We start from the raw sequence: 72,089 nt of genomic DNA, 5'->3' as shown, positions 1-72,089 counted from the left end.
TTAATCTGGCCCTGAGGAGGAGGACGAGGTAGCCAACACTGCTTCTTTTCACAAATTTTAAATGAGGGTACACCCCAAAAGAGTGAGAAAGAGCAAAAATGGAACAATGGGTGGGTAAGGTCGGTATCCATTGCTATTCTGCATAAGGTACGGAAAAGTCCCGTGGGATCCATGCCTGGTTCATTTTAATGAACGTGAGCTTGTCCACATTGTCTCTGGACAGGCGGCTGCACTTGTCTGTTATAACGCCCCCAGCCGTGCTAAATACCCGTTCAGATAATACACTGGCTGCAGGGCACGCCAGCACCTCCAAGGCGTAAAGGGCAAGCTCAGGCCATGTGCCCAATTTGGAGACCCAGAAGTTGAAGGGGGCAGACCCGTCATTCACTACATGTAGGCGTGTGCACACATACTGCTCCACCATGTTGGTAAAATGCTGCCTCCTGCTAAGACGTTCCATCTGAGCTGCTGGTGCTGCTGTTTGTTGTGGCGTGCTGACAAAGCTTTTCCACATTTCGGCCATGCTAACCCTGCCTTCTGAGGTGCTGGCGGTGCCCTGGTTGCGTTGGCGACCTCCTCCTCCTCCTCCTCTGCCTTGTGCTTCCACTGTGGCCCCGCTGTCAGATGGGAATGCCAGCAGCATGGCGTCTACCAGCGTGCGCTTGTACTCGCGCATCTTGCGATCGCGCTCCAGTGAGTGAATTAAGGACGGTACGTTGTCCTTGTAACGGGGATCCAGCAGCGTGGCCACCCAGTAATCAGCACAAGTTAGAATGTGGGCAACTCGGCGGTCGTTGTGGAGACACTGCAGCATGTAATCGCTCATGTGTGCCAGGCTGCCCAGAGGCAACGAAAGGCTGTCCTCTGTGGGAGGTGTATGGTCCGTGTCCTCTGTATCCCCCCAGCCACGCACCAGTGATGGCCATGAGCTGGCCTGGGTGCCACCCTGCTGTGAACATGGTTCCATCTCCTCCTCCAGCTCCTCCTCCTCCTCATCCTCCTCATCCTCCAGAACTGTGCCCCTGCTGGACAATTGCGTCCCTGGCGTTTGCGTGTGCAGGAACCCACCCTCGGAGCCCCTTGCGAATGACTGCCCTGAAAGCCTTGGAAATGTTACCTCTTCATCCTCCTCCTCCTCCTCATCCTGTGCCACATCCTCTTCCATCATCGCCCGAATTGTTTTTTCAAGGAGGCATAGAAGTGGGATAGTTAAGCTGAGAACGGCGTCATTGCCACTGGCCATGTTGGTGGAGTACTCAAAACAGCGCAACAAGGCACACAGGTCTCGCATGGAGGCCCAGTTATTGGTGGTGAAGTGGTGCTGTTCCGCAGAGCGACTCACGCGTGCGTGCTGCAGCTGAAACTCCACTATGGCCTGCTGCTGCTCGCACAGTCTTTCCAGCATGTGCAAGGTGGAGTTCCACCTTGTGGGCACGTCACATATGAGGCGGTGAGCGGGAAGGCCGAAGTTACGCTGCAGCGCTGCCAGGCGAGCAGCAGCAGGGTGAGAACGCCGAAAGTGCGCACAAACGGCCCGCACTTTCTGCAGCAGCTCTGACATATCGGGGTAGTTTTTAAGGAACCTCTGCACCACCAAATTCAGCACATGCGCCAGGCAAGGGATGTGCGTCAAACCGGCTAGGCCCAGAGCTGCTATGAGATTTCGCCCGTTATCGCACACCACCAGGCCGGGCTTGAGGCTCGCTGGCAGCAACCACTCATTTGTCTGCTGTTCCATGCTCCTCCACAACTCCTGCGCGGTGTGTGGTTTGTCCCCCAAACAGGCAAGTTGTAAAACTGCCTGCTGTCGTTTACCCCTGGCCGTGCTGAAGTTGGTGGTGAAGGTGTTACGCTGTCCGGATGAGGAGGCGGTAGAGGATGAGGAAGCGGAGTAGGAGGAGTTAGGAACAGGAGGCAAACTGAAGCGCCCTGCAATCCTCGGTGGTGGAAGGACATGCGCCAAATTGCTATCCGCCTCAGGCCCATCCGCCACTGCATTTACCCAGTGTGCCGTTAGGGAGATATAACGCCCCTGACCGTGCTTACTGGTCCACGTATCCGTAGTTAGGTGGACCTTGGCACAGATGGCGTTGCGCAGTGCACACCTGATTTTTTCCCCCACTTGGTTGTGCAGGGAAGGGATGGCTTGCCTGGAAAAGTAGTGGCGGCTGGGCACGACGTACTGTGGGACAGCCACCGACATAAGGTTTTTAAAACTGTGCGTCTCCACCAGACGGAATGACAGCATTTCAAAGGCCAATAATTTTGAAATGCTGGCATTCAGGGCCAGGGATCGCGGGTGGGTAGGGGGGTACTTCCTCTTCCTCTCAAGTGTTTGGGAGATGGAAAGCTGAACGCTTCCACGGGACATTGTGGAGATGGTTGTTGGTGACCCAGGTGGTGGTGTTGCTGACAGATCGTCTGTTTGCGGGGTGGCAGGTGCCGGTATCACTACAGATGTGGCTGGAGCGGCCGAGACTGCAGCAGAAGAGGAAGCAGGATGAGCCAGAGACGTTTCTTGGTTTTGAAGGTGTGTACTCCACTGCAGCTCGTGCTTTGCACTTAGATGCCTGATCATGCAGGTTGTGCTCAGGTTGAGAAGGTTCATGCCTCGCTTCAAGCTCTGATTGCACAGGGTGCAAACCACTCGTGTCCTGTCATCAGCACATTTTCTAAAGAACTTCCACGCTAGAGAACTCCTTTGAGCTGACTTTGGTGCGCTCGTTCCCTTGCTGCGTTGGGCAGTAGCGGGCGTAGTGTCTAGGGCACGGCCGCTCCGCTTCTGCACCCTGCTCCCTCTTCTGCTGTGCTGGTGGCTCTGTGCGACCACCGCCTCTTCCTCCAAACTACTCAGTTCACCTGCATGACGTTCATTCCATGTGGGGTCGAGGACCTCATCGTCCTCCACATCATCTTCCACCCAGTCTTCACCCCTGCCCTCCTTGTCGGTCTCCACAATGCTGAACGCCGCAGCAGTTGGCACCTGCGTTTCGTCATCATCGGAGACGTGCTGCGATGATCCTTGCATGTACTCATCTTGAGGAATAAGTGGTTGGGCATCGCTGCACTCAATCTCTTCCACTTCTGGGGCAGGGCTAGGTGGATGGCCCTGGGAAACCCTGCTGACAGAGTCCTCAAAAAGAATAAGAGACTGCTGTATGGCTTGGGGCTCAGACTGCTGGCCTGATTTGCAAGGGGGTGAGGTGAAAGACGGTTGGACATTGGCTGCAGGTGCCAACTCTGACCTTTCTGCAGTAGACTGGGTGGGAGACAATGTGAAGGAACTGGAGGCACTGTCAGCAGCAAACCAATCTACTATCGCCTCAACTTGTTCTGGCCTCATCACTTCTAGGGGCGTTTGATGCCCTACCAAATACTGATGCAGGTTCTGTCGCCTACTCACACTTGAGGAAGGTGTTTCACTTGTGCGTGTAGCTGGCACAGATCGACCATGTCCTCTCCTTGCAACAGGAGCTCTACCAGCAGCACCACGACCCAGGCCACGGCCCTTATTTGACGGTCTCCTCATATTTCTGTAATTTAAGATCTTGCCCTAGAAAGGTTTTTATTGAATAGCGGAATAGAAAATATGATCCAAAAAAAGTGTATGTATATCACACGTACACAACCACACTAGGCCCCAATTACTATTGTTTGTACCCCTAAAAGGCTAGATGAGGAGTAGGGGGAGTATGGAACAGGCAGCACCCTCAAACCTTCAGAAGTATGAGATGAACCCCAACAACTTGGAAAGGTGGATCTCTCTCACACGTACCGACACAGACTATCCCGCAATTCAATTGATCCTCAAAGGTTTTTATTGAATAGCGGAATAGGAAATATGATCAAAAAAAGTGTATGTATCTCGCACGTACACAACCACACTAGGCCCCAATTACTATTGTTTGTACCCCTAAAAGGCTAGATGAGGAGTAGGGGGGGTATGGAACAGGCAGCACCCTCAAACCTTCAGAAGTATGAGATGAACCCCAACAACTTGGAAAGGTGGATCTCTCTCACACGTACCGACACAGACTATCCCGCAATTCAATTGATCCCCAAAGGTTTTTATTGAATAGCGGAATAGGAAATATGATCAAAAAATGTGTATGTATCTCACACGTACAGAAGCACACTAGGCCCCAATTACTATTGTTTGTACACCTAAAAGGATGGATGAGGAGGAGGAGGAGTATGGAACAGGCAGCACCCTCAAAGCTTCAGAAGTATGAGATGAACCCCAAAAACTTGGAAAGGTGGATCTCACACGTACCGACACAGACTATCCCGCAATTTAATTGATCCCCAAAGGTTTTTATTGAATAGCGGAATAGGAAATATGATCAAAAAAAGTGTATGTATCTCGCACGTACACAACCACACTAGGCCCCAATTACTATTGTTTGTACCCCTAAAAGGCTAGATGAGGAGTAGGGGGGGTATGGAACAGGCAGCACCCTCAAACCTTCAGAAGTATGAGATGAACCCCAACAACTTGGAAAGGTGGATCTCTCTCACACGTACCGACACAGACTATCCCGCAATTCAATTGATCCTCAAAGGTTTTTATTGAATAGCGGAATAGGAAATATGATCAAAAAAAGTGTATGTATCTCGCACGTACACAACCACACTAGGCCCCAATTACTATTGTTTGTACCCCTAAAAGGCTAGATGAGGAGTAGGGGGGGTATGGAACAGGCAGCACCCTCAAACCTTCAGAAGTATGAGATGAACCCCAACAACTTGGAAAGGTGGATCTCTCTCACACGTACCGACACAGACTATCCCGCAATTCAATTGATCCCCAAAGGTTTTTATTGAATAGCGGAATAGGAAATATGATCAAAAAAAGTGTATGTATCTCACACGTACAGAAACACACTAGGCCCCAATTACTATTGTTTGTACACCTAAAAGGATGGATGAGGAGGAGGAGGAGTATGGAACAGGCAGCACCCTCAAAGCTTCAGAAGTATGAGATGAACCCCAAAAACTTGGAAAGGTGGATCTCACACGTACCGACACAGACTATTCCGCAATTTAATTGATCCCCAAAGGTTTTTATTGAATAGCGGAATAGGAAATATGATCAAAAAATGTGTATGTATCTCACACGTACAGAAGCACACTAGGCCCCAATTACTATTGTTTGTACACCTAAAAGGATGGATGAGGAGGAGGAGGAGTATGGAACAGGCAGCACCCTCAAAGCTTCAGAAGTATGAGATGAACCCCAAAAACTTGGAAAGGTGGATCTCACACGTACCGACACAGACTATCCCGCAATTTAATTGATCCCCAAAGGTTTTTATTGAATAGCGGAATAGGAAATATGATCAAAAAATGTGTATGTATCTCACACGTACAGAAGCACACTAGGCCCCAATTACTATTGTTTGTACACCTAAAAGGATGGATGAGGAGGAGGAGGAGTATGGAACAGGCAGCACCCTCAAAGCTTCAGAAGTATGAGATGAACCCCAAAAACTTGGAAAGGTGGATCTCACACGTACCGACACAGACTATCCCGCAATTTAATTGATCCCCAAAGGTTTTTATTGAATAGCGGAATAGGAAATATGATCAAAAAAAGTGTATGTATCTCGCACGTACAGAAACACACTAGGCCCCAATTACTATTGTTTGTACACCTAAAAGGATGGATGAGGAGGAGGAGGAGTATGGAACAGGCAGCACCCTCAAAGCTTCAGAAGTATGAGATGAACCCCAAAAACTTGGAAAGGTGGATCTCACACGTACCGACACAGACTATTCCGCAATTTAATTGATCCCCAAAGGTTTTTATTGAATAGCGGAATAGGAAATATGATCAAAAAATGTGTATGTATCTCACACGTACAGAAGCACACTAGGCCCCAATTACTATTGTTTGTACACCTAAAAGGATGGATGAGGAGGAGGAGGAGTATGGAACAGGCAGCACCCTCAAAGCTTCAGAAGTATGAGATGAACCCCAAAAACTTGGAAAGGTGGATCTCACACGTACCGACACAGACTATTCCGCAATTTAATTGATCCCCAAAGGTTTTTATTGAATAGCGGAATAGGAAATATGATCAAAAAATGTGTATGTATCTCACACGTACAGAAGCACACTAGGCCCCAATTACTATTGTTTGTACACCTAAAAGGATGGATGAGGAGGAGGAGGAGTATGGAACAGGCAGCACCCTCAAAGCTTCAGAAGTATGAGATGAACCCCAAAAACTTGGAAAGGTGGATCTCACACGTACCGACACAGACTATCCCGCAATTTAATTGATCCCCAAAGGTTTTTATTGAATAGAGGAATAGGAAATATGATCAAAAAAAGTGTATGTATCTCGCACGTACACAACCACACTAGGCCCCAATTACTATTGTTTGTACCCCTAAAAGGCTAGATGAGGAGTAGGGGGGGTATGGAACAGGAAGCACCCTCAAACCTTCAGAAGTATGAGATGAACCCCAACAACTTGGAAAGGTGGATCTCTCTCACACGTACCAACACAGACTATCCCCCAATTTAACTGATCCCCAAAGGTTTTTGATTAAATAGCGGAATAGAAAATATGATCCCAAAAAAGTGTATGTATATCACACGTACACAACCACACTAGGCCCCAATTACTATTGTTTGTACCCCTAAAAGGCTAGGAGTAGGGGGGAGTATGGAACAGGCAGCACCCTCAAACCTTCAGAAGTATGAGATGAACCCCAACAACTTGGAAAGGTGGATCTCTCTCACACGTACCAACACAGACTATCCCCCAATTTAACTGATCCCCAGAGGTTTTTGATTAAATAGCGGAATAGAAAATATGATCCCAAAAAAGTGTATGTATATCACACGTACACAACCACACTAGGCCCCAATTACTATTGTTTGTACCCCTAAAAGGCTAGGAGTAGGGGGAGTATGGAACAGGCAGCACCCTCAAACCTTCAGAAGTATGAGATGAACCCCAACAACTTGGAAAGGTGGATCTCTCTCACACGTACCAACACAGACTATCCCCCAATTTAACTGATCCCCAAAGGTTTTTGATTAAATAGCGGAATAGAAAATATGATCCCAAAAAAGTGTATGTATATCACACGTACACAACCACACTAGGCCCCAATTACTATTGTTTGTACCCCTAAAAGGCTAGGAGTAGGGGGAGTATGGAACAGGCAGCACCCTCAAACCTTCAGAAGTATGAGATGAACCCCAACAACTTGGAAAGGTGGATCTCTCTCACACGTACCAACACAGACTATCCCCCAATTTAACTGATCCCCAGAGGTTTTTGATTAAATAGCGGAATAGAAAATATGATCCCAAAAAAGTGTATGTATATCACACGTACACAACCACACTAGGCCCCAATTACTATTGTTTGTACCCCTAAAAGGCTAGGAGTAGGGGGGAGTATGGAACAGGCAGCACCCTCAAACCTTCAGAAGTATGAGATGAACCCCAACAACTTGGAAAGGTGGATCTCTCTCACACGTACCAACACAGACTATCCCCCAATTTAACTGATCCCCAGAGGTTTTTGATTAAATAGCGGAATAGAAAATATGATCCCAAAAAAGTGTATGTATATCACACGTACACAACCACACTAGGCCCCAATTACTATTGTTTGTACCCCTAAAAGGCTAGGAGTAGGGGGAGTATGGAACAGGCAGCACCCTCAAACCTTCAGAAGTATGAGATGAACCCCAACAACTTGGAAAGGTGGATCTCTCTCACACGTACCAACACAGACTATCCCCCAATTTAACTGATCCCCAGAGGTTTTTGATTAAATAGCGGAATAGAAAATATGATCCCAAAAAAGTGTATGTATATCACACGTACACAACCACACTAGGCCCCAATTACTATTGTTTGTACCCCTAAAAGGCTAGGAGTAGGGGGGAGTATGGAACAGGCAGCACCCTCAAACCTTCAGAAGTATGAGATGAACCCCAACAACTTGGAAAGGTGGATCTCTCTCACACGTACCAACACAGACTATCCCCCAATTTAACTGATCCCCAGAGGTTTTTGATTAAATAGCGGAATAGAAAATATGATCCCAAAAAAGTGTATGTATATCACACGTACACAACCACACTAGGCCCCAATTACTATTGTTTGTACCCCTAAAAGGCTAGGAGTAGGGGGAGTATGGAACAGGCAGCACCCTCAAACCTTCAGAAGTATGAGATGAACCCCAACAACTTGGAAAGGTGGATCTCTCTCACACGTACCAACACAGACTATCCCCCAATTTAACTGATCCCCAGAGGTTTTTGATTAAATAGCGGAATAGAAAATATGATCCCAAAAAAGTGTATGTATATCACACGTACACAACCACACTAGGCCCCAATTACTATTGTTTGTACCCCTAAAAGGCTAGGAGTAGGGGGAGTATGGAACAGGCAGCACCCTCAAACCTTCAGAAGTATGAGATGAACCCCAACAACTTGGAAAGGTGGATCTCTCTCACACGTACCAACACAGACTATCCCCCAATTTAACTGATCCCCAGAGGTTTTTGATTAAATAGCGGAATAGAAAATATGATCCCAAAAAAGTGTATGTATATCACACGTACACAACCACACTAGGCCCCAATTACTATTGTTTGTACCCCTAAAAGGCTAGGAGTAGGGGGAGTATGGAACAGGCAGCACCCTCAAACCTTCAGAAGTATGAGATGAACCCCAACAACTTGGAAAGGTGGATCTCTCTCACACGTACCAACACAGACTATCCCCCAATTTAACTGATCCCCAAAGGTTTTTGATTAAATAGCGGAATAGAAAATATGATCCCAAAAAAGTGTATGTATATCACACGTACACAACCACACTAGGCCCCAATTACTATTGTTTGTACCCCTAAAAGGCTAGGAGTAGGGGGAGTATGGAACAGGCAGCACCCTCAAACCTTCAGAAGTATGAGATGAACCCCAACAACTTGGAAAGGTGGATCTCTCTCACACGTACCAACACAGACTATCCCCCAATTTAACTGATCCCCAGAGGTTTTTGATTAAATAGCGGAATAGAAAATATGATCCCAAAAAAGTGTATGTATATCACACGTACACAACCACACTAGGCCCCAATTACTATTGTTTGTACCCCTAAAAGGCTAGGAGTAGGGGGAGTATGGAACAGGCAGCACCCTCAAACCTTCAGAAGTATGAGATGAACCCCAACAACTTGGAAAGGTGGATCTCTCTCACACGTACCAACACAGACTATCCCCCAATTTAACTGATCCCCAGAGGTTTTTGATTAAATAGCGGAATAGAAAATATGATCCCAAAAAAGTGTATGTATATCACACGTACACAACCACACTAGGCCCCAATTACTATTGTTTGTACCCCTAAAAGGCTAGGAGTAGGGGGAGTATGGAACAGGCAGCACCCTCAAACCTTCAGAAGTATGAGATGAACCCCAACAACTTGGAAAGGTGGATCTCTCTCACACGTACCAACACAGACTATCCCCCAATTTAACTGATCCCCAGAGGTTTTTGATTAAATAGCGGAATAGAAAATATGATCCCAAAAAAGTGTATGTATATCACACGTACACAACCACACTAGGCCCCAATTACTATTGTTTGTACCCCTAAAAGGCTAGGAGTAGGGGGAGTATGGAACAGGCAGCACCCTCAAACCTTCAGAAGTATGAGATGAACCCCAACAACTTGGAAAGGTGGATCTCTCTCACACGTACCAACACAGACTATCCCCCAATTTAACTGATCCCCAAAGGTTTTTGATTAAATAGCGGAATAGAAAATATGATCCCAAAAAAGTGTATGTATATCACACGTACACAACCACACTAGGCCCCAATTACTATTGTTTGTACCCCTAAAAGGCTAGGAGTAGGGGGAGTATGGAACAGGCAGCACCCTCAAACCTTCAGAAGTATGAGATGAACCCCAACAACTTGGAAAGGTGGATCTCTCTCACACGTACCAACACAGACTATCCCCCAATTTAACTGATCCCCAGAGGTTTTTGATTAAATAGCGGAATAGAAAATATGATCCCAAAAAAGTGTATGTATATCACACGTACACAACCACACTAGGCCCCAATTACTATTGTTTGTACCCCTAAAAGGCTAGGAGTAGGGGGAGTATGGAACAGGCAGCACCCTCAAACCTTCAGAAGTATGAGATGAACCCCAACAACTTGGAAAGGTGGATCTCTCTCACACGTACCAACACAGACTATCCCCCAATTTAACTGATCCCCAAAGGTTTTTGATTAAATAGCGGAATAGAAAATATGATCCCAAAAAAGTGTATGTATATCACACGTACACAACCACACTAGGCCCCAATTACTATTGTTTGTACCCCTAAAAGGCTAGGAGTAGGGGGAGTATGGAACAGGCAGCACCCTCAAACCTTCAGAAGTATGAGATGAACCCCAACAACTTGGAAAGGTGGATCTCTCTCACACGTACCAACACAGACTATCCCCCAATTTAACTGATCCCCAGAGGTTTTTGATTAAATAGCGGAATAGAAAATATGATCCCAAAAAAGTGTATGTATATCACACGTACACAACCACACTAGGCCCCAATTACTATTGTTTGTACCCCTAAAAGGCTAGGAGTAGGGGGGAGTATGGAACAGGCAGCACCCTCAAACCTTCAGAAGTATGAGATGAACCCCAACAACTTGGAAAGGTGGATCTCTCTCACACGTACCAACACAGACTATCCCCCAATTTAACTGATCCCCAGAGGTTTTTGATTAAATAGCGGAATAGAAAATATGATCCCAAAAAAGTGTATGTATATCACACGTACACAACCACACTAGGCCCCAATTACTATTGTTTGTACCCCTAAAAGGCTAGGAGTAGGGGGAGTATGGAACAGGCAGCACCCTCAAACCTTCAGAAGTATGAGATGAACCCCAACAACTTGGAAAGGTGGATCTCTCTCACACGTACCAACACAGACTATCCCCCAATTTAACTGATCCCCAAAGGTTTTTGATTAAATAGCGGAATAGAAAATATGATCCCAAAAAAGTGTATGTATATCACACGTACACAACCACACTAGGCCCCAATTACTATTGTTTGTACCCCTAAAAGGCTAGGAGTAGGGGGAGTATGGAACAGGCAGCACCCTCAAACCTTCAGAAGTATGAGATGAACCCCAACAACTTGGAAAGGTGGATCTCTCTCACACGTACCAACACAGACTATCCCCCAATTTAACTGATCCCCAGAGGTTTTTGATTAAATAGCGGAATAGAAAATATGATCCCAAAAAAGTGTATGTATATCACACGTACACAACCACACTAGGCCCCAATTACTATTGTTTGTACCCCTAAAAGGCTAGGAGTAGGGGGGAGTATGGAACAGGCAGCACCCTCAAACCTTCAGAAGTATGAGATGAACCCCAACAACTTGGAAAGGTGGATCTCTCTCACACGTACCAACACAGACTATCCCCCAATTTAACTGATCCCCAGAGGTTTTTGATTAAATAGCGGAATAGAAAATATGATCCCAAAAAAGTGTATGTATATCACACGTACACAACCACACTAGGCCCCAATTACTATTGTTTGTACCCCTAAAAGGCTAGGAGTAGGGGGAGTATGGAACAGGCAGCACCCTCAAACCTTCAGAAGTATGAGATGAACCCCAACAACTTGGAAAGGTGGATCTCTCTCACACGTACCAACACAGACTATCCCCCAATTTAACTGATCCCCAGAGGTTTTTGATTAAATAGCGGAATAGAAAATATGATCCCAAAAAAGTGTATGTATATCACACGTACACAACCACACTAGGCCCCAATTACTATTGTTTGTACCCCTAAAAGGCTAGGAGTAGGGGGAGTATGGAACAGGCAGCACCCTCAAACCTTCAGAAGTATGAGATGAACCCCAACAACTTGGAAAGGTGGATCTCTCTCACACGTACCAACACAGACTATCCCCCAATTTAACTGATCCCCAGAGGTTTTTGATTAAATAGCGGAATAGAAAATATGATCCCAAAAAAGTGTATGTATATCACACGTACACAACCACACTAGGCCCCAATTACTATTGTTTGTACCCCTAAAAGGCTAGGAGTAGGGGGGAGTATGGAACAGGCAGCACCCTCAAACCTTCAGAAGTATGAGATGAACCCCAACAACTTGGAAAGGTGGATCTCTCTCACACGTACCAACACAGACTATCCCCCAATTTAACTGATCCCCAAAGGTTTTTGATTAAATAGCGGAATAGAAAATATGATCCCAAAAAAGTGTATGTATATCACACGTACACAACCACACTAGGCCCCAATTACTATTGTTTGTACCCCTAAAAGGCTAGATGAGGAGTAGGGGGAGTATGGAACAGGCAGCACCCTCAAACCTTCAGTATGAGATTGTGTTCACTGTACCCCACAAAGATTGAGTTCACTGCACCCCACAATGATTGTGTTCACTGCACCCCACAAAGATTGTGTTCACTGCACCTCACAAAGATTGTGTTCACTGTACCCCCCAAAGATTGTGTTCACTGCACCCCACAAAGATTCTGTTCACTGTACCCCACAAAGATTGTGTTCACTGCACCCCAAAAAGATTGTGTTCACTGCACCCCAAAAAGGATGTTGTTCACTGCACCCCAAAAAGGATGTTGTTCACTCCACCCCAAAAAGATTGTGTTCACTGCACCCCACAAAGATTGTGTTCACTGCACCCCAAAAAGATTGTGTTCACTGCACCCCAAAAATGATTTTGTTCACTGCACCCCAAAAAGGATTTTGTTCACTGCACCCCAAAAAGGATGTTGTTCACTCCACCCCAAAAAGATTGTGTTCACTGCACCCCAAAAAGATTGTGTTCACTGCACCCCACAAAGGATTTTGTTCACTGCACCCCAAAAAGATTGTGTTCACTGCACCCCAAAAAGGATGTTGTTCACTGCACCCCAAAAAGGATTTTGTTCACTGCACCCCAAAAAGATTGTGTTCACTGCACCCCACAAAGGATTTTGTTCACTGCACCCCACAAAGATTGTGTTCACTGCACACCAAAAAGGATTGTGTTCACTGCACCCCAAAAAGATTTTGTTCACTGCACCCCAAAAAGATTGTGTTCACTGCAGCCCAAAAAGATTGTGTTCACTGCAGCCCAAAAAGATTGTGTTCACTGCAGCCCAAAAAGATTGTGTTCACTGCAGCCCAAAAAGATTGTGTTCACTGCAGCTCACACACAGAAAAATGGATGTGGATCACTGACACCTGCCTATCTCCAATCCCACACCACACAGCAATATCGATTGTAGTTTGTAGAACACAGTTTCCCTAAAATTCAGCAGACTCTGTCCCTAACAGGATTGAGAAGAGATCGTAGATCAGGATTGAGTGCAGATTCACCCCACCCCCCACACAGCAATATCGATTGTAGTTTGTAGAACACAGTTTCCCTAAAATTCAGCAGACTCTGTCCCTAACAGGATTGAGAAGAGATCGTAGATCAGGATTGAGTGCAGATTCACCCCACCCCCCACACAGCAATATCGATTGTAGTTTGTAGAACACAGTTTCCCTAAAATTCAGCAGACTCTGTCCCTAACAGGATTGAGAAGAGATCGTAGATCAGGATTGAGTGCAGATTCACCCCACCCCCCACACAGCAATATCGATTGTAGTTTGTAGAAGACACTGACCCTATATAATTCAGCAGACTCTATCCCTAAAATGCCTACAACTCGCCCTGCCTAAACACTCCGACCTGTCCCTCAATTCTATCCGGACACAAATGGTTTTTTCCTGCCTATCTTTCCCTAATCAGCAGCCAGCACGTTGATGTGTGCTCTCTGTCCCTGAATCTAAGCAGCATAATGACGCCGCTGCGGCTGCCTCGAACTTATAAAGACTTGGTCACATGCTTCAGACGGCCAATCACAGCTACTGAGACATTTGCAGGCATGGCTGGGATGGCTTAAGGCACACCAGTTAAACGATTGTTGATTGGCTGTTGAAAGCCCGCCATGAAAAGAGCGCCAAAGCATGCAAAACCCGGAAATAAAACGACCGAACACGGATTTTTACCCGAACATACAGTAAAGTGTCCGTGTCCGTGTTCGGGTACAAAAAATCCAATTATTCGGTACGAACACGAATAATACAGTCCGTGTTCGCTCAACACTAACCAAGAGCAGTTTTGATAAAAAGCATAAAACAAGACTTTACTGGACATCAAAATATATAAAGCTTCTTACACATAAAAGTTACCATGAACATCAACAAGACTCAAACATACACTCCTATTCCCAATATCCCAAAGAAATGTCAAATAATACTTAAACTCTGGACACAGCTTGCACTCAATATCTGGAACAGGACAGTGAGGAGGCTTTTTGCTGCATGCTGTCCTTCCACAGCTCCAAAAACGAACCTCTTTCCCCCATCCTAGTGACTCAATTTATAGTTCTGTATACCAGAGACCACCCACAGGATGTGGTCATTCCTTTTGTGAGTGATGTCAGCAAGACATGGTTGCACTTCCACCAAAACCACATGGTCAATTAGATATGCGGCAGCCAAATTTACACACAATGTCAACGTTTACCAAACTACCTGTGGGTGAGAGATAGTATTATACATGTATGGGAACATTTGTGTCACGGGACTTACCTTTGTTGGAGTCTGTAACGCAGAGATGTACGCTCACCCTTGCAGATATCCACAGTCCAAGGTGACCAGGTAAGAAAGCCACCTGGGCTGTGAATCTGTGCACGGGGGCTTGGCAGGGAAGGTGCTCCAATAAGCAGGACTGGCAGGAATACAATGGGAAGGGAAGTCCAGGAATAACAGTAGTCACTGGATGACACGAGTCCGGATAAGGATCAGGAGATGGGAGGAAGATAAGGTCGCAGGAACAACAAGGAGCGAAGGTAAGGATGGAATCCTGAGCAAGTTTGGAACACACGCTCAGGAAACAGGAACACAGGAACAAAGTCTGTCAAACAGGAACAATCTGGAACAAAGATCAGCAATGAACTGACACTGCTCTAAGCGAGAGGCAGTGTTTTATAGCTTGCTTAATTGAGCAATTAGCTTCAGGTGGACAATGAGAGACAGGAGTATACGCTGGTGAAGTCCAGCCCCCTAGTGCTGCAGGGGGGACCTAGCTTTTTAACACAGAATCTAACAAAAAAATTTGCTATAAAATCATCAAATATCTATAAAAACACATTCTACCTCTTGATTTGTATAGAATTCTCAATAGCTCTTAAATCCTTTTTCCAGGAAAGGGTGAAATAAACCCCCTGTTTTGTAAATGGGAGGAAGAATTCCCTTTCGACTCCCTTATGTTCTGGGCAACATTACTTTGAGCAGGGTTAGGAATGTCCTTGGCAGTCTGTGGAAAGAAAATCCCAAATGAAGAAAGTCCCTTGTCCTCCTTCTGGTCATAAGGAAATGCTCAGATGAAAGTCCACTCCAATTCAGCCACCATCAGAAAATCATCCGCATCTTCCTCAGGCTGTCATCTGATCTTCTGGTCTGCCTCATCCCATCTGGCTTGGTTATCTGCTCTGCCTGCTCCACCTCTCCATGCTCAGTACCTTAAAAGAGTATGAGACAATGCAGATGGATGTGTAGACAACAATATATAGTCAGAAGGGAAGATGGAAAGAGAGGGAAGTGAAGGATGGTTGGGATTAGAGGTAAGGTGATATCTCTGTTGGGTGCCTGATAAAGAAATAGACTGGTTTAGGAAGAGTTAGTGTGTTGTCATGGATTTAAACTAGAGAAATTAGTGGATAAAAAACATTTATGCCACTGTAAATTCAATAAGAATCAACCAAGTATACATTGAACCATAATGAACAAGTTACAAAACTGATGTATATCTCAGACAATAATATGTCTCTGCATATACGAGTAGGAAAACAACAAATTGTCTCCAGCTCTACAAGCAATGGGCCTTTTAGCTAGGGATAACCATAAGTTTAAAGTAGCAAGGTCATCATATTTGCTGAGCAAAGTGTAATAGGTCATATGGCCTGATAGGTCATATGGCCTGATTTTCATTTTTAAATTATAGCTAATAACCATTTTAGTCATAGGTTATATAGAGCTGGAATCAATAGGGTTGATAATAATATGCTAGTAGTCCAAAAATGTTTACCTAAACTGACATATCAAGAGAGTAAAGATTAGATCAATAAGCTTGGAAATCTCTGTTGGTTTCAAGAAAGGTCAGTTGACTGGAGGTCAGTTAACCTGTAACCACAGTGAAGGGAGATACAGAATCTATGAAAATCAATACAGTCTTTGGAATCATATGACTAGTATAATTTATACAGTTACAGTATATTAGACTGTTGGCATGATTTTCTATAAACTGCAGGAGATGGCTGATTCTAATGTTTCCCTTTTTGTTATGATTTTCTAGATCTTCTAGTTTAGACAGAGCATTTAAGGGATCCAAATGCTCTGCTTTATTCTAATAAACATGGGCCGAACACCCCCCGGTTTGGTTCACGACAGAACTTATGAACATCGCAAAAGTTTGGAACCGTATTGCGAACCCCATTGAAGTCTATGGGACCCAAACTGGAAAAATCAAAAGTGTCAATTTTTAAGGCTTATATGCAAGTAACTAGGCATACAATGGTTAGGGGGGTCCAGGTACTGCCCTGGAGGACATGTATAAATGAAAAAAAGTTTATAAAAAACATCATTTTTAAATGAGCAGTGATTTACTGATGCCTAAAGTTAAACAATAAAAAAGAAAAATTCCTTTCAATGTAGTGCCTGGGGGGTCCCCTTAGTCTGCCTATAAAGTGGCACATCTGCACCGTGTATAGAACCTGCTGCAGCAATAATGACATTTATAAAGCTAAAATAATGAAATTTTCCCTACCACCTTTCTTTATTTTGTAAACAACGGCTTAGGGAGCCATCCTGTATAATGAGGCCACAATTATATGCACTCAGAACAAGATGAGTGATTTTTTGGATAAATTCTGGTGTCTCTTTCGCAGACTTTGGATAGAAGTAACATGTCCGGGTAAAAATTGGGCTTTGGATATTGGTGGTGCCTTCACACCGTAAACCTAAGGGGGTACTCTTGACATAAGCAGAATTGACCTTGCTGTCAAAAATTGAAATTATATGCACCTGTCAAATGGGTGTGGAAAAATTGGTCCTTAGGTGTTAATCGTGCCCATGAAACCGATACCAAAACTTTTTTTTCAGATGAAATCAACATCCACAAAACTAGGCAGCCTAGACAATCTTTTAGAGGTTCCAGATCCTGAAAGCACCAAATCAGCGGCATCAACATCAGGGGCTTGATAGCTGCTGCTAATCCAGAACTGATTCATTTTAAAAAATGTCAGCCAGTCCACGGAGTCTGTGGATAGACGTGCTCTCTTATCTTTCACTTTCAAAAAGCAGGCTGGATGCAGGGCAGCCCAGCAGCTCAATTGCATACTGAGCAAGTTCTGGCCAGTGGTCTATTCTCATGACCTAGTACAGTAACCCAGTGGATCGTCAACTGGAAAGCTCTCTATGTCTGTTTTTGCCCCAAGATAATTTCCCACTATATGATGCAGATTCTGCCAATGGGATGTAGAAGCTGAAAGCTCTGGGCCTAGACTAAAATCATTTTGAAATGCATCACTGAGGCTGCCCCCTTCTCCACCACTCCTCTCTTGTCCAACAGAAGGATCAAAACTATGCTTTCCATGGGAATGTATTCTACCAGAGTCTGGAAAGATGTTACATAAACTCCTCTTTAAGGTATCCTCAAGATATTTATTTTTCTTTTCCCTCTGTGGGGACGGGATGAGTTCAGAGACCTTCCCCTTGTAACAGTGGTCAAGGGTTTTCAACCGATAGTGATCCTTCTCCTTGATGCTACCTAATATTGGGTCCTTTTGCAGACTTTGAAGAATAAGGGAGCCCTTGCACTGCAATTTTGTAGAGGCATGAGACCCAGACTCCTCGGGGTCACTGAGGATTACAGTATCTGGAATTGACTCTTCCCAGCCTCATACTACTCCTAAGGGTTCTGGGGATAGAAAACCATCTTTTAAGGGTTGACATTTGTCCTCCTCTGCTTCAATGCCTCCAAAACTGACAGAATCTTTCTCCTCCTCTTCCCTCTTCTCTTGTGTGTTGTGTGGCATTGCAAGAATGTTGTCTGCATAAAGCAGGCCTTTAGAGGACAGTAAGACCTCCTCTTCCTTCTGCTGCTCTGCCTCAAGTGATCTGTCCATAATGGAGACTCTGCTCCAGCAGGAACAAAACCTGGATTGCGTCACTTATGCATGCACTGTAATGGCTCGCCAACCTTGTCGTCTCCTCAATTGGTGACAGTACAGTGCATCCTTTATCAGCAGCTATTGACGTGGTGAAAAATAGCTAAGCCCGTCTGAGCCTGTCATTGTGCCATACTCACACAGGTACTCGTTGATGGCCCTCTGCTGCATGTGCAGCCACTGCAGTATTGCCAAAGTCAAGTTCTATCTGGTGGGCATGTCACAAATCAGGCGGGTGGCAGGTGGAATTACCACTGAGTTTCAGACAACATAGCACTGGCTGAGTATGACCACCTGAAATGGCTGCAGACTCTTCCAGCTTGCTTTAGCAGATCTTCCAACCCTGGGTACCTATTTAGGAAATACTGCACCACCAAATTAGGACATGTACCAGGCATGTCAACTTTCCCTGTCTAAGGGCGAACATGAGGTTTGTGCCATTATCGCACACCACCATTCCTTCCTCCAGCTGGCCTGGCATGAACCACCTCTGGGCCTGCCCCTGCAGAGCCTAAAGAATCTCTGCTCTGGTGTGGCTCCTGTCCCCTACACAGACCAGCTGAAGCACTGCATGGCACCTTTTAGCCTGACTCATTGTATAGCACCTTGAACGTTTAGGAGGTAATGGTGGTTCATAGGACAATTCAGCAAATGAGGGCATGGAGGAGGGGGAAGGGTTGGAGCAGACAGCAGCTTTGACAAGCTTGAATTTAGACGCTGGGCATGTAGGTGGCAGTGACTGTATTTTTTTTCTTCTGCAGCAAATAGGGCAGAGAAATTTGCCTGCTATAGTCTACAGCTGGTGGTGTGCTACTTACAGACATGCTGCAAGGACCCGTGGCACCCTTCGCTATACCATCATCCCTGTGAGTGGAGGCTGCTGAGAGGTCATGAGGTATAGCGTGGGTAGACCAGAAAGGTGAGGGATGAGGAGGAGCAGAATTGTGTCCCTTTTGTGTGGCTTTCAGGTGCTCTTGAGTGGTGGGAGGTTAAATGCCTTGTCAAGCATGTCTTACCCAAATGACTGGTGTTTTTGCCACACTTGATCTGCATGAGGCAAAGTTTGCAAATTACAACAGTGCGATCGGCTGCACATGTGCTAAAAAAAGGCCCAGACAGTTGCCTCAGTGACCTCATAATCATCATCTCCTCCATCCTCATCATCACTGGAGCTAACATGATAATACGCTGCAGCTCGGGGAACATAACTGCCAATTTGTTGTTTAACAGTTTTCACCCCTCTCTGTAAGTTCATGTTCCTACCTTCCTCAACCTCAGAACCAACATCTGAATCAAGTAATAGCTGTGCATTATCAAGGAGCAAGTAGCTGATGCTGTGTTTAAATAACTGAATCCCCCATGCCTGATGCCGGGGCTATGGCAGGAGTAGCTGTGGACAAGGAGGCAGAATAAACCACTCTGGCAGCTGCAAAGGATTGCGAACTAGTCTCTGCTTGGGTGATAGAGGATGAGGATGGTTTAGTAAGCCAGTCCATCACTTCCTCTGCATGTTGTGGCTAGATAACACGGGGAAAATCCCTAAACAGAGGAAATGATGCCCTGCTTGAGGACGCACCACGTCTACCTTTGCCTGTGGACACAGATGCTTATGACGCCCCCTACAGCGCCATGGGAATGTTTGCCTCTCCTTGTTGGCCTCCCAGACATGATGGGGCAGGGGGTCTATTAACCAAATGTGATAAAGATGGGGAAATGTATACGTGGATACATTTTAATCAATGGAAAGTGGTATTTGATGCACTTTAACTTGAGTACTTACTACACAGACACACTCCACTGACACGCTACAATATACTCCAGTAAAACTGCACTGATGCACTGCAATATATTGCGGTTAATGTGCACTAACACACTGAATTATACTGCACTGCAATATAATGTGTTAAACGTGCACTAACGGAGTGAAATATACTACACTGAAATATACTGCGTTAAACATGCACTAACGCACTAAAATATTCTGCGTTAAACATGCACTAACGCACTGCAATATACTGCGGTAAACGTGCACCAACACACTGAAATATACTGCATTAAATGTGCACTAATGCACTGAAATTTACTGCACTGAATTATACTGCATTACACATGCACTAACACACTTAAAATATACTGCAATAAAGGTGCACTAACGCACTGCCATATACTGCAGTAAACATGCAATACCGCACTGAAATATACTGCATTAAACATGCACTAACACACTGAAATATACTGCAGTTAAGGTGCACCAACGCACTGAAGTATACTGCGTTAAACTTGCACTAATACAGTGCAATATACTGAGCTAACTGCGCAATAGCACACTGAAATGTTAAACTGCAGTAAACGTGCAATAACGCACTGAAATATACTGCATTAAACATGCACTAACACACTGAAATATACTGTGATAAACATGCACCAACGCACTGAAATATACTGCATTAAATGTGCAATAACGTACTGCCATATACTGCTTTAAACGTGCAGTAACACACTGAAATATACTGTAGGAAACCTGCCCTGACAAAGTAAAATGACACTAAAATAAAAATAAATGGTCGCACTGCACTCACACTGCACTGTTCTATATCTCTCCACTCCAATATCTGCAAATGGCCGCTATGGGAAGAATATTTTTATAGTGTGGGGTGGGACTAAGAGCAATGAGCCATGATTGGATAGAGTCATCAGTGTTCGATCATAGCTCTAACAGCGCTATGTGCCCTTATTTGGTTAAGCTTTCATTGCTTCAGCCAATCAGGGCTTCCAATGCACTGTGCGGCAACGCAGTGTATTGTGGTTATTTGGCGTGCTGAACAAACTGTCGAACGCCCCAACAATTCGGATGTTCGCCTAACGGGCGACAGCCGATGTTCGGCCTGTACTCTTGCTTGGGCCGATCTGTTCGCCTACACTAAATTCTAAACCATTGATACAAATGCCAAGTTCTGTAAATTCCTTAGATAGTTTAGAGGCAAGTTTTTCAGTAGTTTCTGAAAGTTCCCTCTTTTTGTTTTGCTATCATCGAATAAACTGTGAGGAGGAAATCTTGGGAGAAGTCTATGAAGATGTCACCCTGCCTGTCTGGTACAAATCATCGGGTCTAAATCATGTGGTTTATTATGGGCAATTGCTAAATATTTCCTTGTTCATTGTTCCCTGGGGTCAGGAAGTAAGCTGATACGTTTCACTCAGTTCTAGGGTGGTTTTTCGGATGAACCTATTTAGTAGCATGCCTAGACGGTGTGGAGCCATTTTAATGCGTGGGCATTTTTTTTTAGCTGTTTGCAAGCGCCCCCTGTATTAATTTTTTAAATTAAGTACTGCTTTCATAGTCTGATAGGATAAGACAAGATAAGATAAGCTAAATCTTTGATTCATTATTGTGTGTTACATGCTTTTACTATTGAAAAACATGAGAGTGGCTTACTAATTTTTGAGTCAAGGTTGTCCACTTAGCAAATTGAATGTTCGTTTTGCTTAGTGAATATTATTGAATGACATTAAACTGCACTCATTTTGAATACCCAATCACGTGTGAGGGAAATAAAAGAAAAAGATTTTGATAGAACATGCCTTGTTGATTGAAGTAAAGCAGACCTTCACTCAAAAATGAAAGTGCTTATTTAACTCCCCAGGCCTGTCCCTAACACTTTTGACTTTTTTTTTTTTATGGGGAGCAGGTACCTTTTTTGACAGGAATCTGCTCCCACTTACTTAATTCTTGCCTAGATGAGGATGATAGAGCCACTAGCATTTAGTGGGGCTCTATGGGTCAGTACAAAGGGCATGTGCTTCTCCACCCCTCCCTCTTTTCTTACAGGTTGCTACTGGAGATGGCAGAGTATAGAGTTGCACAGCAACAGGATTCCTGTTGGCTAATTTGGGTTGGCTAGAGCCGCACTCAGGCTTTAAAAACAGCAGTTTTCTAGCTCTAAAAGCCGTCTGAGGAAAGCCTTTCCACAGAGGAGGAGCACCGCTGCTGCTCTCACCCACCCTCCCTTCTTTTTCAATTTTATTTTGTCACAGCGTTTTATAGTGGGGGGTTTGTTCAGTTCTGGATGGACTATGTGATATTATTTAATAATAAATACAATTCTTTATGGTTGTTATGTGACTTTAGGATTAAAATCTATTTGGTGAATGTTTATGGATGATTCTTTATTTTAGGTTAACCCTTAATAAACGCTGTGGCCATTATGGCCCATGAAAATTCATTTTAGTGTTGGTCTCTTTATTTATTTTTTACTATTAATCCTTATCCCATGACATGTACTTAGAAAGCACACAACCTAATGTTCCAGAGAGCTGCAGGAGCAGTCATACAGCGCTACACGATGTCCAGCATGTGCAATGGGGAGCTGGATTTGATTCCTCAGGAAGTAACAACTGGCTCCAACATCCAAAATGGTGGCACCAGGAGCCTTCAGCGGTAACAAGAACCATTTGTGGGCTGCACTCCAGACTCTTGTAAGTGCATTTGTTGTTGCTGACCTAATTAAAAAAAAGAGTGAAATTCCTGTTTAACACAGTCTACAATTATTTACCAAGCTTGTAAATGTATTCATTTCATATTGAACAGCCTTTATTCCTTTAGTAAATCAACCAATATATATACAAAATCCTAATAAAATTTGAAGCAAAGATTTTAGGAATAATTTCCTGGCAAATGTGTCTCTTAGTGGAGGTAGTGGTAAACTGAACTTGTAAGAAGGAATACTGTAGACACTGGCAGTAGGAAACCCAATGTAATGCACCACCAGCACCTTTAGATACCCCTACAATTCCTAATCCAACAATCCTTTTACATCTTTTTATTTTCAAAGTACACTTCAATTCAGGTAACAAAACTTGACAAAAGAGCAGAGTTGCTAGCTTATAGTATAGTTAGAACAGCCCTTTTCAACCAGGGTGCCCTGAGGTTTCTTCAGGGGTGCATTGAAAAAATGCCTAAAAAAAAAAACAAGCCAGCAGGTGGATGAAGCCTGCCTTTTAGTTACACAAAGCCATGGATTTTCATTATGCACCATTACGACTTTCCAGACACTGGCAACCTAACAACCAATGATGCCATCAATTACTAAGGAGGATGTCTGTTGCCTCCACAGCATCCTTCTCTGCCCTCCTCTGCCCCTCTCCCTCAGCACTGGGGTGACATTAGCTGCCTGATGGAGAGAAATTGAGGTAGAAGAGAAACATTGGAATACTAGTCAGTACCAGTATGAAAAAGTGTATTTTCTTTGGAAGAATACCTCACCTTTTGTTGCCGCATTATGTAAAGCTATTAGAATAGTTTTTTACATTTTTGAATGGGATGCCTCAGGACTGTCCATAATTTTAAAGGGTGCCTTAAGATTGTCCATAATATTAAAGAGTGCCTCGAGAATGTCCATCATTTTAAAGGGTGCCTCAAGATAGTCCATTATTTTAAAGGGTGATTTAATATTGTCTATAATTTTAAGGGGGGCCTTAATATTGTCTATAACTTTAAAGGGTGCCTTGACTAAAAAAAGGCTGAGAAACACAGAAACACTGATTTAGACCATTAGAAGTACCATAAGGCCCTGTGTCGATGGGCTATTGGCTGATGTCAATGGCATCAGTTTAATATCAGTTCAAGATGCTTCTGAGATTATTCAGAGTTCATTGACAGGTGAATTTGACCTGCAATTAAACTCTTTTGATTTGCATTTGACCTTCTAAAAGCTTATATTGGTCATAAGTAAAATTATAGTTTATCTGCTACTTTATCTCAACATTATCTATTTAATACATTCCGTTAGCAAATATCATCATGATTTATATCCTCTAAGCAATCTAACTGCCTTTATGGTAAATTCACTTTAATTGAAAGAATAACAGTTTATCCTGGGGTAATTTTCAAATGTAATTATTGAAGGATCATTGATGTGTTGTAAATACATATCCTACAGGGTTTATTGCAGAGATTAAATATTTGTAATATTGCTGTAGAATTGCTACCATGTTGACTTTTTTATGCACTTATTACTTAGCTGGATACACAAACCAAACTTTCAGAATATTACCAGAGTCCTCATGAATACTGTAATGGTGACATTATACCGCTAATTGAATACAGTATACCCACCTTGTAGGAATAAGTATAAGAAGACCTTCAATAGAAGGTCATGTGGTTGAAAGAATCACACACAGCACAATGTTGCTTTCCCATGCACCCTTGAACTCAATAATATAATCTGGGAAAGGAAGGGGGCTGCAGTAAGAGGGGAAATGCTAGTGAGTGCAAAAAAAAAAAATGAAAGGTGAGCTTATCTATTAAAACCTTCAACATAACTTGCTGAAAGCTCTGCAAATCCTTTGTCAAAGCTTGCTGTTTACATTGCTTTTAGGCTTCATTCACACTTGTGTGGCTTGTCATGTGACTTTGGACACATAAAGTTGCATAAAAAGTCCCAGTCCATGTGTATCAATGAAAGCCATTCAAATCTATGTGACTTAAAGTCGCACTGACTTTAAAAAGGTCCCTGCACTACTTTGATGTGACATTCATGCAACTTGAACGCCATAGACTGCAATGTAAACTCTCAAAAGTCATGAATAAAATGAACATAAAATTCACATTTTAATGTTATCAACATGACAGTTGTGCAACTTTCAAAGCCAAAGTTAACAGCCAAAGTCGCATCCAAGTCACCCCCATCCAAAGCTGCATTAAAGCAATGGAATACATACGACTTTGCAGTCGCCCAAGTGTGAATGGAGCCTTATACAAGCTGAAGCTTGTGTAAAATAGGCCTAAATTTTAAAACCCATGTGATTAGAGACTCACTTACAATAGTTTGTTGCTGCTGTAGACAAGTGATTGATGCTTATTGAGCTCCAAAGAGTCATACAAGCCAGATATACCTTACTGTCCTAAGTCTGCCTGTATCAGTAGTGCCATTGGAAGAAAAAAATGCCTTTGTGCTTGGGATGCCACTGGAAGTAAAAATGATCCTGCATTGGAGGGGACACAGGAAGTTAAAAATGCCCCAGCTTTGGAGGGGCCACTAAAAGGAAAATATGTGTTGGTGGTGTCACTGGAATGAGGAAAATGTCCCTGCACTGGTGGTATCACTGGCAGGAAAAATATTCCTGCATCAGTTGTGTCACTGGAAGTAAAAAATGTCCCAGCTTTAGTGGTGTCACTAAAAGGAACATTTGCCTCTGTGTTGGTGGTGTCACCGGAAGGAGTAAAATGTCCCTGCTCTGGTGGTGTCACTGGCAGGAAACATTTCCCTGCATCAGTGGTGTCACTGGAAGTAAAAAAATGTTCCAGCTTTAGTGGTGTCACTAAAAGGAAAATTTGCCCCTGTGTTGGTGGTATCACTGGAAGGATAAAAATGTCCTAGCATGGGTAGTATCACTGGAAGGAAATAAAAATCCCACATCATCAGTGACACTGGAAGGAAAATGTCCCTTTATCAGAGATGTCACTCGAAAAAAAAAAATGTCCGGTGTCAGTGGTGTCACTCGAAGGAAAAATGTCCCAGCATTGATAGTATCACTGGAAGGGGAAAAAAAATCCCTTACATCATTGGTGACACTGGAAGAATAAATATCCCTTTATCAGAGATTTCACTGGAAGAAAAAATGTCCCTGCCACAGTGGTGTCATTGGAAGGAAACATATCCCTGCATTGGTGATGTTACTGGAAAACAAAAGTATGCCCATGGTTTGGTAGTGGCACTGGAAGGAAAAAATGTCCCTGCATTGGTGATGTCACTGGCAGGAAAAATGTCCCTGTATCCGTGGTGTCACTGGAAGTAAAAAAATGCTCCTGCATTAGTGGTGTCACTGCAAGGAAAAATATCCCTGCATCTGAGATGTCACTGGAAGAAAAAATGTCCCGGCGTCGATAGTGTCACTGGAAAAAACATATCCCTGCACTGGTGAGGTCACTGTAAGAAAAAATGTCCCTGCGTCGGTAGTGTCAGTGGAAAAAAACACATCCCTGCACTGGTGATGTCACTGAAGAAAAATGTCCCTGCATTGGTAGTGTCACCGGAAGAAAACATATCCCTGCACTGGTGATATCACTGAAGAAAAAATGTCCCTGTGTCGGTAGTGTCAGTGGAAGAAAACATATCCCTGCACTGGTGATGTCACTGGAAGAAAACATGTCCCTGCATCGGATCGGTAGTGTCACTGGAAGAAAACATATCCCTGCACTGGTGATGTCACTGGAAGACAAAATGTCCCTGCGCCGGAAGTGTCAGTGGAAGAAAACATATCCCTGCACTGGTGATGTCACTGAAGAAAAAATGTCCCTGTGTCGGTAGTGTCACTGGAAGAAAAATTATCCCTGCACTGGTGATGTCACTGAAGAAATATATGTCTCTGAATTAAAGGTGTCACTGGAAGGAAAAATACCCCTGCCTCAGTCTTATTAAAAGGAAAAGATGCTCTTTGTGTCAGTGGTGTCAATGGAAAAGAAAATAACGTTCCTGTGGTGATAGTGTCACTGAGAAAAAATGTCTCATTAGTAGTCTCATTGGAAGATAAAATGTCCCTGCATCAGTGGTGTCACTTGAAAGAAAAAACACCCCAACATTAGTGGTTTCTCTAAAAATGAAGTTTCCCCTACATCAGTGGTGTCACTGAGAGGGAAAAAAATCCGTATGTCGGTGGTGCCACTGGAAGCAAAATACGCCGCTGTACCAGTGGTGGCTCTGAGGAAGGGGGGTTGGCTATGAGAGGGAGAGGGGAGGTCTGGGGCTAACGTGCTACTCCCACCTCTTGTGTACTTACCAGTGCCGTTTGAAGGAATTTGGGGGCCCCAAGCAAAATTGACATGGAGGCCCCCCCGCACACATGCAAAGCCTACAGGACCCACAGCATAGCCATACAGTTTAAGTTCACCCACACTTTATATAAATAAAAAATGAGTACAGTGCAAATACTTAAGTGACCCCTATACAACAAGTTGTCAGATATTATTGCCCCTCCCGTTCCCCCACCATGTGCCCTAGATGATACCAGGGGGACTTTTTTCTTATGCTATGGGACTATCCAGCTGTCTGTTAACAGGTAGGTATTGTTCCCAATTTGTCCAATTTGTGATGTGATGACATGTGGTGTGTCTCTCTCTGGCGAAGTTCACGGGCCTGGTGGGGTGGCGCCACTCCCGTGTGCGCTTTAGGCCGCCTAGGCTGGGGCGGGCTGGTGCGAAGATGCAAGCCGCCGCTCGGCGCACTCTACCCCTAACGAGCCGACGCCACGTGACGTCATGCCGCTCCTCTGCTGTGCGCCCGCCTGCCGGCCTGTCACAGGCCGCCAGTGTGTGAAGCCAGCCTGTGTGTGTGAGGTGTGGCGCGCGGCTGCGGCATTTGTGTTTTGGGTTTTTGGGATAATGTCAGTCTGTGTCTTGGGTCTTGGGGCCCCAGGCCAGCTCGGGGCCCAAAGCAATTGCTTATTTTGCCTGCCTTGACGCGACGGGCCTGGTACTTACAGGTCACACCTCCTCAATGAAGCACCTGTCCAGAAATCAAGGTGACATCTTCTTCTTCCCATTTTTGGTCATGGGATGTGGCCTTGCTGTTGCAAGGAGGAGAAAGATTAATTTTCCCTTCAGCGGCTATCATGGCTCTTGCTCTTGCTAGGAGTAATGGTACCATCAATCCCATCATTTCAGCAGCTGAAGAATACAGTGGTGACAAGCTCCTTAGTACTCCCCCTTCACATAACAAAGCTGTGCCCAAGGCAAGTGCACCTTCTGCCCCCTCCTTGTCCCAGCCCCGTTCCCTTGGATAAACATAGTTTTTGCACCAGTTTTGAGATCAGACTTGTCTCACTGAACACCACTTGAAGGTCTGCTGGAAAGTTTATCTGGACAAGAAGTACATAACGTTGCAAGCATTATTACAACCATTCCAAGTATTTGCCTATATGACGAACCTAGATACATATATGTTCTTGATGGGGCAGTTAAACATTATTTGTTGTAGTTAACTGTTACAGCTTTTTTTTTCTGTTAAATAAACTCCTGCTGCTTATCTATTTGTTAATCTGTGGTCAAAATGAAACATTGACATATGTTACCTACATTACAGTAATGTGATGAGCTTTGGCATAAAGTTTATTAAATGCTATTTATACTCCAGTACTCAATGCCCTAAAATTGTATGTCCCTTTGGAAATATGATTCAGATCCCGTTTAACGTAGGAAACTTTTTTTCCCATTCCTTTATTTAACATAACACAAAGCATAGCTAGTAGTAGTTAGTCACATTCAGCAGGACTTGTTCTATAATGTTGAAGATGTTTCATGGCTTTTATACCACTTCTTCAGTACAATCCAGTTGCATGTGACTAATAGTGATGAGCATCAGGTTTGGGTTGACCATGAGTTCAACCTGAATCCAAGTTTCTTGCAATTAACAGGGTAGTTTCAGCCTTGATCAACCAAATACATGCAAAGTTGCTACATTGTGTTAACTCCAAACTTAGTGCTATATATAAAAATGAGCGGAAGTATAAACATTGCTATAAAAATAAACATACTTATAACAGGGGAGCTGCCCACATACATGTAAGTACAAGATATAATAAAACTCTTTCAAAGAATTTTGGGCTACCCCTTTAAGCATATGTCAATAACAAGTGCAAATATTTAATGTAAATAAATAATACTTCCCGTAAGTTAAAGCGTAACTTTACTTTTGTTGAGAAAAAAACATTCCCCTCTGGGTGATCTCTGTACATTACAAGGATTTTAACAAACTTTGTTTCAGATTTCTACCTTTTGTTATTCTGAAGAAATCACGATTTGTTCCTCTGTGCCTCTATGCTGAGTAAGTCTAATGGGAGTGGTTTCATAATTATCGATCAGCTGCAGCAGCTGCAGGGCACTAATGAAGAAATCAGCTGGGCCTTCATCCCTTTAGATGTGATTTCCTATTAGAAGTATATCACCAAAAATGACATTTTTGCTGCAGGGGATGCCTGAAATCTGACTTGTATCTTAGGCAGACTTCTGGGAAAATTGGTGAGCCGATCACACAAGCAGGAAATTACAGCGGCTGCAGATTGAAAAGGAAAGGTCATTTTTGCTAACATTCAATTACTCACAGTATGACTTGTGTCGCAATTGTATACTATTATATTATATATATATATATATATATATATATATATATATATACTATTATAGTATAATATAGTATAATATATATATATTATATATAATATAATAGTATACAATTGCGACACAAGTCATACTGTGAGTAATTGAATGTTAGCAAAAGTGACCTTTCCTTTTCAATCTGCAGCCGCTGTAATTTATACTGTATATATATATATATATATATATATATATATATATATAGAAATTACACTTTGCTACAATGTAAAGTAGTGAGTGTACAGCTTGTATAACAGTGTAGATTTTCTGTCCCCTTAAAATAACTCAACACACAGCTATTAATGTCCAAACCGCTGGCAACAAAAGTGAGTACACCCCTAAGTGAAAATGTCTAAATTGGGCCCAAAGTGTCAATATTTTATGTGGCCACCATTTTTTTCCAGCACATTTTTCTTAACCCTCTTGGGCATGGAGTTCACCAGAGCTTTACAGGTTGCTGCTGGAGTCCTCTTCCACTCCTCCATGACGACATAACAGAGCTGGTGGATGTTAGAGACCTTGCGCTCCTCCCCCTTCCGTTTTGAGGATGCCCCATAGATGTTCAATAGGGTTTAGGTCTGGAGACATGGTTTGCCAGTTCATCACCTTTACCCTCAGCTTCTTTAGTAAGGCAGTGGTCGTCTGGAGGTGTGCTTAGGGTCGTTATCATGTTGAAATACTGCCCTGCGGCCCAGTCTCTGAAGGGAGAGGATCATGCTCTGCTTCAGTATGTCACAGTACATGTTTGCATTCATGGTTCCCTCAATGAATTGTAGCTCCCCTGTGCCGGCAGCACTCATGCAGCCCCAGACCATGACACCCCCACCACCATGCTTGACTGTAGGCAAGACACATTTTTTACTCTTGTCCTTGTACTCCTCACTTGGTTGCCCCCACACATGCTTTACCATCTGAACCAAATAAGTTTATGTTGGTCTCATCAGACCACAGCACATGGTTCAAGTAATCCATGTCCTTAGTCTGCTTGTCTTCAGCAAACCATTTGCGGGCTTTCTTGTGCATTATCTTTAGAAGAGGCTTCCTACTGGAATGACAGCAATGCAGACCAAGTTGATGCAGTGTGCGGCGTATGGACTGGGCACTGACAGGCTGACCCCCCCACCCCTTTATCCTCTGCAGCAATGCTGTTAGCACTCATACATCTATTTCCAAAAGACAACCTCTGGATATGACGCTGAGCACATGCACTCAACTTCTTTGGTTGACCATTCTTCCAGAAGCACATTTGTGAGGTCAGGCACTGATGTTGGAGAGAAAGCCTGGCTTGCAGTCTGCGCTCTAATTCATCCCAAAGGTGTTCTATTGGGTTGAGGTCAGGACTCTGTGAAGGCCAACCAAGTTCTTTCACCCCAAATTCGCTCATCTATATCTTTATGGACCTTGCTTTGTGCACTGGTGCGCAGTCATGTTTGAACAGGAAGAGCCTACCCCAAACAAAGTTGGGAGCATTAAATTATACAAAATGTCTTGGTATGCTGACACCTTAAGCATTCCCCTCACTGGAACTAAAGGGCCAAGCCAAACCCCTGAAAAACAACCCCACATCATAATCCCCCCTCCACCAAATGAATACGACCAGTGCACAAAGCAAGGTCCATAAAGACATGGATGTTTTTTACTGTCAGGCACTGATGTTGGAGAAAAGGCCTGGCTCGTAGTCTGCACTCTTTTTTATCCCAAAGGTGTTCTATCGAGTTGAGGTCAGGACTCTGTGCAGGACAGTCAAGTCCATCCCACCCCACCCCACCCCACCCCAAACTTGCTCATTCACGTCTTATTGGACCTTGCTTTGTGCACTGGTCCAAATCATTTGGTGGAGGGGGGATTATGGTGTGGGGTAATTTTTTAAAGGTTGGGCTTGGCTCCTTAGTTCCAGTGAAGATAACTCCTAATGAAGATAACTCCTAAGGTGTCAGCATACCAAGATATTTTGGACAATTTCATGCTCCCAACTTTGTGGGAACAGTTTGGGATGGGCCCTTCCTCTTCCAACATGACTGTGCACCAGTACACAAAGCAAGGTCCATAAAGACATGGATAAGCGAGTTTGGGGTAGAAGAACTTGACTGGCATGCACAGAGTTCTGAATTTAACCCGATAGAAAACCTCTGGGATTAATTAGAGCGGAGACTGCGATCCAGGCATTCTTGTCTCCATCAGTGCCTGACCTCACAAATGTGCTAGTGGAAGAATGGTCAAACATTCCCATAGACACACTCCTAAACCTTGTGGACAGCCTTCCCAGAAGAGTTTAAGCTGTTGTTGCTGCTGCAAAGGGTGAATCAACCAAATTGTGAACCCTACGGACTAAGACTGGGATGCTATTAAAGTTCATGTGCGTTTAAAGGCAGGTGTACTTTTGGTAATATAACTGGCTCTGAGACAGCAGAAGGTCCTTCCCTTCCTCCTGCTGCTGTGTCTCCAGGGCCTAGTGTATTATACCATGCACTGTGTGCTCAAGCAGAAATACCAGAAGTATCATGTCACTAATTGAGGCCCACCATTCTTGTCACCTCTTTAAATCATGACAAGATGTTATTTGTGCCATAAATCAAAAACCACTGACATAGTGATGGTCTAGTGATCCTGGTGCAGCCACTGCGGCACGGCAAACATGAAGTTTCAGCTTGCTGGTGTATAGCATATCAGGAGGTTTGGTGGCAGTTTGTGCTGCTGATATAATTTGGTGAGGCGAACATATCATGGGTATGGACTGCACAACATGTCCGCACACTCTTCTGGCCTGCCACAGGATATTCTGAAAGCCAGGGTACCTAAATCAGGAACAACTTTCTCCACAAGGTTCAGGACATGTTCCAGGCATTGTATGTGTGTAAACTTTCAATACAGAAATTAAGCTAGCATAATTGTGCCATTTTTACGCACAACCTGGCCTGACACAAGCTTGCATTGGGTCAGCCACCTCTTGGCTTGCCCCTGGACAGTTGCCAGAATCTCTGAGGCAGTGTGACTCCTATCCCCCAGACATACCAGCTCCAGAACAGCATGGAAGGGAGCTTCTTCAGCTGTTTATCTGAAGTATTTACATAAGACTACTAGGAGTCCTAGAATGAGGACAGTCAATCGAAGGGGATATATGTGACTGCACCATCAATGTGACGGCCATGGGTGACACCACCAACTGCAGCAGTGTTTCCCATCTGTAAACTTCTCAGCCACCATCAAAATTCAGAAAATGCAGAAGAGACACCTATCTCTAAAACAATCAAGTGTTTTATTAAAAACCACCTGTAAAAATCTGTTTTTTCTAGTTATAACGAATCAGATTTGAGTGCTCCTGTTGGTGCTATACTTACGCCAAGCAAAAATGTAAAATTAAACAAAAATCTGAAATCTAGAAAACAGCTAAATTAGTTTCCTTTGTAGGTGGTCTTCATATCTAGTAACCCAGTAGTGACCCCTGAATAATATTGTAGGTAATATGATGCATTTCCATTATTTTTCAATGTTCCAGAGGTAAACAAAACAACGCACTTAGGGGGATTCAGATTTTCAATTTGTAACAATTAAAAGCAAACCAATTTCCCAAAGATTTATTGCACCTAGCCTTCCACGACCTGCAATAAAATGTTCTGTATTATTAATATTAAGTCTCAAAGGACAGAAAACCTGCCAAATTAGTATCTTTTAAGTTTCAAACTGATTTATGTTTATCACTTGCCTTAAAGCAACGTACTGTATTTCATTAGAACCCAAAGGATTGGCAGCAACACAGATATATATTTATCAAACGCTTTTACAGGAGTGATTCATTGGCAGAAGAAAGCATTCTAAGTCCCTGCTATCATCAACATTGTGTTGCACTAGTTGCATGAATGTAGGAAAGTATTCCTATATAATAAACATCTGTAGTATTGTAATCACGGTTTATACAGTGCCTTGAGAAAGTATTCATACCCCTTAAAATGTTCCACATTTTGTCAAAGATTTGCAGCTGTAATTGCAAAAAAAGGTGGTTCTACAAAGTATTGACTCAGGGGGGCTGAAAACAAGTGCATGCCACACTTTTCACATATTTATTTGTAAAATATTTTGAAAACCATTTATCATTCTCCTTCCACTTTACAATCATGTGCCACTTTGTGTTGGTCTATCTCTATCCCATAAAATGCTAATAAAATACATTAAAATTTTTGGTTGTAACATGTCAAAATGTGGAAAATTTCAAGGGGTATGAATACTTTTTCAAGGCACTGTATATTTCTTAGTAGAACTCCAAATCTAGCTCATACTTTGAGAATAGTAATGCTTTTCTTGCACTGTAAAATATAACATAGTCTGAAAATAAAATAGTGAAGTCATTTATGTAACATGTTAAATAACAGTATAGGTGGACATGATTAAAAGACATAGGGCCCTAGAAGTCTACCAGTACAATTTACTTGCAGCTTGTGTGGAATAGTTAATCTTCTCATAAAATCAAATGAGTTTTACAGTTTAAAGGCTAACTTTACTTTTGTTTCTAAATTCCAGCTTCCCTGTATACCAATACATAATTAATGTACATCTGTTGCAGAAAAAAGGCTTGCTTTATTGAGCCATTATCTCAGCACAATGTACAATGTACTGTCAGAGCCATGATTGGCTAAAGGAAGGGTGCCGTTGGCCAATCATGGCTCAGGGGCTAAGTCCACGCCACACACTATACTGTATAAGGCTGCTTACATGGCAGCCCTGTGTAGTGTGTTAGTGGTGATTAGGCAGGGTAGTTAGTGGATCCTGTGTTCAGTCAGTTTAGTGCAGTCAGTGTAGTGTAGTGTTGTGATTCTTGTTAACACAGTGTAGTGGTGCCACTGAAGTGGTGCATACAACAGTTCTGTGTCACCTCACTGATCCCATTTTTTTTCTCTTGATATATATATATATATTTTTTTTTTCTTTTCAGAAAATTATTGGTACTCCTCCTTCTGTGTCGCAGGTGCTATTCCTTTTGTGACGGCAGTGGTTTTCTTTTTTTTGTGGCACAGAAGCACTAATAATATTTAGGGCATAATTGCTGCCCCCCCTCTGCATCTCAGGTGCTATTCCCTCTGTGGCAGCAGTGTTTTTTTTTTTTTTGCGCCGCAGCTGCACTAATAATATTAGAGCATAATTGCTGTCCCCCTTCTGCATTGCAGGTGTTCCTTTTTCTGCATCAGCAGTAGTTTCCTTTTTTTTTCCACAGCAGCACTAAAAATATTTAGGGCATAATTGCTGTTTCTCCATTCTGCATTGTAGGCATTCCTCCTCTGCGTTAGCAGTGGTTCCTTTTTTTTTTGGCTTTCTTAATTTTTTCTTTATTAAAAAAAAAACTATAATAAAAGGTTTATAGTGCACCAAGCACAAAAGTATTGCACCCAAGCACCATATTCCCTCACACTCTATAATAAAAAGTTAAAAAATTCCCCCCAAAAAATAGAAAAACAATAATAAAACAGGTTACAGCATTCAGGCTTCACCAACATCCAAGGCCAACTTTTCTGCACCTGTTTGACAAGTGCATGTCATTTCAATTTTTTTTTTAATTTTTACCGGCAGGGCCCTTTCCTGTGCACAGCAAGAGTAACTGTGAGGGGTTACAGTGTTCAGGCACCACTATGGATGGGTAAACGGTTTGGGCTGAGCATAAGTTTGGCCTGAACATCGTCCATTAGGGTACTTGCCTAATGCCTGAACTTTCTCGGCACTTGTTGGGATGTTCGCCTGCCGAGCTCACAGTCAATAGGTTGTTAAGGCTTACCTTCTGAGAGATGAATGTAAAAAAAATGTAAATTTAAAAAAATTGGGGTAAAAACTGCTTGGGGGGACCCTTTGGGTCTGATATGGCTTTTAAGGGATACTCCACGCCAACATTTTAAAAAAAAAAACGGCGTGGGGTCCCCCCCAAAATCCATACTAGGCCCTTTGGGTTTGGTAAAGATTTTAAGGGGAACTCCATGCCAAAATGTAAAAAAAAACTGTGTCTGTCCCTCCCCAAAACCCATACCAGACCCTTATCCGAGCATGCAGCCTGGCAGGCCAGGAAAGGGGGGGGAGCGAGCGCCCCCCCCCTCCTTAACCATACCAGGCCGCTTGCCCTCGACATGGGGAGGGTGTTTTGGGGAGACGTTGTACAGACAGTGTACAAACAGATTGTATAGTGTATGTCTACCTTTATACACCTAAAATGAACTAGTTGTGCCTTTGGTGCCATTAATTGTCAATGGCACCCCAAATGCAGAAGCAAACATGCATTTAGCCAAGTGCAAAGCCACATAACAAATGTGGTAAAAAATGTGCAAACTGCAAAGCACCAAAATGCCCCATGAACCACTTTGCTGTATTTTTCACTCGTAGGGCAGCCCATTGAAATGGGCTGCCCCTATGCATGTTGTGAAAAAATGCAACAAAAAACGTGCACTTCCACTGCTTTAGGTGTGAATGGGGCCTGAATGTGAAATTGGTGTGTTTACACCCTCCTCCTCCCTGAGCTGGACCTGGATTACAAGAACATTGAAAGCTAAATGTCTCCTTCCCAAGTACGTTTATAAAGTTAGCCATACACTATTCAACCTGAATGTACAATCTCTGTACAATTTCCTTACATTCACCCTAGACTATGTATCAGGGAAAAAACACCTGGACAATCTATTCAATGTGCATCAAATCAGGCAGGCGCTTGCACTACGTAAATCTAAAGAAGATTGTACAGTCAGATTGTACAGTGTATGACCATTTTAAAGGAAGAAGTAGGAAAGTGGGTGTATATTAATGAGGGAGGCGTGGTCTGCAGAAATTAAATATTCTGTGATGCAGTAAGGCAGTGCATGATGGGATATGAAGTTTCCTGGAAGGTCACATGATGATACAGGAAGTGATGGGCACTCAATGCATTTTTTAACATTTTGAAATGAGAGGTGAAGATTCAAAGCTTTCATGGACGAGGTAGATGAGAGATAAACACTTTGTGATGGCGCAGGCAGAAAAGACATAAGCAAAGGCTTGTATTATTGTGAAAAATGAAATTCTGCTTGAAAAGGTGAACTTAGGTTGACCATACATGTTTAATTTACTTGTACAATTTTCCTTTAGATTTACCTTAAACTATCTAGTGCAAGGGCCTGCCCGACTGGATACAATTGAAAGTTGTTTAGTTTTGACCTCATATTATATGGTTTTTGGTAAATCTAAAGGAAAACGGTACAAGATGATTGAACATGTACGGCCAGCCTTAGTATTTAAAAGACTGCAAAGGGGCAATTATTTTTCAGGGGCAGATAAACTGCCTGACTGATGCTATGGACCTATTCCCCTTTACAATTTATGATTGAAACAAATCCAATTATAAGGGAGTTTACCTGTTCAAGCTAGAGAAGGCCTGTTAGGGCCCATGCACACTGCCCGCACGCTAACTCTGAACCGATTATTGTGTGGACAGCTGCCAGTTCCCATTGCAGGGAGCCAGCGGTGGGGAGGAGTGTAATGAGCATTTTACTGCATCATACAGCTCCTGTTTTTCCTCTATTTTTTTGTGTGAACTTTATATAAAGTGCACAAAGTGTCACCATAAAGCATTGTGGTGCGATACACTGCTGTACAGTGATATCAGTGAAGCAACTGTGCGCTGCAATAACATGCAGCATGCCCACATTTTATTGCAGTTCACTGCACCACAGCTTGGGTCTGCATTGCAGTGCGAAGAGGGCACCTTTGTTTTCTGTGTGTCCTAGCAGTGACTGGTATTCTTCCAATGGGAAAAAATACAGTTATTACGCTGTGTGCATTTGTGAACAGGCACTTAGTTGAGGGGTCAAAGAATATACATTGGGGATAGGGATGGTGGAGTGTCTGGTGTTGATAAAGATGACACCGCATAGATGTGAAAAGGAAAAGAGTGAAGCTACAACACTATGCATAAAATCTATAGACACAGTCTGGGTCCACAAAAAGCCCACTGTTATGAACAGTGGCTGGTGGTTGCACTGGAAGGGCCACTTACATATGTGGTAGAAAACAGGGAGCACAAGCAATTTTTCTAAAACAGGGCATTTTTCATTGTTTTGTACCCTTAGCAACCAATCATGTACTGACCTGACTTCAACTGAGGTAATCCTGATTGAGATATGGGTTACTGAATAGAGCGGCCCTTGCATTAAAAATATAAGGTCTGCTTATTTACAAAGGATCCCCTCCCCTGTGCCAAGATGCTGCACTGAAGTTAGAAGAAAAAACAGTAGGTGAATTAGTACCAAATACCTAACTGACCCCCATAGGAAGTCACCATATTTCTGATGAGATAATGGGGTTGATTTACTAAAACTGTAGAGTGCAAAATCTGGTGCAGCTCTGCATGGTAACCAATCAGCTTCTAACTTCAGTTTGTTCAATTGAGCTTTGACAAAACAAAACCTGGAAGTGCAGAGCTGCACCTGATTTTGCACTCCTCAGTTTTAGTAAATCGACCCCAATGAGTAGCCCAAATTTTGTGAGACGATGCTTTAGCACTGTGCATGATCTTGCACTAGATTGCATTTCTGATGGCGAGGGTAAGATAAGCATATTAATCAATTTTTTTTAGTCCACAGTTTTTTTTTTTTTTAATACAATGTAGCATTTTGGCATAGGGAGGGGGGTCCTCAATAAATAAATGGACCATACTTATAGTGCAAGTTCCACTAGAATAATTACATTTTTATGTTCTTTATTTGTCATCTGGACAGACCCCTCATAAGAAATATTTAAATTTTAGCTTAGGTTTTTGTGAACCTGTAGGATTTAAGTTTTTACGTATTTTAATTTTTAAAATATACAGTATATAAAATGTCTCAAAATTTTTCTTAAAAATATTTTTATACAAGTTTCCAAATACCTTTCAGTATGCTGATTTTCATAAGTATGTGACAGTTTGTGAAATGCAATGTGAAATGATTCTTGCAAGCTTTTACAGTCTCAGCATTATTTGGAAACAAGTAGGATTGCATTTCATTTTTTTCCAAATCAATGCACTATTTTAAATTCATGCTTTTTCAATTTAACTGGAAAGAGCGAGAGGAATAGTCATAGTGGGGTCCTTCACAAATAGACCAATTAATGAAAATAAAAGTGTATGGATCGAAGATTTTGTGCCCATGTCCTCTAATGCTCTGTTTTCTTCCCAACGCTATTAACTTGATCATTTATAGTCCATTTAATTATCTTAATGAAAACCATTCTTGTATTAATATAGAAGTGATGAAGTAATAGGACTACCGAGATTACTTACATTTTTATTGCAGTCCTATCATGTATGTATTAGGAATGATGTACCACCAATTACTTATGTTCATCTTTTCATCTTTTACATTCATCTTCCCCAAAGTCCCCTTGGCAAAGTCTCTCCCCCCCCCCCATGTTAAGGGCACGTAGCCTGGTATAGATTAGTAACCCTTTCCTAGCCTGCCAGTCTGGTAAGGGTTATTTGTTTTTTTGATGTGGGGTCCACCTTAATATCCATATCAGACCAAAAGGAACTGATATGGATTGTGAGAGGACCCCCACATCATTTTTTTATTTTATTTTCACTGATGGAGTCTGTTATTTTCAGATGTCCACTACAATGTTTGGCTCAAGGGTCACTCATATATCTTCTGGGCTTGACAGGCAGTGGATCTTAAAAGTTTATGGTTCCAACCTATGTCTCCCAACTGATCAACTCTTTATTTGATGGTATGGGATGCGAGGTATGTTAATGAGTGATCTGCGTCAGACCTTGTCATTGCTGTACATATCTTGGACTACTCCTCAAGTCCTCATTTAACATATTGCTGAGCAAGGATATTGGTTCTAGGAACACTTTAGATGTCATTCTTCAGCTTAAATTGGATTTCCTGCACCTTCATCTAATGTTACCCGATTTTGTTCTTGTATTTTCTGAAGTTGTCCCTTGCTTATGATAGTTAGTACACCCTAAATTTAAACATTGCGTTAAGACACGTAAGAAAATTTATAGGACTATTGCAAAATTTTACCTTTCATTAAACCATTAAGGGCTTGTCATATCAACACATTGATCTTGAGGGCGGCTTACCCAGTTTGTACAGGTCTGATGTGGTTCACTTGTCTGACATTGCTTTGGACATTTTTAATAAGGGTCTTCAAGACTGTGTTGCATTGGCCGCAGTCCGAGTGAAGTGCCTGGCTCATTTTGGATTAGTCTGCCTAGTGGGACAGTATTTTTAAGCTTGAGCTGTATGGATGAATAATGAGTATATGTATTCGCTGATTTATAGTAATATGGTATACATCATATTTATATAAACACTGCTATGCAATTTGGTAATTGTTGATTTAGTTTAATACTAATAATAAAAGGCTGCAGCCATTTTAAACCATTTAAAAGTCAATGGTGTCATTTATTATTGAGGTTTTATGTAAGGGTTCTGCCTACGGTCCCATAAAAGGTGGGAGGAGAAAATAAATTTGCCCTGCCCACCTATGGGACATTGGCAGACCCAGAAATTATTTGAAATAAGCTGTTGGTGACAGTTATTTTATACTTACCTGTAATTGGCTGAATTGAGGTCACATGTGGAACACAAAGGTCCTGGTACCAGTTTAAATCTGTATAAGAAAAAGATAGTACACAATAAGCTGTCAGTTGACGCTGGACATCAAGAAGAAAGGACGGCTCCACCCTCCCACTCATTGTTGCAGGGCTAGATACTGTGTGTGGTCTTAAGCCTCGTACACACGTACCGATCGTCGGCCGAACGATCGGCCGTCTTTTGTCCAGGGCTGTCGTGTCTGTTGAATACTGCAAAAGACTGCACATGAATTTTGTCAGCCAATCGGCCGTTCTGGTGTTGGCCAACAAAAATTTTAATGCTTGCACAACAGATTCTGTTCGGCCGAAAATGCGCTGTCGGAAGCATCATTCTAACAAGCCTACAATCGGCCGATCGGTCGTCGGCCGAATATTTACGGCCGACAATCGGTACGTGTGTACGGGGCATTAGTCCCTTTCCTCTGAAAGGGGACAGTATGGTGTTAAAAGAAATAGTATTAACCTGAGCTGTATGGATGAGTTATGGTTATTTGTATTAGTTGATTGATTATATTATGATATATGTCATACTTATATAAGCAATGCTATGCAATTTGTTAATGGTTGATTAATTTTAACACCAATAATATATGGCCACAGCCATTTCAAACCATTTAAAAGTCTATGGTGTGGTTTATTATTGATGTTTTAAGTAAGGGTTCTGCCTAAGGTGCCAATATATGAAATTGGCCAGTGCTTCCTGCCAATATGTTCCCATCACATCCCAGTGTTACCATATGGTTGGAGGCCGTCAGCATGCAGGCCCCTTCTATACCAATAGATACACATATATTTCATAACCAGGCAAGTGCCTTAATAGAAGCAAAGAAAAAAAAATTGAGGCCTACTCTCGAAATGCCAACGTGGCAATATTACTTGACTCCTCTGAAACCACTCTGAGCTACTGATAGTTTTGCACTAAAGCAAAGTCTTTTTTTTAACTCTCAGCTAGAAAGCTAAGAAGGAATTTCACATCACTTTGGAGAGATATCCTCTCACTTCCTGTGGCCTTTTGGGAACAGGAAATGAAAGGGTCCAAGGCCATTAGGAAAAACAATACTTAGATGGGGATTAATCATTCCTTACTCTATTAAAAGCAAATAAACAATCGGCTATAACTATACTTTAAGTGTTGCTCATCAGAACACACTGGATATCCATCTAGTCCGACAGATTTGGTCATTCTATCATCCACATCTGCAGACTCCTCCTACAGTGCACTTAGAAAGTCACCCACCAGCACTTCTGGAGACACTTGAAAAGAGTAAAGTGTATAATTAAATTGTATTTATTTTTTACATCAGATTTACTGTCTCCAGCAACACAAAATAATGATCTTGGCTAGGATTCACCTTTGTATGGAAGATAGTCCAGTTAAGGAATAATTGACAGTATAAGCCATAAAAAACAAATCATAGCAGAACTTGCCATCAGGGCCGCCGATAAGGCAGTACAGCCAGCCCTCCTGTACTGGGCCCGAGCCGTATCAGTTCTAAAGGGAGGGCCCAAGCCCCTGCCAATCAGGAGGACTGACTGTACTGCCTTGTGACTCTTGTGGATCCCCCTACAGCGCTGCCACCTTTGAGGGATCGGTTCTAGTATCTGCCCCATCCACTCACTGTCCAGTAACTGTTTACTATGCTTCAGTTTGTGAATGAACAGAAAGCTGCTCAGCACAGAGCACTTCCCATTCATTCACTGACCAGTGCAGCTGAGGCTACAGAATAAGGGACTGGGGAATCTGTACTCAGTCCCTTTCTCTGTCTCAAATGTGACGTAAGGGTTCTGTTTAGACCACTGATACTTCACCAAAGCATATTGCCTCCTCATCTTCTGCTTTAATCCCACACTAATATACTGTATTCACTTAAATGTGGCCTGTTCAAAGAGGGTGTAATTTCTGCCATGGCTGCAAAGCATAGCATCGCAGCTGTGGAATTTTAGCGAAAATATAATTTGATATTTTCGGGAGGGATAAGGGCCCTGTCAGGTAGGCTGTGGGTCCCGTGATTTCAAACAGAAGCCCTGCTTGCCGTACTGCAAACTGCAGTCTTAACTGACACACTTTGCTATTTTATCTACCAATTAGACTGCTTGTTGCATTACTAAATGGAAAATCAAAGAGGTCATTCATTTTCACATGCTGCATATTCTTAGCAGTATTGTATTGTGTGACTAGTATAACTTCAAATGTAATCTGAGGTGTATTTATCACAGTGTATTCATTTGTTTCAGGAGGTCTAGTATAATAGAGCAAAATATTTCCTTGCAAAAGACTTGTATTCTGTTTTAACATTGGGGTGGGAGGTAAACTTCCAGCTATTTTTACAATATGGCTACTAAGACTAAAATATTTTATGCTCTGGAGATTATAGTAGCAATACTACTGGACCATAGGATCATGAGAAATGTCCATGATTCAGTATAAACTCTTTGCTTGAATAAAGGGTTTGTAACCCTAAATTATGCTTTGCGCCAGCCCCTCTCTTTCAAGCTCCCATCCTGCACTGTATAAGAAACAAAGCCTCTAAATACCTTTTTGTGAAGTATCTTCAGGCCAGTCATATGAGTCCCGGCCACTCTGCTACTACTACCCAGGGCTACAGCAGGAGGAGAGGGGCCAAGCTCCTCTCCTCTGACATCAGCCAGGAGTCATGTGACCGAAGAGCTGGCTGCTCGGCTCCTCCCGCTGTAGCCCTGGATTGTAGTATTACAGCAGCCGGGAGTCATGTGACCAGCCTGAAGATACTTCACAAAAAAGTATTTAGAGGCTTTGTTTCTTACAATGCAGGATGGGAGCTTAAAAAAGAGGGTCTGGCAGTAACATTTTACTTTTTTATTAAAAGCAGCAGGGGGGGGGGGGCGAGACAGAGACAGAGACTCCTGAGCTTACAGGCAGGGACGGGAGGGGGGAGAGCAGAGAGTAGACAAAGCGGATGACAGAGGCACAAAGGCAGACCACAGTATCAGGGCTCATTAGCCAGGATTATTGTTGTCAGCACACAGAGTACTTCCAATGGCCGCAATGGACTCCGGACATAGACTCATTGTCAGAGAAATGGCTGTCCTGCAACTGGCAACTTTGCCAGTACTTCCCATGGCCGCAATGGACTCAGGCCATAGACTCATTCACTGGCCTATAAAAGGAGTCTGCTCAGCCCATCAAATTGATGGATTGACTTCAGCTCCTCCTGTGTCCTGAGCATTGCTACTTCCTGGATCCCAGTTTGACCCGGCTTGTTCCTGACCTGTCTGCTCTCTCTCCTGGCTTTGACCCTTGGCTTAGTCTGACCATCCCTGCTCCAGTTTGGCTCTCCAGTTATCTGACCTCGGCTTGGCTCACGGACTTGCTTCCTGTGTACCTGCCCTTCAGTACCTGATCTCAGCTTTCCCACGGACTTGTCTGCTTCTGGCCTTCCTGCTATACCTTTGGCTTGCACTTGTTGCAGCTTTCTGCCGAGCCCTGTGTTTGACCCCCAGCCGGTCTTACACCTACTGCCTGGTTGTTCCTGGTTCCTCCTTGGACTGTCCGGTGTATTCCTGCCCAGCACTCCGCTAGAGACCACCTGTCTACCTTGAGGACCCTGCCAGCAACCAGTGCTTCTGTGGGCACTACACCCTCTGTCTCAACCCAAGGGGTGTGCCACACTCAGCCGCAAGGGGAGCCCTTTCTGCATCTCGGCCTTGGATCAGGTACGTGACAGGGGAACACAGGTAGTGGCAGGATCAGGCAGGTTTTTACAGTTTCCAGAGGGGCAGGTTAGACAGCACAAGCACTGTTCTGTTTAACCTGCTATAAGGAAACCGGATCTCAACTTTTTTTTTTTAGGGTAAAAACACTTTAATTGCTTCACACATTCCCTGGGTAGTCTTATGGTGACAGTGTATAATCCAGGGTTGCTGGTGGCAGTATTACTTTTATTGTTAGAAATGTAAAACAAATAGTGGTTTTAAATATAGGTGAATATAAGCAGAAAGGATTTGTGGAGGCAGATCTGACACAAAGTGGATTTTTACCAATCAATTTGTTTAGTAATTAGCTTAGCACAAAAGGCATTCAGGCTGCAATTCTTTTTTTTTAAGCTTGGAAGTGCAATGTATGCAATGTTAAACAGTATGTTCAGCCAAAAAGTTTTTCTTGAAGACAGATAACAGAAATAAATACTTTTATTTATCAAAGCAGAGGAAGGCTACCCTGACTGATTTTTAGTTCTTTCTGTGTCCCTGTTGCAGATTTTGCCTCACTTGCTGTCTGTAAATCTTTCTAAAGGATCCTAAAATAAAAGGAGTAAAAACACCTACATATGTTTTAATACTTCCCTACTCTGAATCTAATTTCCTCTTGAAAAACCTGCATTATGGGAATGGGATCTTCCACACCTCTGGCACCCTATGAGTTGCAGGTATTTTGAGAGGGTTTATATGGAAAGTATCTGCCTATGGGATTCCTTACACTTTTGTCATAAAGGAATGATATAAAAAAAGTAATTTATGATATTCCAATTGCACCCCCTCCATATTATGTTTTTATTCTGGGACATCCACTAATAATGTACTGGTAAGGTAAAACAGTTCAAGGTGCAAAGGACGAAGGTGTTTGAAGATTTTCCATTTTCCGTCATTTTTCTTTAGGCAAATTATTTTAAGGCCATAAGTACACACTGGTCGCACAATGTTGCCGCTATTTTTTGCCGCGATTTATGCCGCAATTTTGATTGGACTTGAAGCAATGCCTGTGTAATCTTGAGGTCTATGGACCTTAAAACACATCAAAGTCGGACCAAAGTAGTGCAGGGACTACTTTTGAAGTCTTTGCGACATGAAGTCACAAAGATCGGAACGGTAATCATTGGAAGTCACAGAGTAAGACTTGTCATGCGACTTTACAGTCCCAAGTCACATGACAAGTTGCACAAGTGTGAAAGGGACCTAAATCAACCCCACTGGGTTTACTGTAAGACATGCCTGGTCCATAGGCTCTTCTCCTCACTACTTTTCATTGATCTGCCCTCATTCTATTGCTGCTGATGACTTGACTTGGTCCTATCTGCCATCTGTTTTTGTGGTAATGAAGAAAAGAGAAATATGGACCTCTTAGAAAACAGAAGATTTCTATGAAACCACTTGCCGACCGTATCACTTAGATATACGGAGGCAAGGCGGCTCGACTTTGCTGGATCACATACCTAGTATGTGATCCAGCACTTCCAGTTGGGGGTGTGCAGACGCACCAGGGGCAGCCCGCTTTCCTTGTGATTATACACAGCAGGAGCTGATTGGCAGGTACTGCTGAATCAATGTCACCCGGCCATCATTCATCACACAAGCAGAACGGCAGTCTGCCCATGTAAACAAGACAGATTGCAGTTCTGTCAGAAGGGAAGGCAGTGAAGGCAAAGCAGTAACATGGATCAATGCCTTGCCCTAGTAAAAGCACCTCCCATAGTTAAGTAAAACACAGGCTAGACACACATTTAACCCGTTTGACCACCCCTGATGTTAACCTGTGTCATTAGTACAGTGCCAGTGCATATTTTTGGCACTGATCACTGTTTTAGTTTCACTAGTCCCCAGAAAAATGTGTCAAAAGGGTCAGTTATTGTCCAACTGTCCGCCGCAATATCGCAGTCCTGCTATAAATCGCTAATTGCCGCCATTACTAGTAAAAAAAATAATAAATAAAAAATATATCCCATAGTTTGCATTTGTTATAACTTATCTGCAAAGCAATAATAAACGCTGATTTTTTTTTTTACCAAAAATATGTAGCAGAATACATATTGGCCCAAATTGATAAAGAAATTAGATTCTTTCAACATTTTTTTGGGATATGTTTTATAGCAGAAAGTAAAAAATATTGTTTTTTTTCCCCAAATTGCCTGTCTTTTTTTTTTCAAAAAAATGCAGAGGTGATCAAATATCACCATAAGAAAGCTCTATTTGTGGGTAAAAAAGGACATACCTTTCTTTTTTTTTGGCTACGGTGTCGCATGACTGCACAATTGTCAGTTAAAGTAACGTGGTGCCATATCGCAAAAAATATCCTGGTCATGACGGGGGGGGGGGGGTATATCTTCCGGAGGTCAAGTGGTTACATTGTAAGTCCAAAGGGGTTGATATAAAATAAAAAAGCAAAAAACAAAATAAAGCCTGAGTATCTTCTTCTATTACAATTTCAGGTATTATTTTGTCAATGCAGATTATAAATAGAGAGCAGACATCTGTCTGGTTGCTCTGGGGAACTGCCCTATTTTTGCTTCAACTATAAAACATAAAAACCACAGATGACTATTTACACTTTACAGCCAAGTTGGTAACAAAAAGTCTAAGAGAGAAAAACCTTACTTGAGTTATTGTCATCCTTGTCTTCCCAAAAAATGGGACAGTGTGTGTCACCTTTCTTATACCCATATAGTTGCTTATTTATTAAGAATTAAAAGCAGTGGCATTATCATCATAACCATGTCTGTTCCTCTTTGCCTTGATCTTGAACAATTAATGCTAACATATTATTATGTAAAGTCAATAGAGAACATAACTGACTTTTGAGTCCAGGTATCTGTATCAAGGTTAGCAAGGCAGATCAGAGAGTCCTAATTGAAAAATCTGTATAAAAAAGCTGTGATATATTGTTGTAATCCAAAGCAATCTTGCCATTATCGATAACATTTCTAAAATTGACACCAAGCTATGTTTCAGTGTTTGAAACCTAGTATGAGATGTTAGTGTAATTCATAAAGCGTGTCATAGACACTTAAGCATTTTTTCGCACCTCACACCACAAAGGTTAGTACTTGAGACAGAATTACCAGCTTGAAACATATATTATGAACATATGATATATAATGGGCAGTCAGTTTTCAGGTCAAGACAGTGATCAGACTATTGCTCCTTAATTTCCTCATGTTTTCTTGTTGTTAACCCCCCAGTATGTTCACTATTTTATTACTTCAGCTCTGAGCATATTGCAAGATATGTTATGAGTTTGAAGCCATTTTGGTCTTGCAATAAAGAGGACATTTTAAATCTGATAGATTTACTCAACTATAGCCTTTATACATTTATGCTTGAGAGTTGACGATTCTACATGTTGCTTCTGCTTCTAGTAAATGATCCTCTCACTTCCTACCCCCAAAAGAAAAATACATAACCCTTTCTGCCCTTGATGCACTAGTTGCTGCTGGTGCTATTTCTATGTTATAGCCCATCAACATAAATAAATACATTAATTAATAAAATAACAATATTTAGTTATTAGCTATCCTGCTGTTATCCCCAAACTTCTCATTTAGTAGGTAAATAAATATGTTTACAATCTTTAAATAAATACACCAAAATTGTTTAAAGATTTCTTTTTTAACAAAACCAATATAGTCATCTGGACATTTCTCCAGTTTTATGTAGTGTGTTAGATGTAGGGGTACAGAATGGAAGAACAGGCAGCAATATTGTTTGTGGTTTCATATATATAATACAACTTTAAATCTCACTAAAATTGAAAAAAAAAAAAGCATGAAGTAAAAACTGGTAATCAGAGTTTTTCAATAATTCAATCACAAATATTCATGAGTCTTGTTGATATTTTCTAGGTTAGTGCAGTATATAAGACAAGGAAAGCGGAATTAAATTATATAGTATACTTAAATGGCCTAGTATACTACCCATCATCTACTACTAATGATGAATAGGGATGATTGAACGGTTCGGGTCCACCATCGGTTCGGCCCGAACATTGGGTGTTCGAGGTTCGGCCGAATTTAGAACTTTTTGCCCAAAAAGTTTGGAATTCGGCAACCAGAACCGACCAAAATGCAATGCTTCAGGAAATGGGCTTTAAAAGCCCGTGATTGGACCAGAACCATTAGCAAAAGCCAATTGAGGGGGCAGGAGAATGCTAGGAATGTGACTGGAGTGACTAGGGGGTCCCTAGACCAATCATTAGTGAATACGCCCCCCAGTATATAAGATCGCCCCCGCCAAATTCCTAGCATTCTTGTACGGGACATGGAAGAGAGTGGAATGCTGTTCTAATGTGTTACAAAGTGTCATTTAGCTATTTTTAGTGTGAGGAAAGGGATATCTAGTGTAGTTAGAGTGCTCCTTTACACTTAAGTTAGATTCAAAAATTTAGTTTCTGTAGGGAAAGTGTTAAGTGTAAAGGGACCGTAGTGTAGTGTAGGGTTAACTGACAGTGACTGCTATGGAAGGGTGACAAAACCCTTCCATAGCAGGGTGACCGCTATAGAGAAATGATAATTTCTCTGAGTTGCTTCGGGATAGGAATATGGCTTCTCACCAGCCAAGCATTTTTTATGCTGCAGGGGCTGCCACTGCCAGTGCTTTTTTGAGGACATGTTTGATGTCAGACATGACATCTGAACATGTGTATAGGGGGTATATATACACATATATGTCTGTATATATACCCCTAGACATATATAGGTGTGATAGTAGCAGAAATATATGCTTGCGCTAATGAAATCATTTACAGTAGGGAGGGCGCATGCGCGGCGCGGAGCTGGAAGGTCACTAGCTGCACAGCTCCGTCGGAAGGGGGGAGAGAACGGCGGCTTTTCCGGGGCCAGATCGAAAATTTTTATGACAAAAAGTACCAGCACCCCCGTGGGAACATCCCGTGCATGCCTTCAGCGAAAAAAAACAATCAGGGTCGCCCTCAAAGACGCTCCCTGACAACTTATCTACTCCGCACTAAGGAAACCACTAAGATGACCAAAGATGGTGCCCAGACCGGCTCTCAGCAGCATGCAGACACCGCTACACAGCCTCCCTCAACTACATCTCCTGCAGCGGACCGTGAGTACTCCAATAGCATATCTAAAGCTGATCTGGATGCTAGCCTCACAGCAATGTACAACAAGCTGGCAGATAAATTCCAGACTGCTATTGATAAATCGACTAATACACTGTCACAAGAAATAGCTGCATTAGGAGGCCGCACTGACCTACTTGAGGCTAAGCATGATGAACTTGCCATTGCACATAATGATCTCAGGAAGGATTTTGAGCTCCTGTCTGACAATTACGATCTATTGCAATCTCAGGTTGAAGACTTGGACAATAGAAATCGTAGGAATAACCTGCGCCTTAGAGGTATTCCGGAGACAGTAACTGAGCTAATCCCTGCAGTATCCAAACTTTTCAGTGAGCTGCTGCCTGACAAAACTGCAGATGCTTTCATTTGTGACAGAATTCATAGAGCCTTACGTCCTAAACCCCCCCCCCCCCCTGACAAACCCCCAAGGGATGTGGTTCTATGCCTTAAGGACTTCTTGGTCAAAGAGGACATTTTGCGCATATCCAGGAACACTCCAAATATTATGATGGATGGCACCAGGATTCAAATCTTTCCTGACATATCACAGGCCACCCTTGAAAAGCGGCGTGGTATGAAAGAGGTCACCACCATTTTGCAGACGGCCAGGACTCGTTACAGATGGGGATTCCCCTTTAAGCTTTCAGTGCCCCACAATTGCACTGTGTATGTGGTGTACAACATAACACAGGGAAAAGAGCTGCTCATTAAACTGGGCTTGATGAACGCTGCACCTGAAGCTCCTCCGCAAGCCACTCCAAGACCCTCTCCTGTTTGGTCCACCCCAGCTACTAGAAGGGATCAGCGCAGATGGCGTAATCCATTTAGAGATGGACCTTTTTGATGGACCAAAACCAGTTTCATACTTGTTTGTGATATAATGGTAACTCCTGTGGCGCCTCTGAGGTCTATTATAGGTGCGTGCTGCTGACATGGAGCCAGTTTGATGACGGGTTCCAATGTGCCTATGATACACCTCATATTGTCAAATTTTTGGTATTTTATACTGTTGGCTGAAATCTTTTGATATCTATGATTACTTCAACAAGTGCCTTTCTCTCCCCCCCCCCCCTCGCTGGTTTGTCCCCCATGTGCCTTTTCGTTGGTGCCCGCGTCCTCGGCGGGAGAAATTCAGTGCCCTGTCACTGGTTCCTCTGGCCCTGGGGCGCTGGACCCTGCGGATGTTTTATTGTTTTTTTGATGGGTTTACATGAGTTGCCCGTCTCCCTGAGATATTCTTCAAATCTCAGAGTCCCTAGGACTCACGTTGGTATTTGCTGTTTTTTGATACTACTAAAATGTTGTTTTTTGAAAAATAGAGAGTCATTCATTCAGTTCATTACATTCTGGTTACTGACTTCTCAGTCGGCTGACCGATTTGCATTTCAATACTTGAAGATTGCACAATTCTTGATCTTGGAATTGTTATTGCTATACGTTCTTCAAAATGTTGTGTCTAAGATATTGCATGTTGATTGGCCTCAACCTCACTTGATGGTATGCTCCAGTGATTGGGCCCAATCCCCATTATCTTTTCCTTTGAATATCTGGTTAGATAGATTTTTCCTCCTTATTGATGAAGGGCCTTAAAATATTTTAACATAATGTTCAGGGCTTTAATTCCCCAAATAAAAGACATAAAGCATTCAGACATTATAAAAGAATAGGCGCAGATATAATTCTCTTGCAGGAAACGCACTTTGCAACGGACAAACATCCTAAATACTTTGACAAATCATTCAGGCAAGTTCACTATTCTACCTTTCAAACGAAGGCAAGGGGAGTAGCTATTTTTATCCGTAATAACATTATTTTCGATGTATCCTCTGTATATACAGATCCGGACAGCAGATTCCTGATCCTTAAAGGTAATATAGCAGGTAAATCTTTAACTGTTGCCTCCCTTTATGCCCCCAATGAGGCTCAGGCCACTTTTTTTAAACACTTTTTTGAGATCCTAGGTAAATTTGCATCACCCCATTTGGTTGTCGGAGGGGACTTTAACCTGTCTGCTCACCCCTCTCTTGATAGAAGTAGAGTGACACCCTCTTCAAAGGCCTTCCCCAAGACTCTTACCAAGACTCTGTGCGACTTCCAATTGATCGACTCCTGGAGAGTAGGGTTGAGCGAACACCTAGATGTCCGTGTTCGACGGGTTCGGCCGAACTTTAAAAAAAAGTCCGGGTCCGTGTCCCGGACTTTTACCGAACTTTTCCCGGACACCGAACCCCATTGAAGTCAATGGGGACCCGAACTTTAAGGCACTAAAATGGCTCTAAAACACCAAAGGAAAGGGCTAGAGTGCTGCAAATGGCAGCAAAACGTAATTAAGAGCATGGCAAGTGCTCTGCAAACAAATGTGGATAGGGAAATAACTTAAAACAACAAAAAAAAACAGAAAAATAAAACAATGTTCTTCTTCATCTCTGAAGGACGAGGCCCATATGGAGTAGGAGGGAGGTTGAGGTGGTGGTGGATGTGGCGGTGACATAGGCGTGCGCACAGGGTGTGCTGGGTGTGCCTGGGCACACCCTAATCACCTAGGGCACATAGCATTGCCAGTGAGGAGATGGGAAAGATCTCCCTGGGACCTGCTCTGCTCTATTTCTCCTTGCCTACAGGTACATGGCCCCGATACATTACTCTCCCTGCTGGCAAACACATGCATGTGTATTTCAACTTTGGGGTGCACACCTTAATGCAATAGGCTGCGCACACCTATGGGCGGTGTAGGTGGAAGCGGCGGTGGAGGAGGACCAGGGCCGGATTAACAGCATCATGGGCTTGGTGCTGAGGATTTTGAAGGGCCTTAAGGGCCGTGCCTTGCCATGCACCCAGAGGAGGAAGGGTGCAGCCATGCATGCCTAATTCAACATGGGATGCTGTCTCTGAAGCCCATAAACACATCCATGCATCGCCAACTGTCCCTCCTTGTCCGGCCTTCACGCTGTGTGGGGAGGTTCTGAGGGTGCTGCCTGGGGAAGCGAGCATAGAAGCCAGACTTCTGTGTTTACAAGTGACAGAAGAGCGGTAACAGTGAATATGGCCAACCCGGGGCCTATATAAAAGGTAGGGGCCTGGAGCTGCAGCTCCAATAGCCCCTACATTAATCTGGCCCTGAGGAGGAGGACGAGGTAGCCAACACTGCTTCTTTTCAAAAATTTTAAATGAGGGTACACCCCAAAAGAGTGAGAAAGAGCAAAAATGGAACAATGGGTGGGTAAGGTCGGTATCCATTGCTATTCTGCATAAGGTACGGAAAAGTCCCGTGGGATCCATGCCTGGTTCATTTTAATGAACGTGAGCTTGTCCACATTGTCTCTGGACAGGCGGCTGCGCTTGTCTGTTATAACGCCCCCAGCCGTGCTAAATACCCGTTCAGATAATACACTGGCTGCAGGGCACGCCAGCACCTCCAAGGCGTAAAGGGCAAGCTCAGGCCATGTGCCCAATTTGGAGACCCAGAAGTTGAAGGGGGCAGACCCGTCATTCACTACATGTAGGCGTGTGCACACATACTGCTCCACCATGTTGGTAAAATGCTGCCTCCTGCTAAGACGTTCCATCTGAGCTGCTGGTGCTGCTGTTTGTTGTGGCGTGCTGACAAAGCTTTTCCACATTTTGGCCATGCTAACCCTGCCTTCTGAGGTGCTGGCGGTGCCCTGGTTGCTTTGGCGACCTCCTCCTCCTCCTCCTCTGCCTTGTGCTTCCACTGTGGCCCCGCTGTCAGATGGGAATGCCAGCAGCATGGCGTCTACCAGCGTGCGCTTGTACTCGCGCATCTTGCGATCGCGCTCCAGTGAGTGAATTAAGGACGGTACGTTGTCCTTGTAACGGGGATCCAGCAGCGTGGCCACCCAGTAATCAGCACAAGTTAGAATGTGGGCAACTCGGCGGTCGTTGTGGAGACACTGCAGCATGTAATCGCTCATGTGTGCCAGGCTGCCCAGAGGCGACGAAAGGCTGTCCTCTGTGGGAGGTGTATCGTCCGTGTCCTCTGTATCCCCCCAGCCACGCACCAGTGATGGCCATGAGCTGGCCTGGGTGCCACCCTGCTGTGAACATGGTTCCATCTCCTCCTCCAGCTCCTCCTCCTCCTCATCCTCCTCATCCTCCAGAACTGTGCCCCTGCTGGACAATTGCGTCCCTGGCGTTTGCGTGTGCAGGAACCCACCCTCGGAGCCCCTTGCGAATGACTGCCCTGAAAGCCTTGGAAATGTTACCTCTTCATCCTCCTCCTCCTCCTCATCCTGTGCCACATCCTCTTCCATCATCGCCCGAATTGTTTTTTCAAGGAGGCATAGAAGTGGGATAGTTAAGCTGAGAACGGCGTCATTGCCACTGGCCATGTTGGTGGAGTACTCAAAACAGCGCAACAAGGCACACAGGTCTCGCATGGAGGCCCAGTTATTGGTGGTGAAGTGGTGCTGTTCCGCAGAGCGACTCACGTGTGCGTGCTGCAGCTGAAACTCCACTATGGCCTGCTGCTGCTCGCACAGTCTTTCCAGCATGTGCAAGGTGGAGTTCCACCTTGTGGGCACGTCACATATGAGGCGGTGAGCGGGAAGGCCGAAGTTACGCTGCAGCGCTGCCAGGCGAGCAGCAGCAGGGTGAGAACGCCGAAAGTGCGCACAAACGGCCCGCACTTTCTGCAGCAGCTCTGACATATCGGGGTAGTTTTTAAGGAACCTCTGCACCACCAAATTCAGCACATGCGCCAGGCAAGGGATGTGCGTCAAACCGGCTAGGCCCAGAGCTGCTATGAGATTTCGCCCGTTATCACACACCACCAGGCCGGGCTTGAGGCTCGCTGGCAGCAACCACTCATTTGTCTGCTGTTCCATGCTCCTCCACAACTCCTGCGCGGTGTGTGGTTTGTCCCCCAAACAGGCAAGTTGTAAAACTGCCTGCTGTCGTTTACCCCTGGCCGTGCTGAAGTTGGTGGTGAAGGTGTTACGCTGTCCGGATGAGGAGGCGGTAGAGGATGAGGAAGCGGAGTAGGAGGAGTTACGAACAGGAGGCAAACTGAAGCGCCCTGCAATCCTCGGTGGTGGAAGGACATGCGCCAAATTGCTATCCGCCTCAGGCCCATCCGCCACTGCATTTACCCAGTGTGCCGTTAGGGAGATATAACGCCCCTGACCGTGCTTACTGGTCCACGTATCCGTAGTTAGGTGGACCTTGGCACAGATGGCGTTGCGCAGTGCACACCTGATATTTTCCCCCACTTGGTTGTGCAGGGAAGGGATGGCTTGCCTGGAAAAGTAGTGGCGGCTGGGCACGACGTACTGTGGGACAGCCACCGACATAAGGTTTTTAAAACTGTGCGTCTCCACCAGACGGAATGACAGCATTTCAAAGGCCAATAATTTTGAAATGCTGGCATTCACGGCCAGGGATCGCGGGTGGGTAGGGGGGTACTTCCTCTTCCTCTCAAGTGTTTGGGAGATGGAAAGCTGAACGCTTCCACGGGACATTGTGGAGATGGTTGTTGGTGACCCAGGTGGTGGTGTTGCTGACAGATCGTCTGTTTGCGGGGTGGCAGGTGCCGGTATCACTACAGATGTGGCTGGAGCGGCCGAGACTGCAGCAGAAGAGGAAGCAGGATGAGCCAGAGACGTTTCTTGGTTTTGAAGGTGTGTACTCCACTGCAGCTCGTGCTTTGCACTTAGATGCCTGATCATGCAGGTTGTGCTCAGGTTGAGAAGGTTCATGCCTCGCTTCAAGCTCTGATTGCACAGGGTGCAAACCACTCGTGTCCTGTCATCAGCACATTTTCTAAAGAACTTCCACGCTAGAGAACTCCTTTGAGCTGACTTTGGTGCGCTCGTTCCCTTGCTGCGTTGGGCAGTAGCGGGCGTAGTGTCTAGGGCACGGCCGCTCCGCTTCTGCACCCTGCTCCCTCTTCTGCTGTGCTGGTGGCTCTGTGCGACCACCGCCTCTTCCTCCAAACTACTCAGGTCACCTGCATGACGTTCATTCCATGTGGGGTCGAGGACCTCATCGTCCTCCACATCATCTTCCACCCAGTCTTCACCCCTGCCCTCCTTGTCGGTCTCCACAATGCTGAACGCCGCAGCAGTTGGCACCTGCGTTTCGTCATCATCGGAGACGTGCTGCGATGATCCTTGCATGTACTCATCTTGAGAAATAAGTGGTTGGGCATCGCTGCACTCAATCTCTTCCACTTCTGGGGCAGGGCTAGGTGGATGGCCCTGGGAAACCCTGCTGACAGAGTCCTCAAAAAGAATAAGAGACTGCTGTATGGCTTGGGGCTCAGACTGCTGGCCTGATTTGCAAGGGGGTGAGGTGAAAGACGGTTGGACATTGGCTGCAGGTGCCAACTCTGACCTTTCTGCAGTAGACTGGGTGGGAGACAATGTGAAGGAACTGGAGGCACTGTCAGCAGCAAACCAATCTACTATCGCCTCAACTTGTTCTGGCCTCATCACTTCTAGGGGCGTTTGATGCCCTACCAAATACTGATGCAGGTTCTGTCGCCTACTCACACTTGAGGAAGGTGTTTCACTTGTGCGTGTAGCTGGCACAGATCGACCATGTCCTCTCCTTGCAACAGGAGCTCTACCAGCAGCACCACGACCCAGGCCACGGCCCTTATTTGACGGTCTCCTCATATTTCTGTAATTTAAGATCTTGCCCTAGAAAGGTTTTTATTGAATAGCGGAATAGAAAATATGATCCAAAAAAAGTGTATGTATATCACACGTACACAACCACACTAGGCCCCAATTACTATTGTTTGTACCCCTAAAAGGCTAGATGAGGAGTAGGGGGAGTATGGAACAGGCAGCACCCTCAAACCTTCAGAAGTATGAGATGAACCCCAACAACTTGGAAAGGTGGATCTCTCTCACACGTACCGACACAGACTATCCCGCAATTCAATTGATCCTCAAAGGTTTTTATTGAATAGCGGAATAGGAAATATGATCAAAAAAAGTGTATGTATCTCGCACGTACACAACCACACTAGGCCCCAATTACTATTGTTTGTACCCCTAAAAGGCTAGATGAGGAGTAGGGGGGGTATGGAACAGGCAGCACCCTCAAACCTTCAGAAGTATGAGATGAACCCCAACAACTTGGAAAGGTGGATCTCTCTCACACGTACCGACACAGACTATCCCGCAATTCAATTGATCCTCAAAGGTTTTTATTGAATAGCGGAATAGGAAATATGATCAAAAAAAGTGTATGTATCTCGCACGTACACAACCACACTAAACCCCAATTACTATTGTTTGTACCCCTAAAAGGCTAGATGAGGAGTAGGGGGGTATGGAACAGGCAGCACCCTCAAACCTTCAGAAGTATGAGATGAACCCCAACAACTTGGAAAGGTGGATCTCTCTCACACGTACCGACACAGACTATCCCGCAATTCAATTGATCCTCAAAGGTTTTTATTGAATAGCGGAATAGGAAATATGATCAAAAAAAGTGTATGTATATCACACGTACACAACCACACTAGGCCCCAATTACTATTGTTTGTACCCCTAAAAGGCTAGATGAGGAGTAGGGGGAGTATGGAACAGGCAGCACCCTCAAACCTTCAGAAGTATGAGATGAACCCCAACAACTTGGAAAGGTGGATCTCTCTCACACGTACCGACACAGACTATCCCGCAATTCAATTGATCCTCAAAGGTTTTTATTGAATAGCGGAATAGGAAATATGATCAAAAAAAGTGTATGTATCTCGCACGTACACAACCACACTAGGCCCCAATTACTATTGTTTGTACCCCTAAAAGGCTAGATGAGGAGTAGGGGGGGTATGGAACAGGCAGCACCCTCAAACCTTCAGAAGTATGAGATGAACCCCAACAACTTGGAAAGGTGGATCTCTCTCACACGTACCGACACAGACTATCCCGCAATTCAATTGATCCTCAAAGGTTTTTATTGAATAGCGGAATAGGAAATATGATCCAAAAAAAGTGTATGTATCTCGCACGTACACAACCACACTAGGCCCCAATTACTATTGTTTGTACCCCTAAAAGGCTAGATGAGGAGTAGGGGGAGTATGGAACAGGCAGCACCCTCAAACCTTCAGAAGTATGAGATGAACCCCAACAACTTGGAAAGGTGGATCTCTCTCACACGTACCAACACAGACTATCCCCCAATTTAACTGATCCCCAAAGGTTTTTGATTAAATAGCGGAATAGAAAATATGATCCAAAAAAAGTGTATGTATATCACACGTACACAACCACACTAGGCCCCAATTACTATTGTTTGTACCCCTAAAAGGCTAGATGAGGAGTAGGGGGAGTATGGAACAGGCAGCACCCTCAAACCTTCAGAAGTATGAGATGAACCCCAACAACTTGGAAAGGTGGATCTCTCTCACACGTACCGACACAGACTATCCCGCAATTCAATTGATCCTCAAAGGTTTTTATTGAATAGCGGAATAGGAAATATGATCAAAAAAAGTGTATGTATCTCGCACGTACACAACCACACTAGGCCCCAATTACTATTGTTTGTACCCCTAAAAGGCTAGATGAGGAGTAGGGGGAGTATGGAACAGGCAGCACCCTCAAACCTTCAGAAGTATGAGATGAACCCCAACAACTTGGAAAGGTGGATCTCTCTCACACGTACCAACACAGACTATCCCCCAATTTAACTGATCCCCAAAGGTTTTTGATTAAATAGCGGAATAGAAAATATGATCCCAAAAAAGTGTATGTATATCACACGTACACAACCACACTAGGCCCCAATTACTATTGTTTGTACCCCTAAAAGGCTAGGAGTAGGGGGAGTATGGAACAGGCAGCACCCTCAAACCTTCAGAAGTATGAGATGAACCCCAACAACTTGGAAAGGTGGATCTCTCTCACACGTACCAACACAGACTATCCCCCAATTTAACTGATCCCCAGAGGTTTTTGATTAAATAGCGGAATAGAAAATATGATCCCAAAAAAGTGTATGTATATCACACGTACACAACCACACTAGGCCCCAATTACTATTGTTTGTACCCCTAAAAGGCTAGGAGTAGGGGGAGTATGGAACAGGCAGCACCCTCAAACCTTCAGAAGTATGAGATGAACCCCAACAACTTGGAAAGGTGGATCTCTCTCACACGTACCAACACAGACTATCCCCCAATTTAACTGATCCCCAAAGGTTTTTGATTAAATAGCGGAATAGAAAATATGATCCCAAAAAAGTGTATGTATATCACACGTACACAACCACACTAGGCCCCAATTACTATTGTTTGTACCCCTAAAAGGCTAGGAGTAGGGGGAGTATGGAACAGGCAGCACCCTCAAACCTTCAGAAGTATGAGATGAACCCCAACAACTTGGAAAGGTGGATCTCTCTCACACGTACCAACACAGACTATCCCCCAATTTAACTGATCCCCAAAGGTTTTTGATTAAATAGCGGAATAGAAAATATGATCCAAAAAAAGTGTATGTATATCACACGTACACAACCACACTAGGCCCCAATTACTATTGTTTGTACCCCTAAAAGGCTAGATGAGGAGTAGGGGGAGTATGGAACAGGCAGCACCCTCAAACCTTCAGAAGTATGAGATGAACCCCAACAACTTGGAAAGGTGGATCTCTCTCACACGTACCGACACAGACTATCCCGCAATTCAATTGATCCTCAAAGGTTTTTATTGAATAGCGGAATAGGAAATATGATCAAAAAAAGTGTATGTATCTCGCACGTACACAACCACACTAGGCCCCAATTACTATTGTTTGTACCCCTAAAAGGCTAGATGAGGAGTAGGGGGAGTATGGAACAGGCAGCACCCTCAAACCTTCAGAAGTATGAGATGAACCCCAACAACTTGGAAAGGTGGATCTCTCTCACACGTACCAACACAGACTATCCCCCAATTTAACTGATCCCCAAAGGTTTTTGATTAAATAGCGGAATAGAAAATATGATCCCAAAAAAGTGTATGTATATCACACGTACACAACCACACTAGGCCCCAATTACTATTGTTTGTACCCCTAAAAGGCTAGGAGTAGGGGGAGTATGGAACAGGCAGCACCCTCAAACCTTCAGAAGTATGAGATGAACCCCAACAACTTGGAAAGGTGGATCTCTCTCACACGTACCAACACAGACTATCCCCCAATTTAACTGATCCCCAGAGGTTTTTGATTAAATAGCGGAATAGAAAATATGATCCCAAAAAAGTGTATGTATATCACACGTACACAACCACACTAGGCCCCAATTACTATTGTTTGTACCCCTAAAAGGCTAGGAGTAGGGGGAGTATGGAACAGGCAGCACCCTCAAACCTTCAGAAGTATGAGATGAACCCCAACAACTTGGAAAGGTGGATCTCTCTCACACGTACCAACACAGACTATCCCCCAATTTAACTGATCCCCAAAGGTTTTTGATTAAATAGCGGAATAGAAAATATGATCCCAAAAAAGTGTATGTATATCACACGTACACAACCACACTAGGCCCCAATTACTATTGTTTGTACCCCTAAAAGGCTAGGAGTAGGGGGAGTATGGAACAGGCAGCACCCTCAAACCTTCAGAAGTATGAGATGAACCCCAACAACTTGGAAAGGTGGATCTCTCTCACACGTACCAACACAGACTATCCCCCAATTTAACTGATCCCCAAAGGTTTTTGATTAAATAGCGGAATAGAAAATATGATCCAAAAAAAGTGTATGTATATCACACGTACACAACCACACTAGGCCCCAATTACTATTGTTTGTACCCCTAAAAGGCTAGGAGTAGGGGGAGTATGGAACAGGCAGCACCCTCAAACCTTCAGAAGTATGAGATGAACCCCAACAACTTGGAAAGGTGGATCTCTCTCACACGTACCAACACAGACTATCCCCCAATTTAACTGATCCCCAAAGGTTTTTGATTAAATAGCGGAATAGAAAATATGATCCCAAAAAAGTGTATGTATATCACACGTACACAACCACACTAGGCCCCAATTACTATTGTTTGTACCCCTAAAAGGCTAGGAGTAGGGGGAGTATGGAACAGGCAGCACCCTCAAACCTTCAGAAGTATGAGATGAACCCCAACAACTTGGAAAGGTGGATCTCTCTCACACGTACCAACACAGACTATCCCCCAATTTAACTGATCCCCAAAGGTTTTTGATTAAATAGCGGAATAGAAAATATGATCCCAAAAAAGTGTATGTATATCACACGTACACAACCACACTAGGCCCCAATTACTATTGTTTGTACCCCTAAAAGGCTAGGAGTAGGGGGAGTATGGAACAGGCAGCACCCTCAAACCTTCAGAAGTATGAGATGAACCCCAACAACTTGGAAAGGTGGATCTCTCTCACACGTACCAACACAGACTATCCCCCAATTTAACTGATCCCCAAAGGTTTTTGATTAAATAGCGGAATAGAAAATATGATCCAAAAAAAGTGTATGTATATCACACGTACACAACCACACTAGGCCCCAATTACTATTGTTTGTACCCCTAAAAGGCTAGATGAGGAGTAGGGGGAGTATGGAACAGGCAGCACCCTCAAACCTTCAGAAGTATGAGATGAACCCCAACAACTTGGAAAGGTGGATCTCTCTCACACGTACCGACACAGACTATCCCGCAATTCAATTGATCCTCAAAGGTTTTTATTGAATAGCGGAATAGGAAATATGATCAAAAAAAGTGTATGTATCTCGCACGTACACAACCACACTAGGCCCCAATTACTATTGTTTGTACCCCTAAAAGGCTAGATGAGGAGTAGGGGGGGTATGGAACAGGCAGCACCCTCAAACCTTCAGAAGTATGAGATGAACCCCAACAACTTGGAAAGGTGGATCTCTCTCACACGTACCGACACAGACTATCCCGCAATTCAATTGATCCTCAAAGGTTTTTATTGAATAGCGGAATAGGAAATATGATCAAAAAAAGTGTATGTATCTCGCACGTACACAACCACACTAGGCCCCAATTACTATTGTTTGTACCCCTAAAAGGCTAGATGAGGAGTAGGGGGGGTATGGAACAGGCAGCACCCTCAAACCTTCAGAAGTATGAGATGAACCCCAACAACTTGGAAAGGTGGATCTCTCTCACACGTACCGACACAGACTATCCCGCAATTCAATTGATCCTCAAAGGTTTTTATTGAATAGCGGAATAGGAAATATGATCAAAAAAAGTGTATGTATCTCGCACGTACACAACCACACTAGGCCCCAATTACTATTGTTTGTACCCCTAAAAGGCTAGATGAGGAGTAGGGGGAGTATGGAACAGGCAGCACCCTCAAACCTTCAGAAGTATGAGATGAACCCCAACAACTTGGAAAGGTGGATCTCTCTCACACGTACCAACACAGACTATCCCCCAATTTAACTGATCCCCAAAGGTTTTTGATTAAATAGCGGAATAGAAAATATGATCCAAAAAAAGTGTATGTATATCACACGTACACAACCACACTAGGCCCCAATTACTATTGTTTGTACCCCTAAAAGGCTAGATGAGGAGTAGGGGGAGTATGGAACAGGCAGCACCCTCAAACCTTCAGAAGTATGAGATGAACCCCAACAACTTGGAAAGGTGGATCTCTCTCACACGTACCGACACAGACTATCCCGCAATTCAATTGATCCTCAAAGGTTTTTATTGAATAGCGGAATAGGAAATATGATCAAAAAAAGTGTATGTATCTCGCACGTACACAACCACACTAGGCCCCAATTACTATTGTTTGTACCCCTAAAAGGCTAGATGAGGAGTAGGGGGAGTATGGAACAGGCAGCACCCTCAAACCTTCAGAAGTATGAGATGAACCCCAACAACTTGGAAAGGTGGATCTCTCTCACACGTACCAACACAGACTATCCCCCAATTTAACTGATCCCCAAAGGTTTTTGATTAAATAGCGGAATAGAAAATATGATCCCAAAAAAGTGTATGTATATCACACGTACACAACCACACTAGGCCCCAATTACTATTGTTTGTACCCCTAAAAGGCTAGGAGTAGGGGGAGTATGGAACAGGCAGCACCCTCAAACCTTCAGAAGTATGAGATGAACCCCAACAACTTGGAAAGGTGGATCTCTCTCACACGTACCAACACAGACTATCCCCCAATTTAACTGATCCCCAGAGGTTTTTGATTAAATAGCGGAATAGAAAATATGATCCCAAAAAAGTGTATGTATATCACACGTACACAACCACACTAGGCCCCAATTACTATTGTTTGTACCCCTAAAAGGCTAGGAGTAGGGGGAGTATGGAACAGGCAGCACCCTCAAACCTTCAGAAGTATGAGATGAACCCCAACAACTTGGAAAGGTGGATCTCTCTCACACGTACCAACACAGACTATCCCCCAATTTAACTGATCCCCAAAGGTTTTTGATTAAATAGCGGAATAGAAAATATGATCCCAAAAAAGTGTATGTATATCACACGTACACAACCACACTAGGCCCCAATTACTATTGTTTGTACCCCTAAAAGGCTAGGAGTAGGGGGAGTATGGAACAGGCAGCACCCTCAAACCTTCAGAAGTATGAGATGAACCCCAACAACTTGGAAAGGTGGATCTCTCTCACACGTACCAACACAGACTATCCCCCAATTTAACTGATCCCCAAAGGTTTTTGATTAAATAGCGGAATAGAAAATATGATCCAAAAAAAGTGTATGTATATCACACGTACACAACCACACTAGGCCCCAATTACTATTGTTTGTACCCCTAAAAGGCTAGGAGTAGGGGGAGTATGGAACAGGCAGCACCCTCAAACCTTCAGAAGTATGAGATGAACCCCAACAACTTGGAAAGGTGGATCTCTCTCACACGTACCAACACAGACTATCCCCCAATTTAACTGATCCCCAAAGGTTTTTGATTAAATAGCGGAATAGAAAATATGATCCCAAAAAAGTGTATGTATATCACACGTACACAACCACACTAGGCCCCAATTACTATTGTTTGTACCCCTAAAAGGCTAGGAGTAGGGGGAGTATGGAACAGACAGCACCCTCAAACCTTCAGAAGTATGAGATGAACCCCAACAACTTGGAAAGGTGGATCTCTCTCACACGTACCAACACAGACTATCCCCCAATTTAACTGATCCCCAAAGGTTTTTGATTAAATAGCGGAATAGAAAATATGATCCCAAAAAAGTGTATGTATATCACACGTACACAACCACACTAGGCCCCAATTACTATTGTTTGTACCCCTAAAAGGCTAGGAGTAGGGGGAGTATGGAACAGGCAGCACCCTCAAACCTTCAGAAGTATGAGATGAACCCCAACAACTTGGAAAGGTGGATCTCTCTCACACGTACCAACACAGACTATCCCCCAATTTAACTGATCCCCAAAGGTTTTTGATTAAATAGCGGAATAGAAAATATGATCCCAAAAAAGTGTATGTATATCACACGTACACAACCACACTAGGCCCCAATTACTATTGTTTGTACCCCTAAAAGGCTAGGAGTAGGGGGAGTATGGAACAGGCAGCACCCTCAAACCTTCAGAAGTATGAGATGAACCCCAACAACTTGGAAAGGTGGATCTCTCTCACACGTACCAACACAGACTATCCCCCAATTTAACTGATCCCCAGAGGTTTTTGATTAAATAGCGGAATAGAAAATATGATCCCAAAAAAGTGTATGTATATCACACGTACACAACCACACTAGGCCCCAATTACTATTGTTTGTACCCCTAAAAGGCTAGGAGTAGGGGGAGTATGGAACAGGCAGCACCCTCAAACCTTCAGAAGTATGAGATGAACCCCAACAACTTGGAAAGGTGGATCTCTCTCACACGTACCAACACAGACTATCCCCCAATTTAACTGATCCCCAAAGGTTTTTGATTAAATAGCGGAATAGAAAATATGATCCCAAAAAAGTGTATGTATATCACACGTACACAACCACACTAGGCCCCAATTACTATTGTTTGTACCCCTAAAAGGCTAGGAGTAGGGGGAGTATGGAACAGGCAGCACCCTCAAACCTTCAGAAGTATGAGATGAACCCCAACAACTTGGAAAGGTGGATCTCTCTCACACGTACCAACACAGACTATCCCCCAATTTAACTGATCCCCAAAGGTTTTTGATTAAATAGCGGAATAGAAAATATGATCCCAAAAAAGTGTATGTATATCACACGTACACAACCACACTAGGCCCCAATTACTATTGTTTGTACCCCTAAAAGGCTAGGAGTAGGGGGGAGTATGGAACAGGCAGCACCCTCAAACCTTCAGAAGTATGAGATGAACCCCAACAACTTGGAAAGGTGGATCTCTCTCACACGTACCAACACAGACTATCCCCCAATTTAACTGATCCCCAAAGGTTTTTGATTAAATAGCGGAATAGAAAATATGATCCCAAAAAAGTGTATGTATATCACACGTACACAACCACACTAGGCCCCAATTACTATTGTTTGTACCCCTAAAAGGCTAGGAGTAGGGGGAGTATGGAACAGGCAGCACCCTCAAACCTTCAGAAGTATGAGATGAACCCCAACAACTTGGAAAGGTGGATCTCTCTCACACGTACCAACACAGACTATCCCCCAATTTAACTGATCCCCAAAGGTTTTTGATTAAATAGCGGAATAGAAAATATGATCCCAAAAAAGTGTATGTATATCACACGTACACAACCACACTAGGCCCCAATTACTATTGTTTGTACCCCTAAAAGGCTAGGAGTAGGGGGAGTATGGAACAGGCAGCACCCTCAAACCTTCAGAAGTATGAGATGAACCCCAACAACTTGGAAAGGTGGATCTCTCTCACACGTACCAACACAGACTATCCCCCAATTTAACTGATCCCCAAAGGTTTTTGATTAAATAGCGGAATAGAAAATATGATCCCAAAAAAGTGTATGTATATCACACGTACACAACCACACTAGGCCCCAATTACTATTGTTTGTACCCCTAAAAGGCTAGATGAGGAGTAGGGGGAGTATGGAACAGGCAGCACCCTCAAACCTTCAGAAGTATGAGATTGTGTTCACTGTACCCCACAAAGATTGAGTTCACTGCACCCCACAATGATTGTGTTCACTGCACCCCACAAAGATTGTGTTCACTGCACCTCACAAAGATTGTGTTCACTGTACCCCCCAAAGATTGTGTTCACTGCACCCCACAAAGATTCTGTTCACTGTACTCCACAAAGATTGTGTTCACTGCACCCCAAAAAGATTGTGTTCACTGCACCCCAAAAAGGATGTTGTTCACTGCACCCCAAAAAGGATGTTGTTCACTCCACCCCAAAAAGATTGTGTTCACTGCACCCCACAAAGATTGTGTTCACTGCACCCCAAAAAGATTGTGTTCACTGCACCCCAAAAATGATTTTGTTCACTGCACCCCAAAAAGGATTTTGTTCACTGCACCCCAAAAAGGATGTTGTTCACTCCACCCCAAAAAGATTGTGTTCACTGCACCCCAAAAAGATTGTGTTCACTGCACCCCACAAAGGATTTTGTTCACTGCACCCCAAAAAGATTGTGTTCACTGCACCCCAAAAAGGATGTTGTTCACTGCACCCCAAAAAGGATTTTGTTCACTGCACCCCAAAAAGATTGTGTTCACTGCACCCCACAAAGGATTTTGTTCACTGCACCCCACAAAGATTGTGTTCACTGCACACCAAAAAGGATTGTGTTCACTGCACCCCAAAAAGATTTTGTTCACTGCACCCCAAAAAGATTGTGTTCACTGCAGCCCAAAAAGATTGTGTTCACTGCAGCCCAAAAAGATTGTGTTCACTGCAGCCCAAAAAGATTGTGTTCACTGCAGCCCAAAAAGATTGTGTTCACTGCAGCTCACACACAGAAAAATGGATGTGGATCACTGACACCTGCCTATCTCCAATCCCACACCACACAGCAATATCGATTGTAGTTTGTAGAACACAGTTTCCCTAAAATTCAGCAGACTCTGTCCCTAACAGGATTGAGAAGAGATCGTAGATCAGGATTGAGTGCAGACCCCACCCCCCACACAGCAATATCGATTGTAGTTTGTAGAAGACACTGACCCTATAATTCAGCAGACTCTATCCCTAAAATGCCTACAACTCGCCCTGCCTAAACACTCCGACCTGTCCCTCAATTCTATCCGGACACAAATGGTTTTTTCCTGCCTATCTTTCCCTAATCAGCAGCCAGCACGTTGATGTGTGCTCTGTCCCTGAATCTAAGCAGCATAATGACGCCGCTGCGGCTGCCTCGAACTTATAAAGACTTGGTCACATGCTTCAGACGGCCAATCACAGTTACTGAGACATTTGCAGGCATGGCTGGGATGGCTTAAGGCACACCAGTTAAACGATTGTTGATTGGCTGTTGAAAGCCCGCCATGAAAAGAGCGCCAAAGCATGCAAAACCCGGAAATAAAACGACCGAACACGGATTTTTACCCGAACATACAGTAAAGTGTCCGTGTCCGTGTTCGGGTACAAAAAATCCAATCATTCGGTACGAACACGAATAATACAGTCCGTGTTCGCTCAACACTACTGGAGAGCACATAATGTGGGTATTAAAGAGTTCACTTTTTATTCACACCCCCATGAAACTGCGGCCAGACTAGATTACATTTTTAGCACACCAGTTCTACTGGCTAATTCCTCAGACGCCAGGATACACATTTGCCCTTGGTCAGACCACAAAATTGTCTCCTTCGAGTCCTGTGGGGTCGGTTTAAAGAGCTCTACATTTAATTGGAGACTTAATGACTCTTTATTGAATGACCCCACCTTTACAGCTCAAATAGCTTCCTCCCTGGAGGAATATTTTAGTATAAATGAGAATGGTGACACCCCCACATCAACAGTTTGGATAGCACATAAAGCGGTGATTAGGGGTAAAATTATTGCCCTTGCCTCAGCCAAAAATAAAGCCAGATTATCTGATATAAAATCCCTTACTAAGGAGCTAAATAGGTTATATAATTTATATAATCAGACCCCCTCCTCCAACCTGATGGATCTGATCTCCACCAAGAGACGTGCCCTTGACGAGATTTTATCTGGTGACACTGAAAAGGCCCTTAGATGGTCCAAGGCAAAATTTATGCTTAACAGCAACTCCATGTCTACAATGTTCGCAAAAAAACTTACGCAAGATTCCAAACCCTCCCATATCTATAAGCTTAGAAGGCAAGATGGTAAGATTGTCTCTCATCCTGATAAAGTTTTAAAGATTTTTACGAATTTTTATAAAAATCTGTTGTCAGTGTCATCAGATGTATCTCTTGCTGAGTTTGACTCATGGGTGGGGAGATTGCAGATTCCCTCCCTCTCTGCCTCTCAGAGGGAGGAGGTGGGAGCTCCCTGTTCGGTGGATGAGATCTTCCTCTTGATCAAATCCATGAAATCCTCCACAGCTCCGGGCCCTGATGGTTTCTCCACCTCTTACTATAAAAGCTTTGCCTCAATCCTATCTCCTAAGTTAACCAAATTATTTAACTATATTGTACAAGGTGGGAATTTTCCAGAAGAAATGCTTTATGCGAATATGTCACTCATCCCCAAACCCGATAAAGATCATTCTCTCCCACAAAATTTTAGGCCCATCTCGGTCATGAACAATGATTTAAAACTGTTTGGTCGCCTACTTGCTAACAGATTAGCTAAGCATATCTGTCAATTGATTAACCCGGATCAAATCGGCTTCATCCCGGGTAGGCAACTTACAGACAATATTAGACTAGTCTCTAATATAATCCATGATGCCAATTTTAGCAAATCCCCCACCTGTCTGGTTAGTCTTGACATCAATAAGGCGTTTGATAGCGTCAGTTGGACCTTTCTAGACTATCTGCTCCCAAGATACGGCCTGGGAGATGGATTCGTTCATGGCTTTCGGGCCCTGTATGAATCCCCACAGACGAGGATACGCCTTCCTGGATGCAACTCCGAATTTTTCCAGTTAAAAAGGGGCACCAGACAGGGGTGCCCCCTTTCTCCTCTTTTGTTCGCCCTGGCAATTGAGCCCTTAGCAATTTCTATCAGAAACAATGTCAAGATTAGTGGCTATTACAAGGAGGGAAGGGAGTTCAAACTTAGCCTTTATGCTGATTATGTCCTTCTTTTCTTGTCCCACCCTCACATATCTCTTCCCCAATTACTATTGGAACTACAACATTTTAGTTCAATATCAGGTTTGGGAGTGAATCTCTCCAAATGTTCTCTCATGCCAATCAACCTCCCAAACTGGATGCAGATTTCCATCAGAGAACGATTTTCATTTGCTTGGTGCCCGAGATCATTCAAATATCTAGGAGTGCATATTACCCCACATTATGATTCTTTGTTCCTACTAAATTTCCCTAATATGTTCAAAAAATTGACCTTAACATTAAAAAACTGGTCTTCGTACCATATCTCGCTGCTGGGTAGAGTTTTAGCAATTAAAATGATTGTGCTACCTAAGTTGTTATTCCTTTTCCGTGCCCTCCCCATTAATGTCCCAAAGACACATATTTTGTCATTTCAAAGAGAGATCTCTAAATTTGTCTGGTGTGGGAAGAAATCTAGATATAATAAACAAGTTTTACATGCCCCGCAATCTCAAGGTGGTCTGGGTCTCCCTGACCTCTGGCTTTATTACCTCTCCGCCAAATTCCAACAGCTGGCACAGTGGTGTTCCATGGATGATACTGTGCCATGGCTGGCCTTTGAACGGGCTTCGGTTGCCCCATGCAGGCTGGAGGCCTTACTTTGGGACACCCCGAGACCACCTCGATACAGAACCTTGCCCAATAAAATTATTAACCACCTACTTAAGTTATGGTTTAAACTAAAAACCCCCCTAAACATGGTATCCCGAACTTCACCTCTGGTCTCCTTCATAAACTATTTGGGTTCCTCTTTTCCACTAAGTGAAGTAGAACTGGAACCCTGGATTTCTAGGAACCTTGTTTCTCTTAAAGCCATCACAATTTGTAATACCCTTTGCACTTTTGAACAACTCACTCAAATACATAATATTCCCAACTCCGAACTGGGCCATTATTCAACAATAATTGAATTTTATCGCTCGACTGGCTCTACAGTTCTGAACCCTCCATTTACGGTATTCGAGAATATATGCTCCTCCTCTCCCAGAGGTAGGGGTATTGTGTCCTCTTTGTACTCACATTTGGTTGGAGTTTCTCTCCCTGAGAAACAGGGGTATATGACTAAATGGGAGGGAGACCTGGGTTGTGTTTTTTCACCTCTAGAATAGAACAATATGTGTAGTAATTTGCGCAAGTGCTCCCGTTCTAGCGCAGGTAGGGAATCCCCCCTTAAACTTTTCACTAGATGGTATCTAACCCCTTCTTTAATGCACTTCTTCTATGAATCGGTTTCTTCCTCTTGCTTCAGGGGCTGCGCTGAGGAGGGTACTCTGCTTCATCTCTTCTGGGACTGTCATGTTCTCCGTCCCATTTGGGATCAAGCTCAAAAACTCATTTCAAAAATAGTTGGTTCTAACATTTCCCTCTCACCCAAAGTTTGTTTACTCTTTATGAAAATTCCTGAGGTCCCTATTCAAACAGGAAGACTAATCCATACTCTAATGCGCTCCATCCATTGGATGATAGCGCTTAACTGGAGATCAGACACTCTGCTATGGTCTCAGGTATTATCCAGAATGGAAAGCATTAGGCTGTCAGAAAAGGTTTTTCATTCTGTGCATAACTCAGTTACTGTTTTCCAGTCCAAATGGTCTGCTTGGGACACCAATATATGATCTCTTCTGATACAATTATCACTATGTCTAAATTTTTTCTTTCTTGATTATCTCTGATATGCAGTTCTGACTATGTGATATTCTCATTACCAGATGCAACCTTTATAAGTCTTTAAATGTATTTCCTCAAGGAAACATGTTTTCTTTTATTTTCTTTGACATTATGTTGTAAATGATCTGTACTGTTTTCATGACTTTCTAATAAAAATCTTTTGAAATAAAAAAAAAAAAAAGAAATCATTTACAGTAATATATTTCTGCTACTATCACACCTATATATGGCTAGGTGTCTATATACATATAATTATGTGTGTATATATACCACTATACACAAGTTCAGATGTTTTGCCTGCCTCAAAAGAACCCCAAAAAATGCCAAAAAAAACGCTAGTGTCAAAAAAAAAATGCCCAGGTGTGTTTTTGCTGGCATTTTTTGGGGGTTTTTGGAGGCAGGCAAAACATCTGAACTTGTGGACAGTACCACTATACACAAGTTCAGATGTTTTTCCTTAATTTCGTTAATGCCTTCTATTAAACCGGCAAAGTGTGAAAACCGAGAAGAGAAGCCAACCCCCTGAGCTGAAAGTGTTCTAATACAAACAATCCTTTTTTTATGGTTCTGGACATGCTACAGAGCTGAAACTTCACAGGTACACCTTTTAGACCCCCCAGATACGAAATCACACAAAAAAAGTTCTTAAAAATTGTCATTTTTGATAAAAAAAGCCAATTATTGAAAAAATTAAAAGAAAAAAAAAAGAGATTTTTACTTTGGATTTCAGATCTGGGGGGGGGGGTCTAAAAAGTGTACATGTGAAGTTTCAGCTCTGTAGCATGTCCAGAACCATAAAAAAAAGATTGTTTGTATTAGAACACTTTCAGCTCAGGGGGGGCTATTAAACCAGCAAGGTGTGAAAACCGAGAAGAGAAGCCAACCTCCTGAGCTGAAAGTGTTCTAATACAAACGATCTTTTTTTTTATGGTTCTGGACATGCTACAGAGCTGAAACTTCACATGTATACCTTTTAGACCCCCCAGATACAAAATCCAAATCTCTTTTTTTAAAAATTTTTCAATAATTGGCTTTTTTTTTTATCAAAAATTACAATTTTTAAGAACTTTTTTTGTGTGATTTTGTGTCTGGGGGGTCTAAAAGGTGTACCTGTGAAGTTTCAGCTCTGTAGCATGTCCAGAACCAGAAAAAAAAGATCATATAGGTGTAAAAGGAGGGTCCCACATCCCTGTTCTACTGAAAAATTATCTTTTTTTTTTCATGGTTCTGGACATGCTACAGAGCTGAAACTTCACATGTACACTTTTTAGACCCAAAATCAAAAAATCTCTCTTTTTTTTTTTTTTTTTTCAATAATTGGCTTTTTTTATCAAAAATGACAATTTTTAAGAACTTTTTTTTGTGTGATTAATAGTTAATGGGGCATGACCCAGAACCCTAGGGACTTTTTAGGGGCATTTATTGGGTTTTAGGGCTTAAAATTTGTGTTTTTTGATTACCAAAGTTTGGGTCCCATTGATTTCAATGGGGTTCTGAAATCCGGGCCGAACTTTCGGGAAATTCGGATGTTCTGGCCGAACCGAACTTTTCAAAAGTTCGATCATCCCTAATGATGAATACGCTGATTCACCAGAACAGGTGAACATTAGCAACATATAATGCTAGATGAGCCAATCCAGTCACTTAGTAAACTGGTAAAGGGGTCTTTTTGTCAACTTGCCAGTTTATGAGGGACTTGCACTCCAAAAAGTCAATAGGGTTCAAAGGGAATCCCGATTTTAATAATTGATCAGGGATATGAGTGATTATGAGATGAGATTGCCCATTGCACATGTTACTGACCTAATAAAGAGCGTTCTTTTCTCTCTTAAAAATACCCTCAGGCATTTGTCAGAAGTCAGTGAATGAAGGACAGGCAAATAGTGCTCCAGGACAAGATCCCATATAATAGGTTTCCTCTGTAAACAGGATAAAAAGTAGCCTTTTATAGTAGACTACTTAGTTCCTTTACATGTTTACTATCCATGTCACCATGTGGGGCAGATTACAAATATCTGCTCATAGGAACAGCCTCTCAATGGCTTCTGGGGCAATTAGGCATACAATAAACAGTTTACTCAGGGGTTAAAAAGCATTTACAAGATAAAAATCAAAATGATTGTACACTGCAGACCCAATATTAATAAAGTACATTTCAAAATTGTCTATTTTGTAAAAATGACCAGTATCTGCTTATATTGTTTTTACATTTTTCTTGGGAACCTATTCTTGGCTATATCCATTCTCTACATAACATAGTACTCTACCCTAAGTTGAATTAGTGCATTATGCAACATTTGAGTGCTTTCTATGTGGTTTAACAGTTGCTGAATACCA

The sequence above is a fragment of the Pelophylax lessonae genome (assembly GCF_965119305.1).
Source record: "Pelophylax lessonae genome assembly, chromosome: 1".
NCBI classification, from domain to species: Eukaryota; Metazoa; Chordata; class Amphibia; order Anura; family Ranidae; genus Pelophylax; species Pelophylax lessonae.
Note: the sequence above shows the minus strand (reverse complement) of the source record.